Below are 69,851 nucleotides of genomic sequence, written 5' to 3'. Positions count from 1 at the left end.
TGTCCCCTCCTCCTTCCTCCCCGTGCAGACACAGACCCATTCGTGCTGGCAGAAAACCGCAGTCAGGTTTGGGGCTGGAAATGCGTCTCCACAGATTTCAGCCTCCCGGCACCCTCTCGCCACCTGTAGGGTTCAACGCAGCCCCCTGCCCTCACAAGTGCTCTCACCAAAGCTCCCAGAGCCTGACACGCCAGCTTGACTCCGCAACAAGCTAATAACCAGTGGAGAGAGCATTAAACCAACCGCTCCAGCTCAGCAGCCAGATTCATTCCTACTCAGTCACGCACCTGGACACCCATCCATGATGCAGACAACCACTTACGCCAAGGCTTTCAGGCTGCAAACAGCCCTAGGACATCCTCTGGCCCTGAGCCTGAGAGGCCACGGTGGGAGGAAGACACTTCAGCATTGCAAGCTCCTGTCCCTTTTGCTAAGTAACAATCCCACAGGGAGAAATGCTGCTATCAGTTCACCCCAACCCCAGGCTGAGCCATCCCTGCCTCCTTCCATGTTTTTTTCCCCCTCTCCCATTTCCCAGGCTTCTCTTTCCTCACTTATCACTGCCTGGGTCCAGAAGTTCAGGACAGACCTGGATACCAAAGGGCAAAACACACCATCCAGGTGAGGGAGCCCTGCAGCAGCACATCTGTAACCCAGCACGGACGGCAGCATCCAGAGCCTCCCAAGGGGAGAGGAATCACCAGCCCACATGTGCTGCACGGGCTATTCCTCCAGCTCTGAGCGAGGACCCGGTGCCTCCCTCCCAGCCTTTGAGGCGGCAGCTGGCTGGTCCCCTGTGGAGGATCCCCCTCAGCAGGGCTTTGTGTCCCGATGCCAGCACACAGGAGTACCCAGCGAGGAGGGAGGACGGTGGCAAAGCCTTGCCGGTTCCCTGGTCACCACCAGCTCACTCACTGCCTCGTCACGGTGCCCCAGACAGGTCAACCTCCGGTGAGCGCTCCCCCCTGAACACCCACCAAGATGAATTCCTTCCCTCTTAGCAGAAATGTCTCACAATGCGACAAGACTTCCCTTGTTTCCTCAATACCTGAGATTTAGGGCTTTGATTGCCCAACACTCGTCTGATGGGCTCGAAGGGAGGGGGAGGAAGGTTGCGTTGGTGTCCTCAGAACTGATGAGTATCAGCCCCAAAACAGCCTCAAGCATGTCAAGAAGATCTGCCCCGAGTCATTCCTTGTTGAACTCAACGCAGTCATACAGTAAACATCCCAGTCCTCAACCCAGCAACATCAGACGCCGAATGTCCCGATTGGCCGCTCACGTACGCTACTCATGTATTACTAGAGAGCACTTACATCTTCATCAAAGCATCAGAGTGGGATTGTATTTTTCCAGTCTGTCATGAGTCACTGGTGAGCAAGCAGGGACGTGTGGACTGTGTCCGGTGACGGTGTGCCGTGCATACGCATGTCTGGGGGAGTAATTAGATGCACGGCCACGCTCTAACCTCAGCCTTCCTCTGTGATCCCACTCAACCTGGAAGGCAGAGACCCAAGGCAGAGTCTGGCCTCGCTGACCCCAGGTGGGGGAGAGCTCTGGTTTGAGGGCGGCGCTGGGGTAAGGGGTACTCCGGTGTTCACTTCAGCCCTCACCACCCAGCGCCTTCTCGGCAGGGCGAACGGCAGTGGGATGAGGAGAGGGGGAAGGAGGATGCCGGTGAAGCTCTCGGCTCCCGAGGCCCAGCACCGCACCCTGCAGTGGGTGCCCCCAGGGTGCAGCGTGCCCAGCCCTGACCGCCCCCATGGCTCCCCCAGGACCCGCGGCTCGGCGGCGTGTCGCCCAGCGCATCTCCCAGTGGTGCAGCCAGCAGGAAGCACAGGGATGCTCAGCGGTGGGAAACAAGCCCCCGTTCCTCAGGAGCGCCACGCTGAACGGGCAGAGATGACATCCACAAAAACCTGCTCTTCATTTCTAAAAGGCCCTTTCTCTTTCCTTTACCTTTCCATAACCCCCATCGCTCTCTCCCCACCTCTGGCAGCCTTCCTACCTGTACTCCCAAGGAGGAGGCTACGGTAACAACAGAGCTGGATAATGTCACTTCTCTGATGCCCAGAAAGCCTTTGGTACGTTTGCTAAGAGCTGTCTCGGGGTAGCCGCAGCCCAGGCTCCGGCAGGCTGAGACACGGGGGAGGTTTTCTGCTGCCCGGAGCTCCGACGGGGAGGACAGGGGTTCTCCAGGCTGGGCGAGGTGTCAGCATGGCCACCCTGGGCCCCTGCAGATAAACTCCATGGGTGAGATGGGGTGCAGCTGCCGGGAAGCAGCGGGAGTGGCTTCCAGCTTGGCAGGGGAGTCCTCCCAGCTGTGGCTCAAGTTTTCCCCTATTTCCCCACCAGTGCGTTTTCTACCCCACCTCCCCTAACGTCAGACCGCAGGGAACATGCAAGGAGCGGGACCACCACAGGCAGCAGCGCGGCGAACCCCCACACCCTCTAGTAGGGTCACCATCGCCCACCAGTTCACACCAGTGAATACTCCTCCCTGCGGCCCAAAACACCACCGATTTTCTGCAGGGAGGGCTGCTGCAGAGCCACGGAATGGATGCTGTCTCCTCCCCAGTTCTGCCAAGGGGAAGCTCAGACAAACCCCAATCTGCCAACAGCCCACATCTGTTTTGGGAAATCCCTTCAGCAGCATAACGAACCCTTCCTAACGACACACAGCGAGGATATCTGCGCTCCCATGCTCTGTGTCAAAGATAAGGCCCCTTGGCAAAGACAGGCTGGCTGCCAAAACCTGCTTGGCTATTACGGCCTGGCGCAGCCAGGGACCTTTGGTTTGGGAGTTTCATGCTCTTGTCTTTCAGCGGCTCTTTAACACACAGAACACCCGCTCACCCTCTGCTCTCTGCAGAGGAAGCAGGAGTGAGTGTTTGCAGGCTGCTTTCGGAGAAGACGAGCCCACTCCGGCCCACCCCAGCCCAGCCCTCAGCCCTCCCCTTCGCTCAGAGCCAGGGAAAGGGCTCGCTGGCCCCAGCTCTCTCTCCGCCCCAGCTACCTCGCCAGATGTTGGTCATTAACAGGGACCGGCCCAAAACAGGGCTGGCCTCCGGGAGCCGCCTTCATGGGCCGTTAGTGGTACGTGTGCGTGAGCAAGGGCGTGCGCGTGCAAGCCAGCGCGTGTGTTTGCAAGCGCGTCCCCAAGGGCGGCAGTAACGTGGCCGCTCCTTTGGCCCGCCGCCGGAGGTGAGACATCTCTCTTGCACACGCACGCTCTTGGCTCTTTGCTCACCCTTGCCCCCATCGCTGTTTTGCAAAGCCCCAGACCCAGCTGACTCAACAGCTGAACTATCCGGAGGCCCCGAGCTGGAGGGCTCCCTCCTCCTCAGCCGTGCTCACATCCAGCACACACCGCTTTCCTGGCACGGGGAGATGCCAGCTTCCGACGCCGCTTCTGCCGTCCCCGTCTGGCCCACTTGCTCTGTCAGCCCAGCTCAGCCTCACATACACAAAAAGTCCAGCTTTCTGATTCATCTGCCATGGGCCGTGAGGAAAATGAATCCTCAGCTTTAGTTTTCTGAGGATGGAGTGGGATCTGTTTACTCAGGGAGGCGATGAAGTCATTTTCTTCTCGTTTATGCCAATAGCGGAAAACTATTTCAAAGGGAAAGGAGTGGGTTCGGATCTGGCCTCAGACAAAAGTCGAATGAATCCAGACCAGAATCAAAGGCAAACAAAGCTTCTGGGTGGCTTGTCCATAACGCTGATAAGTCCTGACCCACGTTCTCTGCCGCCACCATCAGAAAAAGACTGTCCGTTATGGATAGGGCTGCAGCCTCTGAACCCTGGCTCCTGATCCCCTCTCCTGGATACCCAGCCTCACCCCTTCCCACTGCTAGGACGTGATTTCAGCAGTCCTCTCTCCCAGGGGCCTGCTTCATCCATGAGGTCAATTCCTCTCCTGAAGCTGGAAGGGGCGCACTGGAGTCCTGCTCCGGTCACTTGGCATCAGGGTTTGGAAGAGCTCTTGTTCCAACCAGTGAACCCTGCGAGCGCTGTGGAGGCACCTAGGAATAAAGAAAAAAGCGGGGCTGGCTTCATCCACACACATCACCCCTTCAAAACACGGACACGGGATGCTCAGCTCATGCCAGTTCAATGCCAGGTGGACCCGAGGTCAGGTGCATCTCAGAAGGACAAAGGAAAAGCCTTGGGCCCAAACCGAATCTACAATAACACTGTCTCTAAAGTAAGGTTTTTTCCTCCCGAAATCTTTGTCTGGTCTTAAGGTCTCCACCATTTGGCATTTACCCATAGCAGCACGGTTCCTCAGCAGATGCAGCCCCAGTGCACCAGACACTGGGTGACCGCTCAGGAGGATACACAGAGGCTTGCTGCCTTCCTTGCTGCAGGACCCACGGCAACCAAGGCTCCCGCTGTTCCGTTGTGAGGAGCAGCACCTGGGAGGCGGCTGGTAGAGCCCAATGGCTGATAGCTTCAGCATTTCCACAGCTTTCTTGGCCACGGTGGGTCAGCAGTCCAAGGGGTGGCCCCAACTCCCACACGGGCCTCTGCACGCAGTGAAAAAAACCAGCAGAGAGCGCAGAGCCACGGACAATATATTTATGAAAACCCGTGTTGCTAAGCAGACATGCAGCTGGGATTCACACCAGTTGAAGTCTCCCTCATTCCCCCTTGGCTCTGTTCCCAGATACAACGAGTTGTACTCAAGGAGCTGAAGGGTCCTCCTGCCAGATCTGCACCCAACAGAATAGGCGTGGGGGCGATTCATGGTCACGTAACCCCCCAAGACTGGAAATGTCACCATTGACTTCACTGGATGCATTTCACTGCTCTCCAGAACCCCGCAGAGCGACTCGCTGACATCACCTCTATAGCCCAGCTTGGCAGAGGCGGTGGGGATAAGGCCCGCCACCGCCAGCGGGCCAGGGATGGTCTGCGTGGTTTCCATACGCGAGCTCCTTCTCGGGACTCTCTCTTCGCTGCTCGAACGCCTCAAGTGCCCTCTTTAGCTCACTGGTGCAACGACCGCGACTGCTGCAGCGTAGGCCACTTCAGCAGATGTGCAGCAAGACACCCCGGCTGATGGGGCAAGCGACTGTCGATCCTTCAGCTGCGTCTGCTATGGGCAAAGGGAAATTAAATACATCATCCACCCAGAGTACTTCCTTTTTGTGGAGCTGGCTATGAAACGTGGGATTTTGACCACTGCAGTAACACTTTCAACAAGTCACAGCAGGATTTTGGACTGCAGACACGTCTGTGCTTCCCCAATGGTACCTGGACGGGGGGCGAGTGGGACATACAGGCACGCGCCAAGGGATGGGCAGTGGGGAAGGGGAGAGGAGGAGGGACAGCTGGAGAAGCCCAACAGCATAGCACTTCTCCGAAAACGAGCACCAGAGAAAGAATAACGGCTGCCATTATTAATTAACATCCTTGCATGCCAACAGCTGAAGTCCGCAGCATCCATAAAGCGGACCGGGCGTCACGAGAAGCTTCCTGCCAGCAGCACTTCTTTCAAAAGGAAGCCAGAAAGAGCACAGATTTGACTTTATCTGGAGCAAACTGCACACACCAAACCACGGTGCTGTCCACCAACAGCCAGTGAGAGTGGCTCTGCATCTCAGCACTTCAAAGACAGAGAAAAATAAAGGCTACGAGCAACATAACAAAAAGGATAAACATAACCTGTCCGAACGAGCGAGAGAACTAGCTCCTCAAACAGAGTAACAAATTAATGTACGTGCACACTGTCACAGAGCAAAGTGTGTCTGAAATGAAGAGATTTCACTGCCGTTTGGAAACTGAGACGGTGAAGACTTCCACAGACAGTTTTGGTCAGGATACTAAGAACAGGGCTTCACTTTCTCACGAAAAGCACCCCTGGACTCCTCATGGATTAAGGGGAAGATCACAGGTCTGTTATCTCAGCCGGAAGATAGCACTTCCTACAGTCTAGTTTCTCCAGGCACTAGGGTGTGCCATTGGGTTCAGCAAGGGAAAGTGCCAAATCTTGACTCATCAGCACTTCCTGCTCGCTCCGTGATGACTCAGAAGATATCTTTCCAACTTCTATCCGCTTCTCGTTTCCCTTTTCACCATGCTGTTCACATTAGATCTGGGTAGTCAGGCAGAAAATATTACACAGCCTGATTTCTGTTACCTGGTGTGTCAAAACTAAAGCTCCTTCCTGTTTTTTCACTCACATATACTAGTAGGCAAAATGCTTACTGGTAACTTTGCGGTGCATTTTTTTCCCTATGAGATTCAGCTGGTGCAAGATGATTTCTGGTGCAGATTCTCTTCTGGGAAGAAGACTGACATGTCTGGACTAGATCTTATCTGATTTCTCAGTAAGGTTTGGGGTTTTTTTTTAATGGGAAAATTATCAGTTTACTAGAAAGGAACCTTTCTGTGGAACTTTACCACAGCTGACAGATCACACAGGTCACAGTTGGGTACTCAAGAAGGATATGGGAAACCCAGATTCATGGTCTGCATCAAACAGACCAGAGAGACTGATTCATTACACTGCTGTGGTTCCCCTGACAGGATGAGGCCCATGCTCAGATCCCTCACCGAATGCCTTACACAACATAGAACAGCTCCTCGGGAAGAGGGACAGCACCTCCGCACAGAAACCTGCAGGATGGGGAAAATATCCGGGACACCAGAGACAGAGATCTCTGTCCCTCCTGCTTCAAGCCAAGCAAGTATTTAAGCAGCTCGCACTCACAGCATCTTCCAAAGACTTTGTGGCGCATTGTCCACGGTGCTGCGGGTGGACACTGTGCTCGCTGCTACTGCAGCAGCCCTCGCCGGGCAGATCCGACCTGAGGCACTGCTCCTGTGTCCTTTCACGCAGGGGCACCAGCGAGGACGGCTGACCTGCTCCCCAAGCACAGACCCAGTCTCTAAAGAGCCGAAGCAAAGTGCCGAACTCCTGCAGAGGTCAGCCTGGAGCCCACTGCGAGGGTAGTAAATGGTGACCACAGGAGATGTTAAACACTACCTGGGCAGGCAGCTGATGAGCCACCTCATTGCTGAGAAACCAGTGGGACCCAAATCTCCTACAAAGTCCCCACTGGCACCTCAAAAAGCAGATGGGATTTCAGGTGCTTCTGCCTGCCCACTGGAGGCCCTTCTCCTCACAGGCCCTGGATAGTCCCTGCAGGCAGCACCCAGTAGCCCCAAGGAAGTATTTCACCTCGTCCTCTCCCCAGACCCCACTGCCTAAGCAGGGCCCTAAGCTGGAAAGAAGCTGGCATCTCCAGGAAGACTGAAAACCAAGACAGACTGGAGCAAACAAAAGCCACACTGCACACCCACTGCTCTCCAGCAGAAAGCACGTGGCTTTGGTCCACAAGCCACATCCTGGACGTTCAGCCCTCAGTGTCTCAGCGTTCCTTATCAGGAGCGCAGCCCCCACCACCAACCACGCTCTGCCACCACCAACAGACAGCAACCCTGACTCCCAGCCAGCCACAACAGCCCAACGGGCCAAGAACGAAACAACAACCCCCTGGCTTTTACCGAACCATCGGAAGGATGCACCACCAACAAAGCTCAGACTCCGCATCCTTTTTCTCTACCTGACGGTGTAAGAGGCCACCTCGGGAGGGGGACACCAGCTGTGGGTTCATTTTGCACGGGGGGGGGGACCTCTCTCTGCTTGCTGCAGGGCCCCAGAGCCCCTGCCTGCCTGCAGCAGCCCTGCGGTCGGGCACGTGTTTGCCATCCTGTGGGAAACCTGGCTATCAGGAGAGCTTTTCGAGCTGCTCCCAGCCGCTCCTTGGCAAAGCTGCTTTCTGGAGGAAGGAATTCCCCATCGCTAGCTGGTTGCCACAGGCTGAGGAGGGCTGTAGCTTGCCGGTGCTCCCGGGTGCTAGCCCTCAGCCAGCCGGGGAGCAACCCCTCACCGCCCTGCTCCAGGGGCAGCAGCTCCTGGGCTGCAGGACCAGCCCTCCTGACTGCAGAAAGGCTCTGTGCGAGGCGGCTACCCCTGCCTCTGCCCTCCCCAGCCAGCCCCATCCTGCTCCAAAAGCCCTTTTGGCAGAGTGCCTCCTGGCTCCTGAGAAAGTATCCCCCGGGGGGCTGTTCCTAATTGGTGGTTTCCTCCTCTTTCTCTTATGTTGCTGCATTTTGCTTCCTAGCTCATATTTTATAAGGCTGGTTTTTAACAGGCCGTGCAGGCTGCCAGACCTGAGTCTACCTTCAAACTTCTACTGCCGGGAGAAAAGATCCTGTCTGCAAACCAGCAGAGAGCCGTGGCTTTGTGCCTGGGTGCAGGCAGGGCCAGTGGGCCCATCCAGAGGCCAGTAAGAGCTCTAAGCTTTGAGGGTTCAGGCCTTCAACAATTTGGGTAGCGCCCACGTATCACAGTGACGGGCACCACAGCCCAAAGAAGACATCCTGGGGGTGGTTTCCAGCGTGCGCTCCTGAAATCTGCTAACCCACGGCATAGCATACGTGACGGGCAGGGAAGATCTTCATAGACAGCCTCAGTATTACCCTCCCATCATTACTATATCCTCCTTCTCCAGGGGATCACCAGCTGGGACAGGGAATAGATCAACCTGAAAACAGCACTGCTTGAAACACAGACAGGTTTTACTGCTGTACGTCCCAGCTGCTGAGGAAGGAGTGACCAGACACAAGTAATTTGCCAGGACATGACAAACACCCAGGAGGAACCTTCTGCTTCCTTCAGTGGGCCAGGCGCAGAAGACAAGGGCTGGTCGATGCGGCATGCTCCCCTCCTGCTGCCTCGGCCATTTGTGTCTCCGTCCTGTCCCTGAGAACCTGCCTGGCCTCCCCTGAGAGCCAGGACACTGCTGTCTCTAAGGCTGCTTTGGCCCTGTCTTCCCATGCCGGGACTTGCGGAGTGGTCTGGGCAGAAGAGTCAACACACTGAAGCTGAACACCCATCGCCCACCAGAGGCCACCGGGCCTGGCAGCATCCTTCTCCTTGCCCTGAGAGCAAGTCCTGGCTCCGGCAGAGCTGTCACAGCAGCGGGGCTTGCATCCACCCCCCGGTGAGCCTCCACTCGCCTGAACAGCTCAACTCCACACCCAGGGAGCAGGCAGGAATGGAGGCACACGGCCATGGCTGATCAAAGCCACAAGCTCATCTCCAAGAGGAAGCCCAGGACGAACTCTGCGGTGGCAGCTGCAGTGCCAGTCCCTGGAGGCAGCCTGCAGTGAGGAGGAAGCCAAAAAAGCCCCACAAAACCACAAAGTCTTCCCCCCCCCACCTCCCAGCAGAGCAGCTCCCTCACCTCCAAATCCCCACCAGCTCCTGGGCTGAGCAAATCTGCAAGTTATCAAACCCCACCTGCCTCTTTGTTCAGATCCAAACTGGGGAGCCGCCACCCCTCCCTGCCCCCACCTCTCACCCTCATCACAGTCCCATTTCTGCCTGGAAAGGCTTCCCCTCTCCAAGGAGCCCACACACGGTGGGACTACTGAACCCCACACGTGGCTGGCAAGTCATGAGGGGCTGTTTGTGCTCCCGCTCCAATTTGCAGAACCGGGCAATGCACCGTGAATGACGAGTGTCAGATATCACAGGCACATCTCCAGCTGGATTTTCCATTCGGAGGGGAGGTACTGCTCCAACAAACGGCAGCAAGTGCCTCCCAGGTGTAAGGAAGAGGGGCGACTGTCAGAGAAGGGTCAGGGCTTGATGCCCTGCGTCCATCCCTCCTCCTCCTCACTCACTTGCGAGCCGAGGATGGGTCGCTCTGAAGTGCACAGCCTGTCCCTGCCTGCTGGTGAATATTCAGGCAGCCTATCTTGCATCTCCGAGCCTTTGATCCTATTTGCATACAAATGTCTCCGGAGATAAGGGGCAAAGAAGGGAGACAGAGGCAGGACTGTTTCTGGAGTGAACGCTGTGCCCTCTGCTTTCCCATGGAGAACCCGGAGCGCTGCGTCCCTTCTGAGCCACCGGCCTCGTTGTGCTTTGGGGATGAGCCCCACCACCAAGCCTGGGCACCAGGTCACCCACAAGGAGCTCTCAGCTCAACCCTGTGAACGGCAAAGCAGGGTTTATTTAGGGGTGAGCTATTGCTAATGGCTGTAGGCGCTACAGCAGAGCACAGGGATCCCAGCTGAAATCGCGGTCTGCAGGCACACACGTACACACACAGAAGCTCATCCTTGCCACAGAGCCTATAGTCTAAAGAGGAGCAGATGCTGCTGCAAAAGGTCACGGTGGGAAAGAGATCAGAGGCTGTCTCAGTCCAAGCTGAGCGCCTCAGCGATCAGGTAACACATGTAGGGAGGGAAAAACATGGGGGGGGAACCAGGGTCTGTAAAAGAAAGGAGGTAAAGTACATGGCAGACGCGAGCAAAGAGACTCCCTGGCTCAAATCACCACCACCACGCGTCCTTGCAACCAGAAGGCATCCTGATGAAAGCATACAAAATACTGGCAGAGAGAACAACTGGGTGTTGCTGTTGTCCTTGAACATGAAAGCATGAACAGATATTCAGTGTGACGAAGAAGCAACCGTCCAAACTTCGTCAAAGTAAATAATTTCCTTCACATCATCTGTAAATGGACTAAACCATCCCTAACACAAGAAGCTGGGGAAGCCAAGAATTTAGCAAACCCTACAAAAAGATTGGACAATGATGTGGACAAGAAGAAAAGAAAAGCATAGTAACGATAGCTAGCAATGCTTTTGGAAAAGACCCTAAAACTTCTACTCCTCTCTCTACTGGGCAGGAACCAGAACGCGATGTTAAGTGTGGAACAGATTACGTTACATCTGCCTGCGGCAAAGTCCTTGCACCTTCCCCTGAAGCATCTGGCAAAGGCATCAGAGAAAGCACCAGAGCATCAGAGCCAGGGTCCAGGCATAAATGGACTTCGGGGCTCACCCAGTTTGGCCATTTCAAGGCTCCAGCATTTCCAGGGTCAAGATTTGTGTATACAACGTCCTTACAGACACCAGGGAAGGGAAGCCATTTGAAGTAGCATCGACGGCGCTTGCGATGGGCTGTGGATCTCATTATACTGCTCCCATTTTTCCTTAAAGCTCCAGCTCCCGATGACAGATGATTAGGTGAGAAACACATTTTCCACGTAAGTTTCTAGTCCTCCTGATTGTGGGGAAAACTGAAAATTGTGACCCCAATGCAACATGTTTTCTATATGAGAGAAGCTTCTAGTGCTCTTCACTGCGGGGAAAACTACAAAATGCAATTTGAAGGCAACTCTAAGGCTCAGAGACCAAGAGGCAAAGAGAGAAAATGCAGCATTTACTCTTACACAAAAGCTCATGATCTTAAAGTTATCACGAATTTTTGTGGTCCAGCGTGAAATGCCTGAAACCTTGGGGCTTCGCATACTGGACTTAAGGCAATATGAACTGCTTCGAGCTCCCTCGTGTCTCAGGTCTTGCTAGCTTCTCTCAGGTGCAGGGCTTCTGCGCAGCTCTTCAGAAGCCCTCCTCTGTACAGAGTCTCTCTCCCCCTGCGCTGCCGACTTTCTAGATTTCATCAGACATCCCATCTGAGTCACTATTTTTCTTAAAGCTCCAGCTCCCAGACTCACTCAATTATGCGAAAACATACATCTTATAAGGGAAAGATCCTACTCTCCATAGCTGCCAGGAAAAGCTAGCGAGGGAGCCTCGCTGTAACCCGAAAGCCCAATATTGCAGGCCTGAGAAAAACACCAGGATCTTCTTACACTACCGAGACATTTATGATTTGGGAGATTTGGGTCTTGGATCGTGTATCTGAACTCCTGCTGGCAGCATCGCTTTCCCCGCCCCTCCTGGGTCTCTCTTGCCTCTCGCCTGCTGCTATGCCCTCCTAAATTTACACCACCGCTTCCTAAAAAGGCTAAAAGGCTAAAAAGGGCTCCACAGTAGCACGAATTCTGGATGAAAAAGGAAATCGACGTGCAGTTCCTTCCCGTGAACACCAGAGCTGTGGCAGCCAGCTCAAGCACGAGCGGCCTGTCCTTAGCATGGTCCTGGGCTTTGCCCCAGCGCATGTCACCGTGGTGCCCACCTCCCACCCTCCAGCTCAGCTCAGCGTCCCTCTCCCTTGCCCCGAGGCACAGCATCCCCTGGTGCCAGGGGGAGAAAGCAGTCCTTCTCTTCCATCCCCGCTCCATCCCTGGCTCCCCAGTCAGGTGAGCAGAGGTAACCAGGAGCCGGTAAAGGTTACGACCAGTTTCCCAGTGCTGTTGGAACCTGACTCTCGTTCCTACAGCACAGCACCCTTGCCGAGGCCGGGCCGTTCAGAGCCCCAAAGGCTTTCCAGCTGAAGTCGGGCCCGAGGGTTAGGGCGTTCCCAGTTGGCATGGGAAGCCAGTCAGTTCTCCAACCGGGGCGCTAACGCAGCTTTCGCAGACAACGGGAACCTACCCACGTGCTGCAGCCTTGTCCTGGGGCCAACCTCTTACGGCAGCACCCCGAAGGCGAGCGCACGCCTCTCCTAACTTCGGGTAACCCGCTCAGCAAGGGCTTTCCAGCGTGGCCCTCACCCCAGCGTACAGGTGTGGGGGATTTGCATCCCTGGCTGCTGCACGCAGGCAGAGCTTTCCAGGGAAGGTGTGTGCGTTCCAGCTCTTTCCTGTGCCAGTATTGCCGCCACCTGGAGAGGAGAGGAATGGAGGGCTCCCAGCCATTTCCCTACCTCCATTCCTCTGCCTCTTCTCCGCCACAAAGCACCCTCCTCTGCTCCAGCTGGAGGGAGAGCTGGCAGCCTCCCAGCTCCTGCGGTTACCGTGTCCCACGGGCACAGCCTGTTGCGAGCCCTGCTCTTAGAAGGACGGGGCCCTTAACGCTCTTGCCAAAAACACAGCTCCTGGGCACCGGCAGAGGCCTTGGCGAGAGCGAGCAACCCCCGCTCAGGGCACTCGCAGCGCTGCACCTTCTGGGAGGGGGCAACGTGCCCTGGGCTTTCCTGCCCTGGTGGGTTTAGAATTTAAGCTGCAGGTCTGTGGGAATGAAGACGGGCCTGTGCGCTGGGCAGAGCGGCGCACGTAAAGGAGAAGGGGTTCCTGCACGTATTTTATGGCGCTGCCTGGGTACAGAGATGGGAGGGAGCTCATACGCCGCGTGTGCACGTGCACGTCTTCATGTTGCCTGCACATGTGTGCACGCGTATGTGCATTTCCATAGTGTGTCTAATAGGCTCTTTGTTTCTCCAGAGAAGAAGGAAAAGGAAATCCGCATGTAATGAATCCATTTATTTTATGGAGCTCCCCTGGAGAGGGGCAGGGGAGCACGATTTATGCAAAAAACCAGGCAGCTGCTGTTGGGAGGGGGACATCAATCTGGTTTTGATTTTCATTCATAAGTGGAGGTGGCCACACAAGCCAAGGCCTCGTAAACTCCCCGCAGAGGAGAGCGGCCCGTTGGTGTGAGGCTGTCAGAGCCTATCTGGCCATTCCATCGAGCTGCTCCCTTCTGCATCTGACTAACTCCTGCCCCCTTGTTCTGCCTTCCCAGGACGTGTTTCCCCATGCTGAGGCCTCCCATTAGAAGGCAGAGGCAGAGCTGCACCGGGGCACAGACTGAAATCTTTGTACTGAAGGGCAAAAAAGCCCTTTACAGAGCATTCGCAGTTCAAGTCACAACCCAGTGTGCACTGCATACTACTAAAGAACCTCCAAAAGCTCCATGACTTGTATGCTACAGTCCTGTTCCTCTCTGCCATTTATAAAAACACAGGGAGTCAGACGGGATGGCAAGACTCCTGGGCTGGAAGAAGTGGCCTGGACACTAGACACCACTCACCCGTCTTTTTTTCCACCCCTACCATTTTCCATAACTCAATGCCTACGGTCAGGCCTGTGAGTGCAAAGGGAGAGTGGAGAGTTCCCCAGCGGGAAAGATGTCTTAACAGGGGCAGAGCTCTCAACAGAATTCTGGTTTATTATCTGATAAGGGTCCGTGGAGTTTATCCACCTGCAGCACAAGAGAAGGCTGCCCTCAGCATCCTCTCACTCGCACTACGACTGTCCCATACGACAAGGAAGTTACATTTACATTTGGCTTCCTGATGATCCGCTGCCAACTGTCTGTGCCAGGCACGGCTCACAGGCAAAGAATCTAGCTCAAAACCTAACTCAGGGCCCGTGTTCTTCACCATCACCTCACGTGTGCCCGGTAGAGGTAGGCAGGTAAGCGAAACGACCGATATATCAATTCAGGAAACCAAGAATGAAAACTAGTCTTTTCTGAAAACTGTCCTCACGTGCTACTAGCAATGAATTACTGGACAAAGTTAATAAATTTTGTATTTTATTTACTCTCTGTAACTCAGGTCCCTGCAGAGGACACAGATCCTCCAGTTCTCAACACAGAATGGTATTTTTAGATCACTCGGATACATGCTGTCCTTACAGAGAACAGACAGCACCCGCCTGTTGACACTGAACTTTAAAAGATTTTTCCTTGTCAGAAACAAGGCCCAGTGGTGGGTCAGTGAGAAGAATCTGGAAGAAGAGGTGACCACCTACCGCTCCCTAAAATGCCCCAAGCACCGTTCAGGAGAAGGATTCATTCTGAGAGCTGCAAAAAGGAAGGTGGCTCACTCCCATGGAACACCTCGGTTGATTTTCCAGGTAGGCTTTCTAAGAACCTCCTTTGCCACCGCCTCACAAGACAAGCGTGTTCACACTATGCTGCCAGCAATACAGCCCCTGGCATCCTACTGCCCTTGCACCACCAGACATTCCGAACCTCTTGTTCTCTAGTATCTGGAAGAGAAATAAATAAAAAAAAAAAAAGATGCTTTGAAAGTACAAAGGCCAAGTATGCACTGATGTGAAATGCTGACTTTAGAGAAGCAGCCACAAGGAATGTTTGTTTCTGAAACCAGTGGGATCGGGGCCTCTTCCTGAAGCCAAAAGTGGTAGGTCAACTGCGCCATCGGTTTTCAGGCCAAGAGAAGGAGCTGCTTTTACAGGCCATGATGGAAAAAGCTCCTGTAAGAGTCTGATCTGCAGAGGAATGGACCTGGGCACAGAGCTTCCACCAGCAGAAGTTTTCAAGGACAGAGTTGGAACCACTTCACAATTCTGTTTGAAAGAGACCTAATGGTGCACTAAGTCTCAGAACTACTCGCCTGTAGCAGCTTCAAATTTACGGTAAAGTACACCTGCCCCTTGAGAACCCCCAGTTCAATGACTTTACTCCGTCTGAGACAAGACTGAGAACCAACAACCAAAACTCTGTGCAAGGCGGGTGAGTAGCTAAAAGTAAACGCATCACCTCAATGCTCTCCCGTCTCCCATTTTACCTCTCCACCTCGTGCATGTTTTCACTTCCACTTACCAAGTGCACATGTTCCAAGTCATCTTATGAACTGAACAGCTTGTGAAATCTTGGCTGAACCATACTGTATCTATCAATGCTTTTCAAAGGCCCCTTCAACTACAGCTTGTGCCACTTTCCCATTTAACGTGTTCTTCTTCACATAGACCTGCAGGGAAGAGGGGCACGATTATGTCCCAGTCATGGTTAAGTCCCCGAAGAACTCAAGGACTAAGGCTTCTCCCACACTGCACAGCTCATCCCACCAAAGAGGGCTGCTGACGTAACTGTGCCAGCAAAAACCTTCACGGACGTGCATTTAAACTGACGCAACCCTCTACTGTCCTCATTTTTGTCACTGGGCAAACAAGGAAATGGCCCTCGGCTGGGAAGAGAGAAGGCAGCAAATGATGCCCAGTCCAGCAGAAAGGCTTCTAGACACGTAGACCAGATTCCCACTAGGTGGCTCTGCCAACGTAGCTATGCTCTTGACCATTTGGTAACTACTCTAAGCTATCATTTCTCAAGCACAACCGCACAGACCACATGTAGATACTCTGTATTTCATGAACGGCCAGCATGCAGCAGCTTATTCTTGCTGTTCTCCTGGAGTTCAACTTTTGCTTCTAAAAATGTGTCATTTGATTGGTCACAGGAAAAACGTGTCGAAAAAATCACTTCAAGGCTTGCCTAGGCCATGCAGAAAGTCTGGCAAAGCAGAGAATTGACCCCAGGTTCAACCCTGCGTCCTCAGCTAGTCACCGAAGAACACGGATCAGACGCCGCATTAGAAGCAGGACAGCCTGGAAGCATCCTGAGAAAATTTATGCCATCATCAGGATGTAACAACCCAGAAAACAGGAAGCAAAATAATCCTGGAAGAAAGGGTGAGCTGCCTTGACGGACAGGCACGAGGGCCTGCTCACATATCGGGCCGTGGCCTGACCAACACCCCACACCGCGGCACCACACACATTCACATGTCTCGCTACAGTATGGCACCTCTTCTCCAGAGAGACGGCTCTGAGGACAATGGGAGGGAATAGCCTCCTGCGCTGTCTCTGAAGATCAAGAGAAGCCTCCGTATAGCTGGGGTGAGGACTACACAGTGGGATTATACAGCAGCTACGAGCAGAGAAGGTTCCAGCCTGGTCTCAGGGCACCCCCAAAGGGCGCACTAAATTCTCCTGCTCCTTATGCACAAGCTATAGGTCCACTGCTGCCTGTTTGGAAAGGGTCTTAGCACAATGAGGAAAGTTGAGAAAAACTTAAAAGAGCCGAGTTCAGCTGGTCAAGAGCAAAATCCCTTTCATCATCAAGTAACGCAGCATGGCTCTGACTCCCTCATCGAGAAGGTGACTTCCATCCAAGAGCTCCTCACCAGGAATTGCACCTTTTCAGCCAGCTCTCTGCAGTCCCTACTGACTTGGCCTAACGACACTGACTCGCCGTCAAGACTGGTTCAGTGAGGTTCCTACCCGATCAAAACCGACCTCAGCTGGCTCCTGTCATTCCCAAAAAGCTCCTGCTGATTTGGCTGACTGTCCAAGCTCCAGGAAAAACGCACGCAGGCCCTGCATTTGCAGAGGGTAAATCCTCCCTTTCTGGAACACCAAGGAGATAGGAGCAAAGCCAACAGGAACAGAGTCTATTTGTCTGGGTGGAAATGTTTGCAGCAACCCCTGCTCTGGGGCTACTGACCCTGAGCGGGATGCCAAGACACCCTGGGCAGACCAGTGTCCCGGGCCTCAGTGGCACAAGCTTCCCCAGCCCCTCAGCCACTTTCTTTCTCGTCTTTTTTTGACCGCTCCAGTCTTGGACTCCAGCGCAACTTCATGCTGCAGCCACCTGCAGAAAGCACCATCCTTACGAAGAGTTATTTCATCTTGCAAGGGGCCAACAAGTGAGTCCCGAAGAGGACACGCAGAAGCACCCTGCACTTTGGAGATGAGTCCAGCGGGACTTTCACGCGCTCTCCTCACTCCTCTCAAGCCCTCGGCAGAAGCGGGATGCAGAACGATTGCTCTGAGAGCCTTACAGCCACTTCAGCATCTGACTTCCATGCGTGGCCCACCTGACGAGGCAGGCCCACCTCCCCCAGACCCGCGCCGGGCCCGGAACATCTGCAGGCTGTGTGGGCTGCTCCGCTTCGCAGCCAAGGAGCCTGCCGCCTTCCCCTCCAGCTGCGGCGCCGGCAGCATCACGCTGACAGGTTCAAGCCGTGCAGAGAGGGTTGTTTTTCTAACCTGCTCTCTTTTAACGAAACTTTCCCAAGCTTATGCCTCTACGTTATAGTCGAGACGACCTGCTGTTCAGGGGGATTAAGATTCTTAAAGGAAAACTGCAAAAAAACCCAGGAAAGATTGACACATGGTGGCATCCAAGGAAGAAGAAAGCACCTTGCCACTAACCAGTTACTCCAAACACTGAGTTCTGTATCACTCATTTCTGCCTGGCAACTCCCCTCCTTTCGCTGCTGTTCCCTGGTGTCACCACAGCAAACTCTGCGGACGCTCCTCACGCTGACCAGCAGCTCTGCGACCAGTCCAGCCCTGGGACCAAAACACATTGCCCAGTAGTTGTCTCTGAGCCTCGAGCTATAGCCCCCAGTGCCACCGTGCCATGCTGGTCTACCCACCAGTTAATCACGCCTCAGCCCTGTGACCCCTTAACCCACCTCTGCCGGCACGCCTTGGCCTTGGCCTTCGCCTTACGACACCCCAACTGTGCTTGTCACAGACGCAGAGCACAGCTCCTTCCCTCACCTCAGCCCTGACTCACCACCTCCTTTCGCCCGTACAGACGGAAGCCAGCAGACGGGGAACATGTGAGTCGCTCTGCTGTACCAGTCCCAAGGTCTCTATAGCCCAGGATTTCACCTCCAGAAAAAAGCGACCAGGCCAGTCAGGGGAAGGTGTAAAATGCACTCAGCAACCTGTCCACCACCCAAATCTGAACCGGTACCAGTTCAAAAGCCTGAAGCATGATGTTTATTCTGGCTTTCGGTTATGTTATTGGTAACTACAGTGACTGCTCACATACTTGCCATTCACACACTGCCCAATCGAGTATCTCCTCAGTAATATTGATGAGCACACTGAGCAGTACTGCTCAGGTCTTCTCCTAAACTAAAAGAACTAAATTCGAGCACTTCAAGATGTCTGGGCAAAGGAGTTTTCTCCCAGTCATGCCCTATCCTCTGGCATTCCACAGGGAACTCAAGCTGACATCGAGCTGCATTTTCAGTAAGCTTAGCTGGGTCTCTCTGAATGGAAGTTCCTCCCAGTCCCTCTCTAGTCTTGATCAACCTAAATTTGGCTAGGGCTCACATACTAATATTTAAAGCTCCCACAGTGCAAATGAAAAAAACATGCTATAACAGGATTCTAAACAATGCCATTTGTTTTTTGTTTTAAAATTTTTGTATTGAATTTCATGCTCTTGAATCCACAGCCCTGGAGACCAAAGCCCCCTTCTTACCCAAAAGGAGCTGCATAGGCCAGAAAAGAACAAGTCTCTTCACAGCGTGCTGGAGGATCAACTTCTACGTTCCCCAGCGAGTTTAGACTCTGAGGAATATTTAGTCCACAACTGCCTTGATTAAACTATCAATGAGCGCAAGGGAAGTCCAATGCCTTTTTGAGACAGAGACATTCTCGCCCACTAGGAACTGGACTACAAAAAACCCAACTTATTTCACACATGTGTTGCCAAAGTGCTGTCAAACAGAAACAGCTTATTGTGGAATATTTTTGTCATGAGAATGAATATTCACTCAAGAACAAAACAAAACCTATCAACCTCTCTGACTTTAAAAACAAAAAGCCCTCTGGCCAAGAGTTTCAAAGTTGTTCACCACCCTCAGTTGGCTTGAGATCCAGGATCCCACAAAGTTCAAGAGCTGCTGCCCAGTAGGGCAGGGAATGAGATCCCAAACAGGTGTGGACCAGGTGTGAAAAAGAAGAAGGTTAACACACCCCATCCATCACTGGACAGCACATCTGTAAAAACGGAAATAAATATTAACTCAAGTCAAAATCTTGTCTGGAGATGAGCAGAATTCTCCCCAGTGGCAACTAAAGAATATCATGTGGTGAGGACTGCAGCTGAGCTGATTTACTGCTAAATTGTGTTTGTGTGGCTGCAAGAGGCTCTCGTTCCCTCGCTGCTGAATTGCTTCTTCTCAATACAAGAGACAAAGAGCCCTAGTGCTCTTCTGAGTATCTCCCTGGTTCATTTTTCCAGTTGCAGAGCAAATGGTTTGAAGTTTCATTGTCTTGCCAGACTCATAAAAAGAAACTATCAAGCGCTAGCCAAATTGTGAAGAACAGCATGTTTTATGAAAACCCAATTAAACTCTGGCCATCAATATCTCACTTTCATCTCTGCAGAGCCCGGTCTCAGCTTTCCTGTTGCATGCCAAGCTCATATTCTGCTCTGATTCACTCTGTGAGATTACAGTTAACAGTTTTGTCTTGTTGTTTTGGGAGGGAACGAAGGCAGAGACCTTCTTGTTTATAGACCAGATCTGCAGGGTACCAGAAACAAGTACCTTTAGGGTCAGGAGAGGAGTCTGCTTCCATGTCTCAGATACCAAAATGGGAATTGCTTGTCATTATCACTCACACACACACACACACAGCCACTGAGCACCCTTCCTAGAAAGAACCGACAAAAATCAAATGAAGAGAGAAGCAGCACTGCACCGCGACACACTTTGGAAACGCTCACCAGTGGAACAGCTCTTCGAGCTGCCCAACGTGGCAGAGGCCTACAGAGACCCTGCAGCCCGGGAGAACTGGGAAGCACTACAAAAGTACTCCCGTGCCCTGCTGTCCCCACGGGAAATTCCCTTCTCCCTTATCTCTCTCTGAACAGATAAGGTACCCAGCCGTCTGTGACTCAGATTAGGAAGCCCTAAGCAACGCCAGAGCACACTGTGTTTTCACCTGGCTGGCAAGGGGGCCACACGATTGTCTCCCAGCCGCCTCCAAGCCTCTTCCAGGCCCCTGATGAATGAAAGGAAAGGATTCGCTAAAAAACGCAACGCAACAGACCGCAAAGCAGAACGCACGTACAGCCGGGGACGAAGGAAAACGGAGTTTAACAGAGCAACAGCCAGCACTCCAGCCCATCTGATCTGTTCTCCAACACGCCAGGCCACGAAGCAAGCTTGATGATGACTGAAAAAAAACCAAACAAACAGAGACGTCCTACTGTCCCGTACTGTTACCACTCTTCTATTGTCTTCTACTGTCTTTAGAAGACTGTCTAACGAGACTGTCTCCTATTGTCTATTGCTCAGTGTAGCTTTGGTGCTAAGTGATAAAAATGCAGTGAGAAGGGCAGTCCCTGTTTTTCTTTGCCATGATATTTGAGGCTTTTCACGCTGAACAATGTCAGAAAACTAAACACAAAAAAAAAAAAAAAAAAATGTTCTTTCCAGATTTGCAAAATGCAAAGCTAAATCAAGGTTCAGATCACTGTGCCCTGTTGATAGACAAACCTGTCAGGCCTCGGGGTGGTAGCAAACACCGGTGTGTACAAAAAGTGCCACGTTCTAAACTTGTCACCAGCCCGAAAACAGCAGCATCACAAAGAAATGCCACTCTGAGAGCTACACCGACGGCACAGCTGCTTGAGGGAGCGCTCTTCTCAGAAATACCCCAAGGAGCCAGATGACTGAAAGCCTCCAGAAATGACGGGCTTTGAGGCGAGTCCAGCTGATGTATTTGCTCTGTGGTGCCAGCCCCATTTCCCCGAATGGCTAGAGAGAAGGGGAAGCATGGAAAGGGTCAGTTGGGAATGTATGTACGTGTGGGGGAGGGGGGCAAAGAAAAAGCAAAACTAGCTGAGAACAGGCTCCATTTAAATTGCACGCAGACCTCACACAAAGCCCCGAGAATTGGTCAGTAGATTGAAGCCATCTGGCTGGAGGAGCCATAAGAGGAAAACCCTGCTGGAGATCTCTCCATCACGTCCCATCATGGTCCAACATCAGAGCGCAGCACAGGCTTCCCCCGCTCCAACCTCACGGAGCTGAACAGGGCAAGAGCAAGAGGAGGAGGACGGCAAAGTTCGGCATTGTGCCAGAGCCTCCACTCTTCTCGCAAAGTCCAAACCCGTCTGGCACCCTCTCCTGCAAAGTACCGCAGTCTTGACGGTACGTGCTGTCACAGACACCCCGCGTCACCCCAAGCCTAGGCGCTTGATTCCTGACTGGGACGGGCTGCAGAGCCTCAGGTAAACCTTGACCAGAGTGACCAGAGGCTGAGCTGGTGGATCCTCCTGCGCCCAGAGGCAGGGAGGGGAAGCTGCAGGCTGTCCACACTAAATCTTCAGCGAAGACGTTTCTACAGCGACGCACCAGTTTGCCAGAAGGAAGGACTGGGCATCACCGGTTTTGCCCAGGCTGCCCCAAGGCCCCTCTGGTACACCTCAGGCTTCGGTGGCAACCAGAGAGAAAGCGAGCGGAGGCTCGAGGTGCTGCAGCCAACAGCACAGAGCACAGAGGCAGACAGCTGGCGTCAGGCTTCCGTGACTCTGCCGCGAGAGACCACCCCAGGGCTCTCCTCATGTGAATGAACCAGAGGGCTCCAGGTCTCCTCCTGCTCACCCTCGCCATTTACAAGCACGGCTGCTGTCGAGGGCAAACTCAGCATTTGTTACAGTCCCGCCTGGAAACATCTGAAGACACAACATTTTTATTACAGAAACATACAAACATGTTTTTAAACATATAAAACATATTTTATTTTCATGGCCCGGATAAACGCCCTGACTTCAGTGAATGCGAGTTAGCACTGCTTGTGTCTCGGCACCCTGGTCTCTGAACATTCAACAACGTGGTGGTCTTGATGCCAGCCACCCCTCACAAATCCAATGTTTCTCACTGCCTGTTTTTCTGAAGTCCCTCCTTCACCTGGGCTGGGGAAAAAAAAAAAAAAAAAAAAAAAAGGGACTTAACATCTGGAAAAATTAAAGCTTTGGAAGTTTGCCGGTCTGATTGCCATGGTGTTCTTACAGAGTTTTTGTTCCTTATGATTCTCCCATGGAGCCCAAATATTAATTGCCAGAGATCAAATCTCAGCGCAAGTGGTTCAGTTGTTTTCCATCATTTTGACTTGCCCATATGGAACGTTCCCAAAATGTCAAAAGTCATTAACATTTTTTAAACACTGAAAATCTCAGGACTTATCATTTCGGTATCAGAAGTGATTTTCAGCGATCCTAAAGGCTTCTCCCTCTAACAAATGCCACCACTGAGGTATTTCAGCTGGTGTCAACAATGCCACAGATACTGTGTATAACAACAGTAGCACTGAGATATATATATAAGGAGAGGGGCAGGGGGAGAAACAGAGCTGAAGTGCTCTTGAAGAGGGAAGTTGGATTAATTTTCCCAATGGACTTCTCTTGTTTACACTTAGCTTGAAATCTTGGAAGGAAATATAATTAAATTATTACTTGGTTATTTTACTTTGAAAAATAACCATATCCACTGGGAAAACAAGAAAACCTTAAAAATATAAACAAGTTCTTTTCCAATGAATCGCTCCTTCTCCTACCAGAGTGCCATCTCCCCCTGCTCGCTTCGCAGCGTTTCCTTCTCACCGTCTCCAGCCACCTTTTCACCCCCCTCCACACTTCAAGTTATTCACGTCTGTCCCGGTATTGTTCTCCTCCACCTTCCAAAGCCTGTTTCAGCAGCTGGGTGTCCCTTCTCCACGGGCACGGGCATTCGGGGTAAGCTGTTGTAGGGAACAGGCAGGTCTTTCCCGCTGCGGAGGACGTGACCGCTCGCGCCCAGGACAGGGATCCCCGCCGGGGAGCTGCACCCTGCAGCAGCCCCCGCGCCCTGGCCGGCCTGTGACACTGGACAACCTTCGGAAAGGTTTCTGTACCGCAGCGGTTCGGTGGGAGGAACCGCATTTCGGGTGCAACGTGAAAGTTATTCTCTCCCCTTATTCAGACGTAAGAGGGGTTTTGTCACTTTTGTTTCCTACAATCAGAAATTTAATTGGAATTATCCAAACATTTTTGAATGTCACTATAAAATATCATTGTAACATGCTCTCTCTAAGTACGCACTACCCCAGATGATAAGCCTGTGAATCTGTGTCACTCTCACTACGACCCAGCGTCCCCAGAACAGCTCTCAGGACCTGCAGCATTTAACACACACACACATCTAACAAGTCATTTTGAAGAGCTCGCTAAATTTCCTCATTTAAAATCTTGGATGATCAGTTTTTTGGACTTGAACACATTTCTTCTGCTTCTGGTCCCCCAACATCAAATTACAAGCTACAATATAAATTCTAGGCATTTCGCAACCTCCTCGTCACCAGATTCAGGTTTCTTAATTTTTCAGGAAGGGGGAAGGGAGGCAGGCGGCTGGATGCAAAGCGAACACTGACCTGCACTGACCCCTTCTGGAAAGCACCAAAAATGTACCATTGGAAACAAACCTGTCCTGGTCCGGGGGGGGCGTGTGGGAACTACGTGACCTAATAGCTTTTTCCATCTCGATTTCTACGACTTTTAATCATGTTTGGTTGGAACAGCCTCAGCCTTCACAAGCGATTTGCACGGGCAAGGCTCTGGAGCAGAGAGACATGTCATCCATTAGCATCCAACGGACCAGAAAAGGCCCAAAGGACCAGAAAAGCTTCTTTGTAGTTGGAAGCAGAAAACAGTAATATGTTACAGGAAGTAAGAAAAACAGCAAAACATATTCCATTTTCCAGATAAGAACAGAACACACAGTAGTACAAAAAGACAAGCGGTGCCTCACAGGACATCCACGACATCTAATCCCAAAGCAGCTCAAACAAGGGACCACCATTTGTTTGACAACAGTCCCATAAATCTCTGGAGGACATAAGCCATTAGGACGTAAATTCCTCATCTAAAATACGATACTTCCTTGCTCCTGACCAGACCCACATTTGGGAGGCGGGTTTAATTTTAATTCAAAAGGCAAAGGAGCCATTCTTCAATGGGCAGTGACATCCCACTCCGTTCCTTGGAAACGACCAGTCCTACTTAAACTGGATGACCCTCCGCAGCACTGGAAAATCACAGACCGTTGCTGAACCGACCTACAGAAATAAAATTATTTTCTTTTCTCTCTTGTGTACACAGACGTAGCATTCAGCGGTATTTTTCTTTTCCCCTGAATATAACGGCTTGACGAAGTAAACACATTCAAAAATTATCTGCAAGAAATCAGAAATATGTCAAATTTCCAAACTTGGAAAGGGATGACGGGCCTCAACACAAATTGGCACATGCTTTGTCTCCTGGGGACGCAATGGTCCGCATTGCCAACAGTGGTAGAAAATACTTAGGAGAAAAAGAAAACATCTCGGGAGGAGAGACGATTCGTTCAACCCAAAGACGGCAGGTTTTTTTAAGAAAGCAACTGTTTTCCTTCTTTGCATTAAATTCTGTGTCACTTAAACTCCTCCAGAGACAGCACTTGTTTGAAGGTCGGGCGAGCAAGCGGAGTGCTCGCTGTGCCTGAACTGCCACGTTGCTGGCCTCTCTCTGCCCCACCAAAAGCCCCAGCGCTACTGAAGTATCTGCACCCAAAGGCCTATGACACAGAGAAGCTCTTGAACAGCCCCTAAGCCCCTGTCTGCGGATCTTTACCATGGCGTGCCGCATGGCCTTACCAACCGTCGGGCTCTGTCCCATGAAGAGAGCCACCCTCTTAGTCTTCCCCATCACAAGAGGCAAGGAAGCCAGCAGAAGAAATTGCATTTAATTTAAGCCATTGAATACACTCTGCAGCCAAACTCCTTCCACAAGGATAAAACTCTCTATATTAAGAAAAAAAAAAAAAAAAACCTCATAAAAATGTGACATTACTACACCACTGTGCCTAGCAGTGTTCCTTCTCCTCATAAGGAAGTCATCCCTAGACTGGCTGGCAGTAAATATTTGGTTTGGCTCTTAAGTTGAAGCTTTTGGACAAGCTAAAGCACCCTGCTTCTAGAAATCATTATATAGCATAATGCGGCGAGAGAGGAAGAGATCTCTTCCGGCAAGCCTCCTGACTCAATTTGTTCTCTGAATAACTGGGATGGCCCCGTTTTCATGGCTTGGCATCGAGCGCAAGAGCCTGGACAGAAGCCCTGCCTCCATTCCCGCTTCTTCGGAAAGTCCCAGAGCTGAGCGCTTAGATCTGCCACAGGGAGATTTGTGAACTGGACTGCAGCAAGAAGCGAGAGGAAGAAGGTGGAAGATGAGACTTTATTTTACATTAAAATTTACATTGGCGTCGCAGTTTATATTTTACACCGCATTTTAGCTCGAAACTCAGAAAAACGTACAGAATGCCTTGCATGAGCACTGTTGACCACTGGTGGAACACAACAGCGTAAGTGTCCACCAGTGCATGTGACTTCCACGGGACTTTACCTCACTCCGTTAGTTTTGCTTCCTGGAGTTTTGTAGAGTTGAAACAACACAGAGAAAGCGAAGAAGCGCTTGGGGAAAGCCCATGAATGACCTTTGCTATTGGGTACAGTTGAACTCCACCTTAAGTATGTTCTCCACACAGACACAGCAGCACCATCTAGAATGAAGGGTCTGTTGGGATCTGAAGCCCCAGCTGCCGGACACAACCCCTCAGCTAGCACCTCTGGCCACCTGCCACCCAAGACAGGCAGAAGCAGCTAAGAGATGAGGCGTGCTAAGAAAGGTGATTGGAAAAGGGATCTCTCAGCACCCTACAAGCGGCCCAAGACTCACCAAAGGCAGGTGATAGTAAAATAATAAAGGAAAGCACCTAAACTGGGCCGACTGTTTACAAGAGTGAGCTTACAGCCTGGCGACACGCTGCTTCAAATTTTCAGCTGCCAAATCACCCGAGGCAGGGCAGGACCACGTGCTGCCCTCAGCACCCCTGGCAGGCACAGATGTGATCCGGCAGGTTTGAAACGAGCCCCTTCCCTGCACCCCACAGCCGGCCTGAAACACCCCCTACTGCAGGAGGCACCCCGGAGCCCACCCAAACAAAGGAGCCGCTCCCCCGCATCGTTTGAGCTAAACCACCCCTTGTTCTTCCACTGTAGAGCGGGGAGAGACTCAGGAGCTGCGGCAGGAGCGTAGCTCTGGCCTCCATAACGTGGAGCCAGCACAGCCGCTAGATTCACCTCCGTCCCGAGCTGATACAAACATCAAACCCCAAAACTTAAAACAGACAAACAAACGAAAAAATAAGGAAAACCGCCCCAAAAGCGAGGCGCTGGGCAGGCGAGTACCAGCCCGCCGCCTCCGCCCGCCCCTCAGGTGACGGGGGCGGGAACCGGCGCGCGCCAAAATGGCGCCGGCAGAGCCCGCCTTCCCGCCGGCGGAAGCGGGAGTGACGGCAGCGCCGGCGACGGCAAGATGGCGGCGCGCAGCCTGCTGCGGGGGGGCTGGAGGCGGTTGTTCGCCGGGCTCTTCGGGAACGGCTGGGCCTCGCCGCCGGCCCGGGCCCTCCGGGAGGGTGAGTCCGGGGGTGGCCGCGGGCTGCCCCGCGCCCCGCTGCCTCAGCGCGGTCGGGACAGACGGTCGCGTTCGCTGTATTGCACCCGCTCCCCCCCCCAAAAAAAAACACGCTGTTTCTTTTGGGCTGATTGAGTCTCATTTTGCCTTCCCGTGTCTGTTTGTTCTTTGCAGTCGTGGAGGTGACTGAAGGCAACACGACCACAGTAAGTCCCTGCAGCCGTTCTCCTCAGGAGCTGCCCTTGCCCTCGCCTCGCCCTCCTGTCAGCCTGTGTGTGTGTGTGTGAGAGTGTGTGTGTGAGAGTGTGTGTGTGTGAGAGTGTGTGTGTGTGAGAGTGTGTGTGTGTGTGAGAGTGTGTGTGTGAGAGTGTGTGTGTGTGAGGGTGTGTGTGTGTGAGGGTGTGTGTGTGTGAGGGTGTGTGTGTGTGAGGGTGTGTGTGTGAGGGGGTGTGTGTGAGGGGGTGTGTGTGTGAGGGTGTGTGGGTGAGGGGGTGTGTGGGTGAGGGGGTGTGTGGGTGAGGGGGTGTGTGGGTGTGTGAGAGGGTGTGTGGGTGTGTGAGAGGGTGTGTGGGTGTGTGTGAGGGTGTGTGTGTGTGAGGGTGTGTGTGTGTGAGGGTGTGTGTGTGTGAGGGTGTGTGTGTGTGAGGGTGTGTGTGTGTGAGGGTGTGTGTGTGTGAGGGTGTGTGTGTGTGTGAGGGGGGGGGTGTGTGTGTGGGGGGGGGGTGTGTGGGGGGGGGGGTGTGTGTGGGAGGGTGTGTGTGTGTGGGAGGGTGTGTGTGTGTGGGAGGGTGTGTGTGTGTGGGAGGGTGTGTGTGTGTGTGGGAGGGTGTGTGTGTGTGTGGGAGGGTGTGTGTGTGTGTGGGAGGGTGTGTGTGTGTGTGAGAGGGTGTGTGAGTGTCTGTGCACGTGTGTCTGTGTGTGCGCGCGCATGCGCGTGTGTGTGTCTGTGCGATTGTGTAAAAAATAAAAAAAAATAAATTAAAAAAAAAAGGCCAAAGGTTCCCTTTTCCGCCCGAAAGACGTCTCAGGGTGTGAAGGCCAAGCCCGGGTGGGCGCGTGCTGCCAGCGCCGTTAGGCCGTGGAGGGTTTGGGTGCCGAGCGTGGGGGTTGTCACCCCGTTGCTGGTGACGGGTGGATCCCGTCAGAGCCACCCATGAGCTCCAGACCCCTCGCTGCACCCCTGGTGAGGCTGGACGCCCCGACCGGGGGCGTTTGGCACCCGAAACACCAGAGGCGGTTCTTCAGGGGGGTTTGTCTCTTGAAGGAGTGATGCTTGGCATCCCCTCGAGTGCGGGCAGGGTTTGCCCGGGGCTTTGTCGCTGCACCCTGGGCCAGCCGCGCAGTGTGGCGTGGCAGGACGGCTCTGTGGCGGCTGCGTGCCACGCGTGTCGCTCGCCTTTGGTCTGGGTCGTGTTTGTTGATCGCTGTGCGTGCCGTGGTGGCTGCAGGTGAGACAGAGCTGGCGTCTTGTAGCACACTTGGTGAGAAAACGTTGTCAGTGAAAGGGCGGTTGTCAAAGGAAGGCGTTAAACACTAAAGGAAAACTGAAAATAAAACAGAAGTTCTGAGGTAGCTGATAAAGAGGAGCATTTTCTCAGCTACGGTTTAAGACAGAAAAAAAAAGGCCGAAGCAGTAGGACTAGGGTTTTACTTAATTAACGCCATCTGATCTGTGGCACTTTATGAAGAGAATTGTCAATTTTTAGAAGCAGCACAGAAGTTACTGGCGGGAGGACGTTGCGTTGCTCTCACGTTACGTAGGCCAGTAGCAAACTGTGCCTTGGCTGGAAACAGGTAGCGCAGATGTTTGGAAAGGTGTACATGTGATGAGGAGAGCGGAGAAGGGTTTCGTTGGGAGTAGCTGGAAGGCAGCGCGCCTAAATGCTAATCTGTACGTACAGGAATAATCAGGAGGGGACAGGCTTCTTTGCTTGCTAATGAAACAGACAAAACCTGTTTGGTTTTGCCTTCGGAAGTGTGAGTTTCCTTCTTGTTGTGTGTGTATTAGCAGACATCATCATGTTTGAAAGCTGAGCGGAGCAGGTTACTTATATTTTAGATCTAAAATATCAAACAGATGTGGCAGTTAGCAAGATCTCTAAGAGTGTCCGTAAAAATAAGTTTAAGATGTGACAGTAGGTGTGATGGAAAATCTCTCTGTCTTTTCTTCAAGTGCCAGGCTACTAGTCTTTGCCCAGAGACCAGAAGAGAAGAGCTTGCGAGCATGCCCTGAAGTGGCTTTAACCAAAACGGGGCGCAGTGTGCGCACCAACACAACACCCAGCACAAGGATTGCTGTCCTTGGCACTCGGCCGGTTGCAAAGGCCATGTAAACCATAATCACAGAGCCCCGATGCGTTAACTGAGGCCTGAAGTAGAAAAAAAAAAGTAGGCACTGCAGTACCAGAGCCCTTTAGAAGAGTAATTCCTCCTGGCCCGTGGTAGAAGCAGCAGGGAGATTGGGATATTTCTGCTGTAGGATATCCTAGCACCCACCTAGGCTCCGTCAGTGCCCCCAGGTGAGGGAAGTCCTGTAACAAATAGTGTAACTTGACCAACCAAAGGGCTGACCATTTCTCAGCATATCCTCTGGTCACTCCGTTTATCCTACAAACTGCATCAGTCTCTTCTGAATCCATCCTTCCGTGCTCACATTTCTATGTGCCCTTGCTTTTATCAGTGTTGAAGGAAACCAGATGAAGGAATCCCAGAGAAATCTGGATTTCATCAGCATACTGAGCATGTAGAGCCCCTTTTCTCTTTTAATTCTCTGACAGAAGAGTAACAACAGAGTGGGTTAACAATATGGAAATCCTCAGTAGTTGGGGAATAATTGCCAAAAACCCTACACTGAAGTTCGTCCCAAGAAAAATTTATATTGACATAACATTCTGAATCTTTATTCGTTTCCAAGATGGAATTACAGTCAGAGTACAGTCTGAAGCCAGCCAGGCAGGAATCAAGACCAGATACACCAGCTTCCCAGAAAATAACTTCACCAATGAATAGAAAACTAGATCCTGGACTATATTTTTATATTCATAGTTACTTTGTTTTTGTGAAACTGGCTGTTCTACTTTGGGGGGGGAGGAATCTTACTGAAAAATTTACAATATTCTCTCTCTTTGAGGTACTGCGATGCTTGAACTATAAATAACTTACCTGTTTCCATTTTGCCATCCCTAGATAAGGAAGACACAAATCCATGGAATAAAATAGTTCTGACAGTTCAGCTGGCTGCCCGTTTCCCATGCACACTTACAGAAAATGTCTTGCTTTTCCCAGGTTTTCAGGCACAGAACCTGATGGTTCAGTCTAAATCATCAGCTTTTTTTTTTTCTTAAAAGGAACACTGCATTCCACCCAGGCCTTCTTTTTTAAACTCTCTGGTGCTTGCACTATCTGATGCTGTCAGCTGGTGTTCAAAATCTGGTTTTAATCTTTATTTGACCAGAGGAAACTTCCAAAATATTTTGGAGGAAAAAAAATGGCTTAGTTTTATTGTCTCTTCTGTCCGTTCAGCTGTAATTTGAGATTGCTCTTGCTTCTATTCGTAAGTCCTCAAAAAGAGACAAGCGCACATGGAGATAGGCTTCATACTCCTAAAATACCTACATTTAGAAAATAAATTTCTCAAGGTCTTCCCACACACACCTTCTACATCTTTTTGCATGTTTCTTCTGAGGAAACTTGAGTGTTGCATGTCACCACTTTGTAGTGACATAGAAAAGATTATAAAATGATCTCCTAAAGGAATTGTTTCAGAATTAAACTGGATAAAATAAAATATTGGTGTACTTTAAAAAAAAAAAAAAAATCTTGCTCAGAATTTTCCCTGTTGGTGGTTTATAATCTAGCAAGCCCCTGCATGTTTTCATCCACAACGTGCATTTGCTGTTCTGTGACATTCTCATATTCCCAGAAAAAATGTGGTTTAAAGCTTTTGACAAAAGGGGCATTACAATTTCAAGGCGCGGTAGTTCAAAGGCGTACTGCAGTAAATCGAATTCAGGCGCAAACGAGAACTTCCCGCTGACTGTGGGCTGGTGTACGTTGAGTGAAACATCCACAAGGATTTACCAAATGGTTCTCTGTGCCCTTGGATTTGTTCTTTTCCCTGTAGTCTCTGTGTATCCAGGGAGCTCGGTGTATCTACGTGTAAGCGAGTCGGGTGATGCAGATGCTGTTCCCCTTGCGTCTGTGCGATACTGGTCGACGTGGTGTAGAGCTGAGGAGAAGTCCCGGGTGCGGGTAGAGCTCTACACCACGCCTGATCGTTGTGTCCTTTGAATTGTTTCCTAGATTGAAGGGAGAATTATAGAGGATGCTGAAACACCAACTCCTCCAAACCCCTCCGGCCAGTGTCCCATCTGCCGCTGGAACCTGAAGCATAAGTATGATTATGTGGTAAGTTTAACGAAGGAGAGCTCCCCTGTCCTCAGCGCTAGGTGAATACTGCTGTCAGATCTGCACCCTGCACCGTCTGCCCCTCTCGTCTTTTGCTGTGCTTCAACTCCATCGCTGCTTCTCTTGGGTGTAACGAGAGCTTCCCCCGTAGTAGTGGTTTGCCTCGGCTGGTGGCCTTCCTGGGAGGAAGGAGGATGAGCTCGTGTCAGACAGGAGGTTTGGAGTGATGCGTGTGGCCGTCCGATCTGAGAAGGCCCTCTGCCTCGTTTGTGCCCAGCTGGCCTTCAGCATTGCACTTCCAGGAGAATCGAACTGGAATGCAACATTCAGGCAAGTGATTCAGGCCTCTTCTAACTCCAGAGAGGCCGAAAGACTTGACTAGATCAACTACGTGTCTTCAAACGCCACAATTTCTTGTTGGGTCATTGCCCACTAAGGCAATAACTGTTTTAAATAACTTCTAAAAACTCTTGATGGGTATGAAGGAGAGCATGTGCGTGTACATCCCTTGCAACAGAAAAAATAGGTTTGATTCAGGCTTTTTGCGGGAAATGCTAATGGGAAGTTTATTCACTAATGAGAGGATTATTAACACTAAATGTAGAAGATGGCAGGGAGATCCTGTAATGCTTTAAAACAAAAGCCAAACAGTCAAGAACACTTTAGAAGCAGCAGCATGAGATAGAAGATGCGGAATGTCACTTTACAAGAGGTTACTCAGAGAGTTTACAAAAGGACTAAGCGCCCCCTTGCAAGCTGAAAATCCAGCACTTGACTTAGAAAAGAAGAAAACCAGACAGGAACTTGCTGTTACCAAGATAAGGCAACAGAAAACCCAGAGTAAGTTAATGTCAATAGGATTAGGGCAAGAGAGATACAAATACATCTGGAGGAAAATAAATCTTTGTGAGAAAGAAAGTCCATTAATGAGGGGAGAAGGGGACTGAAAGCCACGCTGGCTGCAGAATGACTAAGCTGCTCACGTGCAGTCCTAGCACACACACGCAAAAGAAAAATTGTGGTTTAATATCTAGGTAGTAACGGCAATCTTGTAAAACAACAGGAAAAAACAGATACAACTTCAGCATTCAAGTAAGTACAGACCAGCAGGCCTGGATTGCATGTAGCCCCAGGATCTTAAGGGAATTAACTAACAAATGTGTTACTTCACTTGCAGAATTTTTTTAAAGCGTGAAAGAAAATCCTAAGGCATCACCAAATGATTTGAAAATAGCAGGTGAAATACTGAGTAGTTGGGAGAGGAAGGAGAATTATGCTGATGATTACCGCTTGATAAATCAAACGTTGCAAATTCCAGGTAAAATGGTGTCAACTAGGAGTAAAACCAAATAACCTGTTGCATAGGACTAATTATGCCTCACGAATTATGAAGAAGGTGAATACAGAAATAGTGCCAGAGGAAATACTTGCAATTACACCAGGCAGGTGAAACAACAGAAGTGAGATGTAAATGAAATAGCAGTTTCGTATCTTTCAATGCCTGTGTTGCAGAAATCAAGTTATCTAGGATCTGAGTGTTGGCAGGGATTCTGACTCCGGCTGGGTGCAATATTGAACAGTGAAATAAGCCGGGGGGGGGGAGTATTTAGTGGTCTCTGGTTTCCCAACGCTCTGGGAAAGCTAAAAATACAGTGAATTTGCAGATGATAACAAACTAGGAGAAGCAGCAAATAGCATTAAGGTATGGAAAGTGCTGCAAAACCAGGTCACATTTTTTTTGTGCGTGTTGCCCGTGTTTGAATGTAGCGATTTCTTGTAACTCTTTTCTTCTTTGGGGTTGCTGAATTGTGTTGTGGTCAAAACAGACCGGCCGCTTACGCTGGGAAATACTTTATTAAGGTTAATACAGTTTTATGTGACTTTTAAATGTGAGGAGTCAACAGCATCATTAAACTGGGTGGTTCTACAGATTTCCAGAAGGCATTCCGTGAGTCGCCCGTTAACAGCTCCAGAGAATCTGTAAACTGATGCTCAGGGATGAAATGAGCCACGGAAGCGGGTTAGATCTTGGAAATTCATATGTAGACTCACTTTCTACTGTTGTCTGTGGTAAAGACTGTTGGACGTGGAGGTAACAGTGCTATCAAGAGCCAACGAAGCAGTTTTAGGCAGTGTGGTGCTGTAGAGCCCGAGTTCCAGGGTTAGAAGTAGGCTGGTGGTCCCGACAGACGGCGTAGAGCACGAGTCTTAGGTGTGTTTGCAGAGTGAACTAAGATTACGAGTTTTCTTCCACACTTCAGTTCAGTTTGATCCTTAGCTCCTGATTTCTGGTGTTCGGTATGGAGGCAAGAGAAAACCAAATGTGAGGAGAGATCCCGCAGCCAGAGTCTTGCGAATCGTTGCTGAGATTGTGCCTAAGAAATCGTGGTCCTGAGAGACAAACGAGGAACGTGTCCGTCCTGGCTGTCACCTTGTCTCTGAATGCGTCTGCATCTGATGTGTGTGTACCCAGTGCTCCTGGCACAGAGCAGAGGGGAACCTGGGCAAAAAGCTAAAGCAGGCCCTGTGAGCTGCCGTTTCAGAGCTGCAGACGTGTCTCACCTCAGTATTTAGAAGCCTTCCTCTGTGGGGCTGATGAGAACTAGGAGAGATTTCTGTTCTGGAGCAGACCACCTCTTCTGCTTGAATAAGTCCCTTACATGCTTGAATGCTTTGTACCAGTCATGGATTTTCAGGCTTTTAAATGTTAACGTGAATAAAAATCTCCCTTTTCTGCACAAAAGTGCTCTCTGCTGTTTTTCTTTGCTGCAGCAGTGATGAGCAGCGGAATCTTGAAATGCTTCAATAATAAAGCGCAGGCATTTAGCCGTGTGGGTAATTAAACAGTGGCACAATTTGCTCACTGGTGGTTAATTGTCCTAAAAGTCTGTAAATTGAGAACAGCTATTTTTGTTAAAGATACAGCCTAGTTCATACAGCATAACCTGTAATCTGTGCTTGGTAAGAGAGCAGAATAGATGGCTCACAGGGGTTTCTTTGAGATTGATAAGCTGAGCTCAGTCGGTTGCACAGAAGGGAAAGGCTGAGCTTTTTTTGCTTGGGACGCTTGTAATTGGCCTGAATGAGGCACTATGAAAAGGGAAGTGTTGAATTAGCCCCTGAGGGAGCTGAGTAATATGACCTCATAGGACTTTCCTTTTGTCATGTGCGACTAGCACAGTCTAAAGTAGTGGCATAATGAGTTACTTTGGCTGTCAGAGAACTGGGGGACCAATGTCTCCAGAGTTATTAATCAACTGAACGGGCATTGTGAGCGCCAGCAGGTCCTGATTCCAGCCTGCCTCAGCTGTGGCGTGGAGGGCTGCGGTTGTCTCTGCCAGGTCAGCCCTTCGTCTCTGCTGAGGCTCAGGGTAACGGGGGCTGAGGTAGAAATTCCCAGTTTGTGGTCTGCCTGTGTCTGTCCGTTGAAACGGAGGCCTCGGTTGGTTTTTTTCATGTCCATTGGAGGTAAAGTTATTTTGGTCGTTGTCAGGACGCCACTGGATTGCAATCCTCTTAGAAAATGCCTGGAGGATGGTGCTCAGCTCCCAGGGCGAAGGGGGAAAGGAACAACCAGACTTTTGTATACCTGGAAATAACGACTGGCAGACTCGTCTGATACAGTCCAGTAGTCATTTGGCTGTACAGGCAGAACTCTTCTTGTGGCACATGAAGGTTTTAGTGAATTGCACGTAAGCAGTCAAGGGTCCTGCTTCTCAGAGCGTCTGCGGATATTAAACTGCAGATGCCTCTGCATTTTGGTTGCCATCCATTCACAAGAACACGCTGTACATAGTGTTTCATTTAGCAAGTGTATCCAGCCCTTTTAGAGGTGAAGGCTAAACTTGTTTTTCGTTTTCCCCCTTATCCACTTCAAACATCATTAGTCTGAGTAGGCAGTAAATATGTCATCTTGCTTTGGCAGCAATGAGGGGAAACGAAACGGCAAGATTTGCCTATTAGCCCTAGATTAATTCAATCCAAGTTGTTTTCATGAAATGCTGCGGAGTACAGGGGTGGGAATCTGGGTCCAGCCTCATGGGAGCTGTCCAGTGATTAAAGCAAATCCGTGGTTACAGGCTTGGCTGTCCACTAGCACAAAACATGAGTTTCATGGAACATGACGGCACCACGAGAACTTGCCAGACATTTTTTTTTTTTTCTTTGACCACTCCACATGCTTGTCCGCTTCCCTCCGCAGCTGCCCCGTAAAGTTGGCTGTACCTGTCGGCCTTCTCCCTGCGGTGAGAGACATCTGTGCGAGTGCTCTGGGAGAGGCACCCGACCTCTTCCCAGGGGGCGGGGGGGGGGAGATCTTCAGCAATGGACAAACCTGCTGTCCAGCCTGCAGCACGTTAAGCCAAACGGCGTGAGTGTGATGCGGAGCTGCGGCGGCAGGGCCGTAGGCTGTTTCGGTTCAGAAGTGACTGCCGCACGAGGGTGTTGGTCACGGGGTGACGCCGTTGGTCAGAGAGAGTGATAGAGAACGGATTTTCCTGGGGTTTGTCCGCAAGGAGACAAAGACAGACGATCTCCCACTGCTTCCCACCTCCCCCCTTTGCTTGGACGCACTTGATAGCAACCCTGTGACTCCACGAGGCGTGGTGGTAATACGAGAAACCGCTTGGACCACACACACCCTTCACAAGAGGCCTGCTTAGGCTTCCACGGCTGCAGAGACTGGAACAGCCTCAAACTTGCCATCAGCTCCCTTTTCCCTCTTCCCCACAGAGAACGCAGCAAGCGAGTAGAAGAGTCTAGAAAGTTTTTCTCTTTCTAGGCGCTTGGAGCTGAACAGCCCGTTTTGACTCCGGGCAGTGATCCCTTCGTGCTAAATGGCAGATTGAGCCCTTGGTGATTTGGCGAACTGGATGGCTAAAGAAGAGGGAGGGGGGGAAAAAGGGGCTGGAGTCTTGCTCTGGTTCACTGCAAGTGCACTTCAGGAGTGGCCAAAAGTCAGTGCCCTTGGACTGTTTGGCTGGCCTCTAGCCCATTTCCACCAACGCAGCTGGCACCAGCTGGTCCCCTGGTTGCCGTTCTCGTTGGCAAGGCCATGTGTTGGCTGGGTTGAGGACACTTGGCTTCCGTTTTAACCATAGATGGCCTCTCAGGAACTTGCTGCTAGTTGCTCAGCTGTGCTTTTTGTGTTTTCTGGATACGACATCGCTGTGTGGTGGTTGGTAAGTCATTTTATATCAGTGAGAAAGTTGCCTAACCTGCTGCGTTTTCAAAGGAGCTGAAAATGAGTCTGCACACATTCATTGCGGACAAGTGGAGGCAGAAAGGAAGCCAGATAAGGGAAGAGGGAAATTGTGTGTCATGATGATATTAGAGGGTGGGATTGAAGGCGTGGAGGGGGCAGGACAAAAACAGACCAGAAAAACCCAAACCAAACAAAAAAACCCTCTAAATTTTGACTGTCCTACTCGTACGACTGCATCTGTCAGAACTGGTCATTACCAGAAAGTCATGCTGAATTCCAGCAGCCCCCTTCAGAGCTGAGCTGGTCTTGTGCAGCGAGTGTGGAGGTATAATTCCTAGGTAGCCAGGTTTTCTGACTATTCCTTTTATATCCCCTTGTCTTTGTTTGCTTTTGCAAGGGCAGTAAATGACGCTAGGAACGCTCCAGGGAGTAAAAGAGCAAAAATAGCGGGGGGGGGGGGGGGGGGTCTGCAGATCTGTGAACAACAGGCAGAGTCAGGGTCACCCGACGTGAAAAGCAACAAGTGCTCTTTGTTCTTGCCTGTTGCCCCAGCCGAGGGTGTGCAAAGAGCTGATGTACCTGCTCTGAATCCTCCTTCTGCCGGGGTGCTCGCTGGCAGGCCCCTTCAGCTTGCAGGCAGCCTCCCCACGGCCCAGCTACCTCGACTGTGAACACGTTGACAACAGCAGTGGGGAAGTAAAGTCACCACAAGTCTGTCAACAAGGGGGGAAGAAACAAGCCCAGAGTCTCCAGACGCCCTTTGGGCCAACTCCGGCTGACGTCAGCACGTCAAGGGGGCCTGTCTGTGCTGGCCTGAGGGGTACGTTTGCAGGGGTGCCGTGTCTGGAAACGGAGAGCGCGTATCCAGACGCTGCCCTGTCGTGCTGGGTGCAGTTAACGGGACACCCGTGCAACAGCTGTCGCTGCTCTGTTTGAAAACTTGCCGTCCCAGCCCTGCGATACTATCTGATCCTAGAGAGCCCTTTAATTTTGTTCTTATCAGGAGTGCTTTACATTTCTAGAGCTCTTAATCAGAAAGGTCAACAGCAGTGTAATCGAAATGATTCCTGAGTCAGAGATGAACCCTCGGCGTGCTCCGAGCGCTCCTTCCACCCAGCACGGCTGTAACAGCCCCACCTCACGCGCGCGGCGGTGAAGGACTGAAGGCAGCAATTTATCCGGCTAGGTCTTTCCCGTCAGCACACGTTCTTGTCTTACAAAAAGCCTCTTGGACCATTTCCCTGCTCTCCACCCCTCCAGAGAGACATGAGGGAAGTTCCGCCATGGGAAACTGGATAAAAGTTTGAGGAGTAGATAGCAGAGAACAGTCCTGCTCTGAGGGAACAGGGAGGGGGCCAGAGGTGATCTAACATATCTGTGACCTTTAGGATAGCGGCTGTGATGGCATTTCAAGTTGTGTAAACACTGTCCATCTGTAGGTCTTGTGTAACTGCGCCTGAGTACCTAGGACGCATTATCTTAGCTAGAATCTTGGAGCAAGCGACAGTGAAGTAGCAGGGACTGCAGCTGACATCATGTGTTTACACTGGTGAAGTCAGGGGAAGACTGAGACCATCTGAGTGACCTTACTGAGCTAAGCTGGCAGGCGGAGTGACGGCAAGCAAAAGCCACTTGCTGTCGAGCTGCGGCCGAAGCGCGTGGAAAGGAACCGTTGCTTTGCTCTGCTTTGGTTTGGGTGCTGCCCACAGCGCGGGGGTCAGCACACCGCCCAAGAACCATCGCAGCAATCAGCGTAGCTGCGGCACTGATGGGTCTGCCCTGCTCTTGCTCCCGCAGGATGTCCTGCTGCTGAGCCAGTTTATCCGTTCGGATGGAGGGATGCTGCCACGGCGGATCACAGGCCTCTGTCTGGAGGAGCACAAGAAGATTGCCGTCTGCGTGCAGATGGCTCACCGGGCAGGTACCTGACCTCCTCCTGAGGCGACCCCGTGCTGTGGGGTACCCACAGAACCCCTTGAGAGGGGTCTCCCGCCCCATTAGTATAGCGCAGTGAGATGTCATTGTTCAGTCACCTGGAAAACTCATCATGCTCCAAGTGCTGGGACAGGATGATGGACCAGGGACTACTTGTTCCGCTGCGTGTCTTGGCTCCTGCCTCGGCAGCAGACGTTTATCCCTGTAGTTGAGACTCCTGTTGCAGAAAGATCTGGGGAGTGGCTCAGTCTCTAGTACCCAATGATTAAATACCAGCTTCTGAAATGACTTGATTCAGCCTAAGTTGGACCTACCCCATTGATAACATGCACCCGGCTGCCACGTGAAGACGTGTTTGCTTTACCCAGGCTGACACAGTTGGAGTGTTGTGCTGGTCTTTATGCCTGGGACCCAAGCATCCCAAGCTGTATCCAAGTTAAATGGGCTGAGAATTTTAATAGTCAGATTTTCGCCTTGGAGTTGGAATCTGACTGGACGCCAGTGCCCTGTGTCCTACCAAAAAGCCTCTTGGATGAGCCCAAGGGCTGTGTCTTTGCTGTGTGTTTCCTCTCCGTACCCAGCAGAACCTCCTGGCTGCTCTTTGGCTGGGGTGCAGGTTCAGCACGGACTAAGACAAAACGCCCTTTCTGCGGTACTTGAGTGCTTGCTGTGCTACCCCAACAGGGACCGGGGTCGCCTGGCTTACAGGGGGCAGTGGAACTGCTGGATGCTGTAGAGGCAACGAGGCCCTGCAAGATATTCTCACGCCTTTCTTCTTCTGTTTCAGGTTTGTTGCCAAACCACAGGCCTCCGCTTCCTGAAGGGCATATTCCCAAGAAACCCCAGCTCAACAGGTGAGTAGTCTTGTCTTTCCACATCTTTTTTTTTTTTTCTCGAGAATAGATTGGAAGAGGAAAAGCAGTTCCTTATAACTGGGTAAAACATGCCTTGGGCAACAGTGCTTCTAAAGAGTCCTCATAGCATTTTGGAGAAGGAAGGTCTGTCACGATATTGTCTTGCCAGTCTTTTAAGGACAAACCACATCTCGTTCAAACTGTTTACCCATTAACTGCCGCACGCGTAAGAGTCTGCCCGCCCTGCCTCAGCTGCCCTGGCCGCCTCATCCCTAACGCTCAGTAGGGCGGTCACAGGGGGATGCCACAGAGATGGAGACGCAGCATCACAGAGTAGTTGAGGTTGGAGGGGGCCTCTGGAGATCATCTCGTCCAAGCTCAGGCAGGGTCACGTAGCACAGGTTACCCAGGGCTGTGTCCAGTCAGGTTTCCAGTAGCTCCGACGTTGGACCTGCCACAGTGTCTCTGGGCGGCGTGTTCCAGAGAGCCGCCCTCACAGCGAGACGGTGTTTTCTTCAGTTCAGACAGAATTTCTTGTTGTTTCCGTTTGGGCCCGTTGCCTCATGTCCTGTCACTGGGCACCACCGTGAAGAGCCTGGCTCTGCCTTCTTGACGCCCTCCCTTCAGGTGTTCGTCAGCATTGGTCAGACCACCCTGAGCCTTTTTGTCTGCAGGCTGAGCAGTCCCTTCTCTCTCAGCCTTTTGGTGCCTGGCCCCCAACAGCAGGAGGGTGCCTAGGAGAGGGGTACCAGCAGTGAGTGGGGGGCTGAGCAGCCCGCAGGGGCACATCACAAGCCTGTTCCCCTCTGTCCCATCTCCATTTCCCCCAGTCAGCGATTCACACTCTGCCTGCCCTTCTGATGCAACAGGGTCTCTTCCCCCTCCCTAGACTGGACGGCCCCTGGCCTTTGGCGGGCGAGGGGAAAGCCTGCGGCCATCTCCTGCGCTGCCTCGGGCCCTCGGAGGTGCTAATCCCCTGTTTATGACCCTGCGCTCCGTTTCCATGGGGATGTCAGAACGGTTTATGAACCTCGCATTAGCAAGCCCTGGGGTTACCAGAGGCCATGGGGCTGTTGCTGGGAGAGCTTAGGCTGCAGGGCTGGGCATGGCTGGAGACTCCTGCGTTTCAGGTCTGACTCTCTGCAGTGGAGATCTGAGGCAAGCCCTTGGAAATGTCCCGTGGATGTTGGGAGGCTGCGTACTGGGTATCGGTGGGGATCAAATTAGAGGACTCTGTATTTGGTGCAGCCCTGTAGCCATCCGAGACTTCAACTCTGAAAACTTGGTCTTTCCTGTGTCTTACAAGTCTTTGGGATTGTCAGGAGCCGTGTGGATGTAGCAGCTGTGGGGTGGAGCCCGGTGTCTGGTTAGCATTCCCGTAGCAGCCCGGCGTGGCAGGTTGGGGCAGGAAATGATACCGCCTGGATCTTGCTGAAGTCACACCAGGGCTCCAGATCTGGTGCCTTGGCTCGTATAAATTGTTCCACAGACCTTTAGTGAGAACAAAGAAGGGGTACCTCCGGGTATGTTCTACATGCAAGTAGGTGTGCTGCACCTCTAAAGTGAACAGATTTAAACTGGAGCTCAGTGTCCAGGCCCTCCCTATGGCATTGCTACTCCCGCCCTGCACCGCCCTTGTTTTCCTCCTCCCAGCGAGGGATCAGGGTGGAAGCAGAGTTTAGGAGAAGAGAGCAGAGCTGTTGCTGAGGAGATGGAACAGCCTTGAAAGAGGCAGGCTTTGGGGTCTGGGTGGAGACAAGAGAATGGGATCAAGAAATCTATTTAAAGTCTTGGTGGTGGGGCTGGGACTAAAGAAATGAGTCCCAGAGCCAGGATAGAGCACAGGGGTACTCCAAGAGTGCTCTCCTGGTCCTTCATCTTACTGTCTTCTCAGCCTGCTGGAAGGGGAAAGCTCACCATGTTGGAGCCTGGCAAAATCTTGGCCATTGTGGTTCTGGAGAGCGTTGACTGTGCGTTCCCCTGCCTGCGCTTCCCGCCTCGCTCTCTGGAACAGCAGCTGGCACCACGTAGGGCAGGAGATACAAATTGCTTCCTTCCCGTAGTCTAAAGGGAGGACTGAAGGGCGCCCACAGGCTGAAGACATTCAACCAGTACTTATTTTGGGGATGAAGCCAAAGCTCTTCTCAGAAGTTTCCCACATAAATGGCTTGTCCCACCTTACCTTGTCTTTGCCTCTGTGCTTGTTCCTAAAGCTTTCTGTAGTCTCTAGTCATCTGGGAAGCACTCAGCCCATGGTGCAGCCAAACGCCAGTGAGCTGACAAGGGAGGACAGGGGCAGGATTGGGCTGGCGCTTCTGAGTGGAACAAGCTGCTTTGTTCAATGCCATGAGAACGTGATCGGGTCATCCTCTAGTCCCGTCTGGTGTGACATCGGGGCTGCACACCTAACTTAGCTTGTCCCTTCACTGCATTTTTGTCTGCTGGGTTTTTAAGTGCCTGTCCAGGAAGGGATCAGCGGGATCTACAGGGAGCCTATTATAGCAGACAGTACATTGCACAGTTAAGTGATCTATTTTCCAAATTCTTGGGCCTCAGCTTTTCTAGAGATCACTGGGGTGCTCTGGTCATCTTTGCCTCTCTGCTTAAATAAGAGGTGATAGTGCCTTTTTGTACTGCTGCTGCACCCCTGGGAATGCCATCGGGGAGAAACTGAGGTGCCTCATAATATGCTTGGGCCCCTTGTTAAAGCCCTTCCAAGGCAGGAGCACAGGTAAAACACCAATTTAACCAGCCCTTGTGCTCTCCAGCTCTGCCTACAGTGATGGCTTTTTCCTTGCTCCACCAGTGGGTCTGCTCTGAGTGTGGTATTGAAATACGCTCTTCTGCACCGCACCCCCTCCGAAATAATCCTCACCGGCCACCTTTCAGAAGCAGACCGAAGCGCCCACGTTGTAGATGCTGGAGCTATTGAATTGCCACCAGCTGCTTGAGGGACCTTTGACCTGACCTGTGAAGGAACCAGAGCTCCTGGCACACCATTGCTGGGCACGAGGTGTCACTTGCTTGGCTCTGCAGGAGCGTGGTCCTCTTTGCTCAAAAGGAGTAGTCACGCAGCAGCAAGCCAGCGAACAGAGGTGGAGGCAGGGCTGCAAGCGGAGGTGGCTCGCGCTCGCGGGTGGCTAATAGTATGCACTGTACGGAGAATTTAGTCCATTCACTATCACGTGGCCTCCGTTCCTGCTGCCTCTCCCCCTTACTCATCTGCACTTACTCTCTTGCCATCAGGAGCTTGCATTGCACACGGAAGAAAGCTTTGCCTACAGGAGAGACAGTTCCTGCTATACCGATCTAAAATAGGAAGGTGCAAGGTGGAAAGGTGAAAAGCGCTGTAGAGGCCTATAGGCTGTCTCATGACTGTGACACTAAGCTTTGTCCTGCTGAAGGACAGCGTTTCTCTCAGAGTCTCATCTGTACTTTGGTGTGCTCGCCCCTTCTGTCCTGAAATTCTTCTCATCGCCCCCCTGTAAGCAATCTGTTGTCCAACTCTTCGCTCTGAATTGAGACATCTTTCACTTTTTTAAAGAAGGGACTTCTGAGAAGTCACTGTCTACTCCAGATATTACCCCATGTACTTCTGTGAGAATTCTTACCATCTGGGGACGTCTTACACTGAGCTGAAGAATGTTTTGCTGATGGTGGAGCTCTTGGCATTAGGCTGCACCATCAGCTGCTAGAGTGACAGGACCAGGATGAAAGCCTCAGGTAACCTTAGGGGCTGATTCCACTCACCCCGCCTGAGATTGAAGGAGATTCACTGTGGGGAGTGTGACTTGAAGCGGGAGTCAGAGCCCAGCACCTCTACCATAATACAGACCTGAGCATCCACTTACTGCATGTAGAGTGTGGATGTTGTGTAGACTCAGAGCAGCAACCCCTGCCTGGCCGAAGTCTGGCAGATGACTTCATTTGGATGAGCAATCCCTTTCGTTTCTCTCTGGTCTTGCAAAGTTCTGGTTCGTGCTCCCTTTGGCCAGGCTTCTTCCAAGGTTATGTCAGTATTTCTGAGAGCAGCTTCATCTGCTGCCAAAAGAGGGACAAACCAGCCTGATGAAAAACTGCTTTGCTCTGGTCTTTGCCCCTGAGGCAATGTACAGGCCAGCTCCGTGGGAGGAACCCTATGGCTCGTGGGCAAAGTGCTAAGGAAGTACGTAAAGAAGGGCTGAGGAGCTGTGCTAATGTCTACTTTTGAGAGCACCAGAAAAGCTGCCCCTCAGCTTTTCCTTGGCTGCACTTGGTGGCTGTCTTGGCCAGAATGTTTGGCCCATGTCACGGTCACCCCGTTTAAAGTGAGCCTGCTTCAAATACACAGTGTCTGGCATGCATTGGCTATCACCTAGCTGAGATTAAAATGTGTCGTGCCACCACATGGAGCTATCATCAAACTGTCTTAACAAGGGTCAGGGGTCCTACCCTAGCCTTGACCTAGTGATGTGCAGTGTAGATGTGTCATACAGCACCCCTCTGCCTGCTCTGCCCCTCCAGAACGCGCTCTTCTGGTGCTTACTCGACGATGTTTTCCAAAAAGCAGAACCCTTGCTCTGTTTTCTGAAGTGGTTTTATTGTTTCCCTTGTACAAACTTTGGCCATTCCGTCCTACGTGCCCCAGTTTTCTCTGCAGAGAGGTAGGAATTTCCCTGCTTTGCACTGGGTCACTTGGCAACTGGCCTGCCACCCACCCCATCTCCTGATCCTGTTTCTGCTGCTGGAATGCAAGAGGAAGAGCAGAATGCTTTGGGAAGTAGTGGCCTGCAGATCCCACCTTGTTCTTGGTCATCCAGCTGCCTAGCACAGCGTGAGATCACCCATCCAGGATCTAATGTAACATAGAGGAGGAGCTGGGGAACTGCAGAAGACCTTAGGAGATGAAACCGAAATGCCAGTTTGAGCCAAGCTGTGTGGTCCTGGGGGTGGTAGGAGACGTATGAGAACAGCTTGCGCTCAGAATTCAACTGGGGAGTGCTCCGCAGCTCTCTCTTCCCCCCCCTGCAGCTGGGTCGCTGTCCAGGTGAGACTTACCATGGTATTTCTCATTTCTTGGGACTTTAGTTCTTTGCCTTTTTGCTTTCTGCCTGATTTGGCTTTGACAGGGATAGCTCACGAATGTTACCCCTTAACTGCCTTACTAGCTGTGTGTGCTTTTGAAGAAATATGGCCATGGGAGTACCCACATCATCCATAAACTCTTGAGTCTACTGTCCTCCCCCTCGCTTCCCTATCATTTTTCTGCAGAACTTGGACATGGCAAACCAATGAAGTTTACCCCTGTCAATGCAGAATTACTCCCTACAGTTCATTTTCTCAGGTTTGGCCCGGTCTGGGGCTTTCACTGTTTCCAAGAGATGATTCCACAAGCAAATTTGTCCTGCAGCCAAGGATTGTTCCTTCATCCTCAGCCTGAATTCTCCCTTTCATAACTTCCTGCTGTGATTTCTGCATCCGTTTGTGCTCCAGCCTGGCATGTTCCAGTTAAGTGCTGCAGCAACAAAATATTTGCACCAACCCATGAGGCCGAGGAAGCTCTCAGGGATTTCGCCAGCAGTGTGCAGAGTGACAGGCTGGTCTCACACTCCAGAGTCCTGTGTGTGTGTGCAGGCCGCCACACACCAGAACCGTTTGGGCAACAGTCAAGCACAGCTGCAGGTCAAACTTCTCTCCTTGCTTTCAGGAATGGAAACCTGAATAGCTCAGCAATTTTCTTCCCAGTGTGGAGGCTGTCGCCTGGATAGTGTGGACTAACACTCTATCCAGAACAGTCATCAAGTTCAAGCCAGCATCTAGATGCTCTCTTAATGCGAATGTAACACTCATTGCCTTCTGGCAGGTCCAAGATACTGGTTAAAGCACAACACTGTGCAGTTGTTCCCTTTCCAGAAGGACTAAGGGATGTCACAGGTTCCCTGAGTCTGGGCTCTGTCAGCAAGAGGTGCTGTAGGTTACGGCGTACTTGATTTTGAGTGCTCAGCTGCCACTGCATTTTCAGCTTCCTACTGGAAGAGCAGAACTTGGCACAGATAATATCCGAGTCAATCCCTCCTCCATCACCTGAACTGAAGAAATCGCTGTGTGTTAAGAAAGAGGCAGGTTCCCTATGAACTCCTCATGAATTACAGAGTTCTTGGGCTCTGTGGACACCCCTCTCATCCCTGGGCGCAGAATCTGGTTTCACTGCTATCAGCCTTTCGCTCCAGCAGCATGTGGTTTCTCTCCTCTGCATGGAAACTGTGCTGTGCAGAGCACGTGAGTCCAAAAGCGAGGAGCCAGCGTGGCCGCAGGTGAGCAAAGCCAAGAGGTGTCGTGGGAAGGGACGTGGCAGGGAGGAGGCGCTCTTGCCAGCACTTTGATCGAGTGCTTCCTGCAGTCTGTAGCCCTCTGCTTTCTGCTCTGAGTCCAAACAAAAGCCAGATTGGAACAGTTCAGCGAGGGTTCAGAAGTTCAGTCTGGAGCTGCACCAGCATGGCCTTCGCTTGGGCTGCGTGCGGGGCTGCAGTTGCCCCGTGGGTAGGTCGTTTCCCTTAGCCAGCCCTGTGCCTTGCGCCTAGTCCGAGGCGTTGTCAGCCTCGCAGGGGGAAGGCTTTGGGGCCCTCCTGCCCGCGGAGTAAAACCCGTGGAAAGGGACTTCTCCGTGCCCCAGAGGTTCTAAGCGATTGCACTGACCACCGGTGACTGACCACGGTTGTTTCCATCCTGCTGTATCTCTCGCCTTTTCCCATCAGGGAAATCCCACCAGGATTCCCATCACCCTTTAGCCAAACTACTCATTTGTGCGGCTGGAGTCTGGGGATTGTGGTTGTTGCCGGGGCCCCTGCCATACTCAAGGGGGCAAGCCAAGCTCCGAGGGGAGCTGCTGGTTCCCAAGATTGGCAGTTCTGCCCCCGTTTTTCCAGAGTGAGTGCTGAGATGGCAGGTTAGGAGACTGTGGACCAGCTGCATGTGGCATCCACATGGAGGCTCTGCCCTGACACAACCCTCAGCGGGTTGAGAAAATTCAGACCATCTGCCAGGGTGTGTAGGTTATTGTAAAAAAAACTCCCCAAGGCAAACTGTGTGGTTGGATGTGCTGGAAGGTTGGGTGACTTGGCTAGGAAAGGGAGTACGCTACCTTCCACGGACAGCAGAGTTTGCAGAGAAGTCCTGTGTGCCGGGCTTTGAAGCTCTCATATGGGAGTTTTGTGGGTCGTTTGTACTCTCAGGGAAAAAAAAAAATAAATAAATCTGCGAAGCAGGAGGAACTGGGGTTAGTCAAAGAGGAAAAGGAAGTTTGTAGGCTGACTGCTCCCAGGCATCAGGCTTTTGCCGCTGCTGAATCAAGGTAAAAAAAAAAAAAAAAATAAAATAAAAGAGGCAGCAAACAAAATAGGACAAGTTTGAGTTTGGGACAAAGCAAGTATTAAAAGCACTAAAAGCAAATGTGCTCCAGGAAGGGAAAGCGTCCAAATGTCTGTTTCAGCTAACAATGAAAAGCCCCAGCCTGCAGTCCCCAAAGGAAGCCAAAAGCCTGGACCAGAGGGCTGGATTAGACCTGCTCAAAAGAGAAATAACAAAAGCTTTAAAATCAGGCCATTACTAAATCCTCCTTCCTATGCAGAATTGGGGTGTGCACTTCCAGCCCCCACACAGAAACAGAGGGATTTCTTAAAAAGCCACTGTCTGTCTAAACCTGCACACAGCATTGATGTGTATCTCGCATTCACACATTCCCTTCTGTCCCAGTGAGATCATTTATTATCACGGGAGCACTTTCCCGTAAGCCTGCGGGCACGTGACCGGCGCTGCGCTTGGCCCACTGCTGCAGTACAGCCGTTTGATTTGGGGGGTTTCCCCCCTCCCTCGCTGTAAGCGCAGCCTTGCCGTACCACACCTTGCGCGGCAGCCAGGGGAGGAGGAGGAGGAGGAAGACCCCTAGCCCCACGGGCCTGCCTCAGCGCCCCTACAGCTGCTCCCAGAGGGGCTGCCTTGCCGTGCTGCGGTGCCCCTTTCCAAACTGGGACCTGCCTTTGGTCCCTCTGACCTCCCCTTGCAGTGAAGTCAGAGACGGGAGCGTCTCTCCTACGCCCTGCCCCGCTGGTGTTCTGGAAGGGATTCCACTCGTGCACTAGCGTGACGTTGAAGGTCAAAAGGGACTAATTAATGCCCGCGTAGGGGAACAAGTGGCTTGGTCTTGCTCTGTGCCATCTCCCAGATCCCTCCTGCTGTTGCTTCCAGGCGTTTTAGCTATCCCAAACGCCTCGAAGCAAAAGCAAAGCGTTTTGGAAGTGGCTTCGTTTCAGTGGCAGGAACCTTCCAATGTGATTAACCTTTCGATTTGCGCTGTTTGGGATTGCTGAGGAAGAGGAGCGCCAGGAGAATGGGCTGCTGCCACAGAGCCTGTAGCTGCCTGGCATAGCGAGCTGGCTTTGTCCTGCTCAGGAATGTGCCAAATGCCTTCAGACAAATGCGCTGCGTGGTCTCTGTCCAAAGTCCTTAATATCTCAAATTTGCCCGATGCAAATAGAAGGTAACAAAGCTGTTTGGGGAGAGGATGACTGATTGAGGTTACATTAAGACCATGGGATTACTCAACAGAGGCATGCAAACATCGCTGGACAAAGTTTATCAGTCTGTTCCAAATTCTAATTTGTTGGAGCATTGTTTGTGCAGATTATGCTAGGGTTTTACTTTGGATCTTTATTGTCTGAAAAGACTCCTCTTTCTCTAAGGACCTCTATTCCCTTCTCTACTGGTAGCAAAAGATTTAAAGCCTCACAAAACTCCAGGCCACCCAGCCACAGGGTAAGATTTCCAGTAACTGATTTTGAATCTGAAATCCCCCGCCTGTTTGCAAAGCCAAGTCTAAAACTTCAAATGGTGAAAAGCAGAGGATATTTGCCAGACGTTGCTCTTCACGGAGATTTGTAGTTGTGATGATAATTCCATTCTGGTACCTCTTACACCGTAGGTTCGGACTTCCTGCCCCAGTAAGCTGCAATAGCATTGTACAGAGAACGCTAAAGCAAATTTGGACGTACAAAAATACCAGACTAGGCCAGGAACCCATCCCATGTAGAAGAAATAACCGATTATCCACCGAAAGGAAATTAATCCCTTTTTAGAGACGTTATTTCTCACAGAGTTTAGCCTTTGTAATTAGTTTCCCTTACTGAGGCCAGCTGTTGAAATGGCACGTCCCACAGAGGCTGGATGCATCAGCCTTGGCCTTGGCTGCAGGGAAGGGATCTGGCCCTCCAGTTCAGCCAGCGGCGGGCAGCTTGCTCGCAGCCTGGAGACTGGGAGACTTCACCTGGTTTGTCTGGGGAGACTGGAAGTCCTGCAGGTGACGGTGGGTGCCGCGCAGAGGGGCAGCGTAGGACTCACAAACCAACACAAAAATTCCTTTCCAGCGGCCCCTTCTGAACGGAGGGAGCTCTGCTCACGGTTATTCCTTTAGAGAGAGGCACGTGGGGAGGCAGGGGCTGCAGCAGTGCTCCCGCGGCAGGCGGAACCTCTTCTCAGCGACGGGTCTCAACCTGAAGTGTGTCTGTGTCGTTTGGACAGGTACCTGACCCGCTGGTCCGTCCGGTCGGCCAAGCCCATCTGGAAGAGGGGCCCGAAGTGGTGCAAAAAGCCCATGCCCGTGGGACACCCTTTGCTGAAGGACAACGTCAAATACACGCACAAGCCTCTCTATTTAAACCACTAGTGGCCAGAACTAGCACGGTCAGTGAGCACAGCTGTTCCCTACGGTGCTGCTTGCTTTGCAAGGCTGCCGGTATCTCACACTTTCTTACTCCGAAACTGTCACTAGTGTCTCCAGCTGAGTGAGCTGTGATCTGCTCCTCCAGGAGAACACGAAATTCCGCAAAACAAAGTTCAATGTGCAGAATTATTTGGAGAAAGCGGGGGGCAAAGACTTTCACCCCAAAGCCAGAAAGGATCTGAAGGCTTTTGTTTCATTATGGTCCCTGACTGGGTTTGGAAAAGGATATCTCCTTCTTTTTCCAGCAGTGAATGGTGATTCCCCATTAACATGTGTTTCAACGCAGATTTGCCTCATTTGGGCTTTTGTACCTGTGACACTGGTGGAAGAAAAAGTCTCCCGCAGCACTGTGTTTCCTCAGCAGTAACAGAAATTGTTAATGGCTACTGAAATAGTGTGGTTTACAATCTGTACTACCCATAACTTGCAGCAGAACACCTGTGGCAGTGGCAGATGGGCATGTGTGTGTCTGACGTGCCCCCTTAAGGATTCCTGGCTCGTGCTCCACTCTTGGATCTAGCAAATACAGAATGTTGACATCCTTGATGACTGGGCCTTGAGTTTTTTTTTCCCCCCTTGCAAATACTTTTGCTGTAAGTCTGCCATGTCAGGGAGAGGGCTGCTTCCTGGGATGGCTGGGGGCTGACGGATGTGCATGATTTTCCATGCTGTAACTGAAAGGTGGCACCCTTTCTTGCCCCGTACGGTACCTGTAGGCACCTCCCATGTGCTGACCGCTGCTCCTTGACAAGTGCTGCTGGTGCGGAAGGCTCGTTACATTGAGCAGGGTCAGTATTGCTTCGGCTCCATTGCTTTGATGTTTGTCTGGCGGCTACAGATCGACACAGCTTTTTTCTGTGCTACTGAGCCACTTAACCTCGTACTGCTTTCATCAGAATCATCTGCTAATGATACCGGTGGGCATGGGCAGGAACAAAGGGTAAGGATAAACCCGTATTACCCAGGAAATCACAGTAGATTGTGATGGTTCCTTTTAGCCTTACTGTGTGACATGGAAGCCTTACATTCAGCCCCTTGAGCTGGCCCAGATCTTTTTGCTTTGGGAGGCAGAGCCAAGACTTCAGTCACTATACTGAGATAAAATCTCTGGCTGGCCGTTTCTGGCTTATGAAGCTTTGAAACCTGCAGCCTTTCAGAAAGGAAAAGATTTTTCTTTCTTCTCCTACATACAGAAGTTACTATGTCTTCTAGCCCAGGTAGCTCTGCTCAGTGAGCTTGACTAATGGAAAAGTCACTGGATTAAACCGTTGCCTTGAGCTGAACCTGAATGAGCACATTTTGCAAACGGCCAGGTGATGCCTGCAGTTCATATTTTTCTGTAGTTTAGTGCCATGAGCTGGAAAGAACCCTCTAATTTTGGTGAAACCTAACATCTGAAAAACAAAATACTCTCCCCATTTCGATATGCCTTTCTAGAGTTCAGGGGTTAGTACAGATCGCTTACAGAATGCATCAGCTTTCTGCTCTGACTCCAACTCTACGTTTGTTTGTCACTCATGGGTGACAGCAGGCATTCATTCCTGTTGTCTTCAAATTAGTTTTTGTGTAAGCACGGTGTCTTTGTAACCAGACAGACGGCCTAGGTTTGATTTCTGACCTAGAGCTTCGCCCGTCATGGAAGGAAATGCCTTCTGTTAGTGTCTGAGGGATCTGCAGCGACACATTACAGGGAATTCAACTGGAGTTGAGGGAGGATTGCACACGGAAAAGAATCAGGGCCAGAATCCAGGCACAGAAGAGGTTTCACCCATTTATTAGAACAAGCAGTAAACAAAAATCTCCTAAGTACAAAATCTAAATGTTCTTGAGTCCTCATCCCAGACAGGAGAGTCACAGCATGAAGGGCAGATCCAGGTTCTTCTCACCAGTGCCAAAGTAGATGTGGCCGTATTGCTTGGTCAGGGGGACGTGGTAGAAGGTCAGGCCCAGCCACAGCAGGCTCCGCAGCACCACCACAGTGCCCCCCTTCTCCAGCTGAACCGTCCAGGAGCCTGGGCGAGAACATGGGCTAGTGAGTCCCTGGGAAGCAGAGTCACAGAGGCAGCGTTCCTGCCCCCAGGCTGGCAGAAGGACTGCGGGAGGGCCTGCCTGACCAGTTAGCAGGGCACAAGGCTGCACTGGGATTTGTGGCAGCTGAAAAGAGGGAAGTCAGGGAGACCAGAAACCCTGATGCCCTTTTTTTTGTCAATTCAGCCCTACAGGCTGCCCTCGCCTCCCGCTGTCTGTGTCGAGGTTTACACAGCAGCACATTCCCATGGCTACGGTGGTAATGTCACACACGTCGCAGGAAGGGACCCCTGGAACCCCACACTTGTATACTGGATCCCCAGGAGAGGCTGCAGCTATTCTTGGCCGCCTCTGAGCGGGCAGCAGTTACTCTAACAAGCTCTGCCACCTACTTGGTCTAGCTAATAGCTAGAGAGAGCCAAGGCTAGCTACAGCAATCCTGCCTAGGTATGAAATTTCTTCTTAAAATAAACTTGTGGCATTAGTAGTGCAAAGAGGAAGAAGGCAATTTCCTGCTCCAGGGAAGACTGGTTTCCCTGATGCAGCAACTGGGAAAGAGGAAGACGAGAAAGTGGAAAGCAGGGTATTTCCTATCTCGGAAGCATTTACAGAAAAGGTTAATTCTCTTCAGTCTTTCTTGGCTCCAGCACTGAAGAAGATGTGCATGGTAGGGGCAAAGGGATTAGTTTCCGCATTCATTTTGCTTTGGCTCTGCAGAGGCGGTTCAGAGCCAGTGTGAAAGCGCAATTTCTTCTGGATGCAAGGAGCTCTGAACCGCTAAGTATTTGGTTTGCATCTGACACGGCAGCCTGGGAGCAGCACTGGAGGGGAGGGGGCTGGAGCATCAGGTTGGGTTCAGTGCCGGAGGGCAAGGAGCTGCCAGGAGAAGAAAATACCAGCTTCAGCACCAAATCAGTAATGCCTAGAGGCTGCAGTGTAGGGAGGAAGTTCCTGCTGAACCTCCATCTAAAAGTAAAAGCAGCAGGCCCAAATAACAAAATAATAATTAAAAAAAAAAAAAGGCAGTCGGAGCTGTCAGGCTACTACTGGCCTGGAGTCAAGTGGTGCCTGTCTGCACCCAAAGCCAAAATCTACCAATTCCAGAGTAAGCAGAGAGCCCGTGATGTGTTGGGCCAGTTAGCGTTCATCCTGCTGGATCGTTTTAGGCTTACCAGTTTACGCTATGACTCAAGCTTACTCGTGTTGTGGTTAGCCCGGGGAAGGGCTTCTGAGATTGGGGTCAGCTGCCAGTCCTCAGCCTCCCACTACCTTCTGACTTTGGCCAGTTTTAGTCACATCCAACAACAAAGGGCTGAAGGGCTTAAACGCCACGAGTTCCTACAACAGGTCTGCACAGGACGTGGCCCAGGGGTTGAGTGCAGCTCCTGAAGGTATTGGTTTGGTCTGCCGGGGGCTGCGAGGGCCCGCTCGCACCGCTTGTCGTCCCTTCTGCAGCTCATGGCAAGCTACAGGAGTTGGGGCAGGAGGGAAGTTGAGGGGAAACGTGTATGTGGGGGCTGCAGGAGGAGGAGCAGCACAGCTCAAAGCCCTGTGAAACCAAGCGTCACGAGTTGGGCGGCTCACCTGTCGCCTCCCTCTTCTCTTTGTATTTCTGTACTTTTCAAACATTTCTTGGACACCGCTGTGTCCCCTGTCTCCTTCGGTAGCCTGTTATACCACAGCATGCACAACATTAAGTCCTGTGCCATCCTGGACCTGGACCTTTCAAAGTACCCCCTTCAGGTACGTGCAAACATGGAACTGGGTGAAGAGCAAGAACACCGACCTCCCGTGACAGTCACGGAGCTTTCTGACAAACTGGCTCTGGCTGCAAGGCACAAGTACAAAAGAGACATTCAGAGTCTTTAAAGACTCGGGAGATTGCTGCCCTGGAGAGCCTACTTCTGCCTCCCTCAGCTCATGTTTCCAGGACAGACAGACAGCTGGAATCCCAGCAGAGCAAAGCACTGCTTGCTGTAGGGCAGGGTCAGTACGGGCGTGCACCAGCTTTCCACCCGCCTTGCACCAGCACGCTCTTTGCACAGGCCCTAGTTAAAACGTGAGCTCGGGTCATCACAAGCGGTGGTTTCGCATACAAGGCGACCCCAGTCTCCCGTGCAGTCTCCAGTGCCACTGATACGGGCACAAACTGGGCATACCTGGAATAAAACACGTATTGTGGCTCAGAATTTGTAATCCCAGTCGCTGACTGAGTGACTGACTGACAAAATCTGCACGTTCTCAAGAAACCTCACTCCTTAGATAGCATGGAAACCCAGGTGAAGAACACTTCACTACGAGGCAGATCATCCAGCGGCTGAAGCACTGCAGCTCTCTGCCGTCAAATGACAAGCTTTCAAACAGTTTCTTGAACTTTGCCTCTACAAGTTTTCAGCATTTGCTGGTGGCAGTAGCTAAACTATGCATAGGGGTGTTGAGCAACAAGTGGCAAGCAAATAAGTCTGAATGTAATCGTGACAAATAACTTTTTCCATTTCTCCTTTGGACACTGAACTGACTTTGCTTTCACTGCAGGGTTCTTGCAGCTTGAACTTGCAGAAATGATCTGCAAGCCCTTCATCCAAATACTGGTGGTTCCTGCTGCAGCTTTACATACTGGCTTGCAGGGGGGACTGTGAACTTTTAGGAGAGTTGCTCTGGCAAAAAGATAATGGAATGAGGAACTCTCATTGTCTTTGATTTAGGACCAGTCCTCTGAGAAGCAAGTCTGTCAAGAATGGGACTGTGCCTTGCGTTGCTGGGTGGTGAAAGCCTTTAGGAATTATCTAGTTCGGTAATGCCTCCCAACGCGCTGGAAGCATCCAGCTGCCTGGGTGTATGTGATAACTTCTGTATATGTGGTCATGTACACAGGTGAACCCTCGGCCCCAAACAATTTACAAACAAAAAGAAATGCCTGGAGCATTGTAAGTGGGAAAGGTGAGAGGGAAAACAGGGATACTAATGCTCTCGGGAACTATATCTGGATTCAGGCTTCTTTTTGTTGGACAAATTTGCAGAGAAGGTAGAGTAAATCAAGTTCAACTCGATTAAATCCATATCTGTGCTCTGGGACAGTACAGCCCAGGGACCCATGATCTCCTCACAACATTTACCCAGTGTCACACAGGCTTCTCCATCTCCGCAGAGTACTCCTCAGCAGTTAACTCTGCCCATCAAAGTAGCATCCCGTGCCCCTTCGCCCCTGGCAGCAACGGACAGGTGTAACGAGGACAGCTCCGTTCACCGTATGCTGGGTCTCTGAGGGCTGTGATGTGCAGCTGCTTCGCTTCCCTACCGTCTGTCCAAGCTGCAAACTCTCCAAGGGCTCAAATTTGTCATTTCATAAACGTGAGACCTTTGGGGAACATTAAGTTGTTATGCTTTCCAACTGTTCTCTGATCCTTGATTCCGCATCTGTTTCCATGCAAGCACGGACAACAAAGTTTTGCTGGTGCTGCGTAAGTCTCCCTGGGAAGGAGGGCCTGCACAGAACAAGCAGGTGACTGAAGAGCAATCCCAGCTGGACCAACCCAACATAGGTTGAGGATAGGAAAAAATGACAAGAAACTGCCTGAAATTCTAATGTCATTTGCACTCAGATCCTGTTCTCAGCCAGCATGACGATTAGTCGTAGAGCTGCTCTTTATTTTGCAGAGCCAGGCAGCAGCAGCGGGGCCATCTTCCACCTTTTACTAACCAGATCACTGGGGACATTTTTCTAACCCAGCTATCAGAGGTGATTTATTCAGTATACTCTTCCAGACTGGACTTTGGCAACACACAAAACCCATTCAGAAACTGCATTTGATACACAACACTGGTGTTTGCCTTCTAAGACATCCCATTAAAGTCCTGGAACCTATCTGCTTATCTTGGTCCTTTTCTTTAAAGGAAGAAATTAGAGCCCATTATCTCAGTTCTTATTTTTTTCCATACCTCACCGCGTTCGCAGCATTTGGGGAAACGGTCCAGAAAACAAACCTAATACCTGAACTCATGAGACATGGAGAAAGTTGTTCTCCTTGAAAGATTCGAGCCAACTGTATTCTCTTCCATCACAGCTCAAATCTCACAATCTTCTAACAAGATGCTTTTTCAGGCCCACCTTCCTTGTAGGAGTTTAAAATAATGATGTCATACATCCCTCTAAGAGTACTTTGATCAGTAGCTAATGAACAGTATGAAATAATAGCTTAAAATGAATATGCCTTCTTTCCTCCTTCAAGAGAAAGCCTTGGAAATGCATTTAGTAATACAATACAAAATGAGATAAGAACAATTACTAAAATTAAATGCTGCTTTTATATTCCCCCCCCCCCTTTTTTTTTTTCTTTTTTTAAACTTCCCTACTGTTACAAATGGTTCCTGGGAGTAAAATCATGGCATAGGTAGGTGTAGGTCTGTATTACTATAAAAATGCAGGAGTAGGATGCTGGGTTCAAATCCGAACGTTGGCTCACAACATCCCATGGCAGTCCCTGCGCTCGCCATTACCCCTGGGTCAGACAACGTGTCTTTTACTGAGAGGCTGGGAAGCGCAGAGCGTCAGTCTGTAAGGTACCAAGACTCCTAAATAAAAGTTGGCCGGAAAAAAACCTTGAAAATTATTTGCATTGGAGGGAACACAACTAGAACTAGAAGACAGCAAAGTAAAAGCTGGCTTTCCTAGAGTTAAATACTGATTTTAACTGGCATCTGTGCGTGAGCTGTAGCCTGTGTTGTCCCCAAATCAGGCAGCAGAGTTAACTTCACTCATCATGCAAAGTTCGCTGAGGTGCAGGGAACTGGAGGTCATTGCTCTCACGCTAGAGACTTCTCGCAGTAACACTGCTCTGGTTGAGGCTTCCAGTCTTCAAATAACAGTTCTTTTAAAAGAGCAAGTCAGTTCTTAAGCTGCACCCAGCAAACCTAAGGAAGCCAAGCACTGTCTGTGCTGAAACTGTTGCCTTTTGCTGCTCCAGAAGGGAAGGGAGGGAGCTGCTGTGTGGGAGGAAAGAGCATGGGAAAAATATCCGCTGGATGAAGATCTGGAGCTTCCTATTCCCTCTTTGGATCAGGCTGCAGCCTCCACCCCTCCAAACACAGGCAGGAATTCTGAGGAGTTCCTTACATCTTTCCCAAACAAGAAAGCGCTTTGAAGATCCTGATGCTCACCCAGTGTTAAACCACTGCCTTTTTTATGGCCCTTCAACAGCTGCCAGGACACCAGGGCTGAATTTCAAAAGTCAACCTCCTTCTCAGCTTCTCCTTCCTTTCCAGTCGCCAACAGAAATCCCTCTCTCATCCCCCATGTCTGTCTCAGCTACGGGCTGAATCTTGTCATTCACAGAGGCAATAGGGTGCGTGAGACCTCAGCTTTAAACAAAAGCCTTTTAAGAGGGCTGTTTGCAGAAGAACTTTCCTGCCGTAACTGGTCCACTTTCAGTATGACCTCTCATAACACTGCTGCTCTGGAGGTGATTCAGCAATGCCTCGTTTCAGTGCACGCTTGAGAAGAAACAGCTTTAAGAGCCAGACAGCACGATGGAGAGGCTCCGTGTCGCAAAAGCTCACAGAGGGTCATAAAAGTGACACTATCAATTCCTCTTCAAAGGAGGAAAGGTCTCGAGGGAAAAGCAGCCGCAGCACGGTTGCGCTTACCATTAACACAATATCCAGGTGATACCATGTCTCGCTGCAGTCAGTCCCGAGTGAGAGCGAAGTCCAGACTTACAGGACAAATATTAACACCCAGAGCGGGGCAACATGACCCTTTCCCTTTGCAAACGCAGCTGCTGCTTGGCTGCCTGACCCCGAGCGCTTAGCTCTGACAAAGCTACACGGCACCCGTGGGATTTAGCTTCCATTTCCCTCCGACAGAAAATTCTACACTGGGAAGAGCTTCCTACTTCCAATTTGCTGTCTGCAGGGAACAAAGACAAATTGCAAAGCAGAGCAGCTGTAAGGAAAGGTTACCGGGCTCTGGCTCCCAACAAATTTCTCCACACGGACGTTTCACGCGCAGCCCACCAGCCATAAGGACACATCCAAACACTCTTCTGTGGGGCTCGAGCTCCTTCATGCCACTTACTGGCTGCAAACTACATCTCTTTCATTTGCTTGACACACCACCTGCACCCCATATGTTAACACTGCTGTCAATATTTCCAATTCCCCGTATAACTATTTAATAATAATTAAATAAAAACACAGCCTGGTTGCAGGTTCAGTTCTCTCTTTAAAAAGCCTCCAGAGCCAGGAAAGCACAGCTTACAAACAGTCAGATGCTGCCAAGCGGCTCCTGCGTGGTCCTAACGCCTGCCACGTCCTTGACACACAAATACAACCGTGCCCGAACCTCCAAGTAAAATGATCTTCCTTCAGAGGGTTTTTTCCCCCCCCCCCATTATCCTCTCCCACTGGGGATGCCTCTGCAGCACCAGTGACGGCAGGCCTGGGTACCTGCAGGGTACCTGTCCCCTGCTGGCGAGGAAGACTCGGGGATTGCGGTGTTGTCCGAGATGCCCAGCATTCAGGTGCTTCCCAGCGCTCGGTGAAATTCAGGCCGTACTTGGACATCTGACAACAGCGCGGCTTAATCCAGTGGAAGCAGCCTCTGCCCTCAGACCCTTATTCCCACCCTCATCACTCTTCCATCACAGAGACCACAAAAGTGTTTATTTACTGCCCAGTGAACCAGGTCAGGGAAATGATCTGGCTGAAAAACAGCCGAGCCAAAAATAAAAGTGTTTTTCCAGCAGGAATCTTGCCGCACAGCCAGCAATGCCAACACTAAAGCAGGGACAATACACAGACGTAAATGAGCAGCAGAGGGTGGGAAGGACTGAAAAAGCCAGCACAGAAGTAAGACACATCATATTAGAGCCTCCCTTAGAGCCCAGATAGTTGGCCCTTTAGTCCTGAATCCACCTGATAATTCGAATAGAGCTAGAATCCTTTTTACTTGGTTACTGTTGTTGTTGTTAAGACGCAGGCTTTGCACGGAATGCATCCAGAACAAAGATTTGGAATGGGGCTGTGCACTAGAGGAAACAGCAAGACAATGGGCAATGAAAACTTACAAGGAGTAGGGAAAACCGATTAAAATCCTGCTATTTGGATTCCCTTAACTATGCTACAGATCACCGTATCTTGGGTTCTTCTGTAGTAAATTTAGAAATCTCTCGGAGTGGTGAAGCAGTCTCCTTCCAAAGCACAAGTTTACGCTGGGTCTCGTCACACTCCATATTTCTTGTTCAGCTGGTCGCTGTGGAAACGTTTTTGGAGCGTGCCAGGAGTCACGTAGCATCTACCTGGGGAGCCCCTGCATTAATCCGTCACCTTCGCGGGCTTCTGCGAGCCCATTGGTTGGGGGGGAGAAAAAGAAGGAGTCTCTCGCCTCTCCCTGCTCGGAATGAAAGACGCTTCCTCTAAATCTTGCTACAGGATTTCAGGCTCAATTCAGCTTCTTTGGGGCTTTTGTCACCAAACAAATGTGATGTCTTTGAAAGAAAGATTAACAGTTTGATGAAAGGATGCAATGGACAGCTTTGTTCTAGCCTGCTTCCCCCTAGAGCTTTCGGTCACTGTCACTTTCTTACCCACGGGAGAATATCTGTCTGACTCTCAGAGGAGATTATGGCCACCTTGTAAGATTTTGCCTCTCCTGATAACAAAGCGGTGGCCACTTTGAGGAGGTGATAATGATGCACAGGGGCTGGATTAGGGGCAAAGAACCTCACATTGATCTCTGAATTCTGAGACAACACAAAGCGGTCGACGCTGGGATTCAAACCCCACCGAATTCCGAGGGCACGTCCAATTCGCCCTCCCGCAGGAGGGGCAAGGCTACGAGCTACAAGCCCTGTCAGTCCCCCAGTTGCGCTTCTTACCTCATCATCAAGTTAGCAGGACTGGTTAAAAGGTCTCAGGACGAGGAGCAGATGGCACGGGTTATAAACTGTTGATGTTTTCGGACTAAGCCAGACACGAATTCTGGCCCAAATTACCCAGGAGTTAACCAGTTTCGGAGCAGGCTGCCCCACCGAGCGTATCCACGCAGCACAGCGCAGTGGTGTTCATATTCAACACAATCCTGAACGCTGAAGATGGCTGAGCACCTCCTAGTGCGCGGGCTGGCCTGGCTATCTCTGCGCAGCACAACTGCTCTGCAGATATGACTGTGGGTGAACTGTCCCTTCTCCTTGTCCCCCTGCACACAGCCCCACGCCCCGTCATTCCCAGCATTCCAATCCGTATGATACTGGGGTGCAACAAAACAAGACGAGGCCCTGGGGGCTCCCTCGCCGCAGGAGTTCTACGGCCAAAGGGGAGGCCGACAGCGAAGGAAAGCCCCGTGCAGGGCTGGCAGCGATGCCAACCGCTGCGCAGGCAGGAGCTGCCGCTCCTCAACGCGGAGCCCCTTCAGAAACAGATCGCTCCTAGCCAAAGCTGACCTCCTCCTGACTTCAGTGACACCCAGGCTGCCCCAGGCTTTCCCCTGCAAGTAATTTTTCATCGTTCCCTAGAGAAAGGGTGAGGCCGAGGCTGACTGATGTCGTGATAAAACTACAACTCCTGGTTCCAAGAGGCTTTACCAGCATTTCCCGTCAGTTCAGCAAGAAGTTCATCTCCTTTTCATGTCCAATGAACCAGAAGCTGAAATTGAGACAAGGTAGGCAATGATTTCTTCTACTGAGGAGGAAAAAAAACCTTTGAATGCAGTCCCTGGAAAGTTGCTATGAAGACTCTGCTTCCGTCCTCCTCCTTTCACTGCTGGAGTCAGGAGGGCAAGAGACTCCACCACCACAGCTCTCAGTTGAGGGGCAGCCCTGCTCCAGTATAAACTCATCCAAGGCCTCTGACTAAACAAGACCCCTGAGGCGATACAGACCTAGGACCCAAAGGCAGTGAATGCACTGCTTTATTGCCCACGGACACAAAGCCCAAGGAAAACAGACTCCTTTCCAGAACTCGAGGCAGAGCGTGGACAGGCAGTCCAGAGCTCCGATACTAGCTGGCTCTGTCGTCCCCCTGCCGTGGTGCCACGTGAGAGGTTCCACTCTGATCTTGAACTCCCGAGCTGGCAGCACCCCAGCTTGCAGGAGGGACCACATCTTGTGTTGCTCCCAGGCAACTCTTGGGTCACTGGCCTTAACGGCCTCGACAAGCTCCCCCAGTCCCCACATCGCGAGCAAAGATGAAGTGTCTCTGCTTTTGAGGGATGTAGGAAACACGGTTCTGTATTTGTGTATGTCCAGCACATGCCTGGGGTGGCTAAAGGTGCTAAGGAAGCTATTGAAAAGCCCAGTGACCATTCCAGGAATTGCCTAAGCTTGGAAAGCACAGAGTGTGTGCTCCATACCCGCCGTTCAGGTCCGGGCACCACACAGAGTCTGGCAGCTCGGGCCGTACCTTCTCCCCAGTTTGATGCTGCTCTCGGTGCTTTTCTTTCTCATTACGCTCTTCGGTGGTTCCCTTCTCTGTGGCAGACCTGACAATGCTGGCACCATAGTGCGCCCTGCTGGAAGGTCGCAGCTACGGCCCTCCTGGAATTATTTCTGGGGATGGCTGCCTCGAGTTTTAACGGAGAAACTCGGGTACCAGCGCTTGAACTAATACTCCCCTCAGCCAGCTGTTGAGTTCGAATCTCACATCTCCGAGCCGACGGCTCTGAGGCACGCTAATCTGCTTTGCTCCTTCTGTACCGCACTGCGTTACAAAGCTTGTTTGACAACACCACTTGATAAATGTCAGGTAACTCCAGGGGATACTGCAGCTCAGTTCCACCCAGTCGTGAGCCTAAGGATCGCCTCTCCTAACCGGGAACGAGGATAGCTGTGAGCCACACCAGGGCTTTCGCTCTCCATTTTGACTACCTCTCTTTATCCTTGCTCGCATGAAGCACTGCCCTCTCATTCATTATAGGTCTTTTAGTTTGGATTTCAGCGAGACAGCTTGAAAAGCCTTGTCCCCGTGTGGCTCTTGGCAGGCTAGGAAGTAAAGTGCTCTTGCTCTCAGCTTTCACAGAGCTGGGGAGGTGCTGCTTATTGTTAAGCAATGAAAGGGGAGGGCTCAGGTCACATCTGTGAAATGTTAGCGGGGAAGGGAGGCTGGGTGAAAGTAGGTGGCCAGCACAGCATAGCACTTTGCTGGATTTTGCAAGGCCACTGGGGAGATAGGCAGCCATTTGTCTTAGAGCCCTGATAACGGGAGGACTCGCTCTCTGCTGGCTGGCTGGGGGCTGTAAATACCTCTGCAGACACAGACCCTTCCAATGGCTGGAGACAGAGGCTGATAGGGGATTAATCGCCTGGAGGGGGGGTCGAAAGGGAGTTAATTAGCTGTGTTAATGCACGGAGATAAGGCAAGTTCGTGTCTCCTGGCCTTCTTCCTCCCAGCACATGGGCTTTTGGGGCAGCCAAGATGGGGCGACCAAAATGGCTTTTCAGAGTGGCCGAAGGAAACCATGTCCCCTTTAGAAATGCAACCTCTCCATCTTCAAGGGCCCATTAAGCACCAGCTTTTGCTCAGCCGATAAACAGAGTGCTAATGAGGCTCAGAGGACAGGAGGTTAGTGTTCTAAGCCAGGCTGCTGTTCAGCGAGCTTACAGAAAAGCTAGTGCCCAAAGTATTCGGCCAAGGAAACAGCCACAAATCCCTTTGTCTGGCATGCTGTAGAAGGAATGCTCCTGCTCCAAAAACACTGCACTTTCAGGTGAAGAGCCAGAGCTACAGACTGAGTGGCTGTCACTCCCTCCACAGTCAAAATGGTAAAGGAGCTGAAGTGATCTTCTCTCTAGCCCGTTCTCCTCCTCTAGCTGGACCTTGACACAGCAAGTAGGCAGACTCGCTGCGATCCACCCTGCCATTGTATACCCATTTAGAACGATGCCATAAAATCCCTCCCAGCATTGCAGAGGCAGCAGTTACATGCAAGAGGTCTCGGCTCCCCAGGTGACCCTCCCCAGCGGACAGCCCTAAGTCAGGAATCTCTTCAGTCCTCTTGTGGGCCCTCGGGCATCGTGGTTCAAAGCAAAGCCAGCTCCACTGGGAGTCCTGCGCTTAGCGGCACCGTCTCAGGAACCCCCTGTCACCTCGTGTTATTGTCACTGGCAACGAAGCAGCTCGAACGAAACGCCCCCCTCCACAGCTGTCATCGAGGTTCCAGCCCGGCGTACCAGGACATCATCTCTTGGGGATCCCTGCGTCCCACTGCCCGGTAAACTGAACTCACCCCCTCCTGTCTGGCACTAGCAACCTGTATTTTATTTGGCTAAAACACAGTTCCCAGGAAGACATCCAGCGTGATGCTAAGATACCCAGATATACGGACTCACCCACTGCACTTGCTAGCTGACAGTTCACCATTAAAATTTGTACCTAATTTTTCATTTTTCTGGCTGTAATTTTCAGCTGCTGGTTCCTGTTAGGCCTTTCTCTGCTATACTAAATAGATCCTCAGTACCCAATACTCAAACTCCATGGAGTATTTACACAGTGTAACACAGTCATTCTCATGTTCTTTTCCGCAAGATAAACAGACTGAACTGTTTATGTCTCTCACCAGCCCTTGAATCATTTTGTGGCTCTTTTCTGCAACTCTCCAGTTTTGCAATGTGCAGGAATCCAGCTCCGGTTCCACTAACAGTGTATGCAAAAGTCGAGTCACCTCCCTGTCCCTATTGCTACGCCCTTGTTTATACATCTACAGATCATACTGGCCTTTTAAGTCTCAGGACCAGACTGGGAGCTGATGTTCAGTAGGTTGTGCCTGGATTTCCTTTCAGAGCCGCAGCTTCCAGAATACAACTCTGGCTCCCAGTTCCTGCCCTTGGATACATGATTTTGCAAGTAGCTACCTCAAAACGCACTTTATTTAGGTAAGCCCAGTTTACCAGATCTCTGTAGCCATCCCGCCCTTGTCCTTATTTGTCTCTCCGCCAACCCTTTACTTCTCGATCATTCACAAATAAGTGGAAGAATATCAGCCTGGCATTGGTCCCAGCTGAAGACCCTTTCTGACCCCTTCCAGAAATATCCCCATTCAGTGATTTCTGAATCACAGCTACTATTCAAGGTAAGTTTAGGGGAATATTTCTGTCATGCTGGGGTTTATTCAAGGTTAGCATTGTAAGTGTGCCACCAGTCTCCCGAGATCGTGATTTCAGGAGTAACTCACCTGGCTCTGCCATTTTAATTTTTTGACCCACAGTAAAGGCTGTCTAACTCTACCCTCCCTTAGCAAACAGTCTGAAAACTGTCTGAAACAGTATTTTATTGTCTTCATTTGACACAAGTCCATATTCTTTCCAAAACCAAACTAGAAAAAAAATTACTGAGCATTTCTGCCCTCCCACATTGTTATCAGCCTTTTTACCATCACCATCTAGTGACAGTTCCCAGTACCACTAGTATGCTTTCTTTTCCTCTCAATCTACTTGAAAGAAATCCTCCTTACAGTTGTCATGGACCTCTGCAGGTTATCCTGCTTTCCTTTGTCATTTTCTACTCACTACAAACTGCAATTTATATCCATCATTAATGGTTCCCAACTCTCTGCATTTCCTTTTATATTGCTTTTTTGATTCTAATTCCTACTCTTCTTCCACCAGTGAACTGTGGTAGGCTTTCAGCCAAACACGGCGCTCTATTGACTGGGAGTCATGACTTCTGAAGAGAGTCTTCTCATACAAATCCTGTTTCCACTCATATCTTTTCCTATCTAAGTTTTCCTCTCCCTTTGCCTCCAGCATGCCTCCCCTCCTGCATCAGGTTTTAACAGTGCCCTGTTGGTGTCCCTTATCTCCACATCAAAGCGATCCGAGTCAGTAATCTGTAACAAACCTTCAGAGTCAAGTTAGTGCTTTTCTGAGCTGTAGTTTGAAAGCACCAAAGAATTTAATTTTCCATGCCCTGTTTTACTTCCTCCCAAGCTTTCCATCCTACGCTAGGGCCTTAAGCTTTCTACCATCCCCTTCCGTTATCCTTCCAGAACGTAGCATAGCCTAATGTGATGCCACAGCCACAGCAAAATCGTCCTTCCCCCTCCATTTTCCCTGTCCTCATCATGGCAATGCCTGACAAGTGCCTGTCATTTCGTATCTGCACAACATGAGGTCATCAAGTGAACGCGACGTCGGCATGGTAGGAATCACGGCTGTTTGCTTGGCCGTTCCGTTACCCACAAGCCCACGTAAAACTGCCACGGCTCCAGCTCCTGAAGCGCTGCCGCCCAGGGCGCTGGCCTCCACGCAGCAGAAAGGGCCACGCTGGCAATCTGCCGGCAGTTGAAAGGCTACATCTAATTGTGCATTAAGTTGAGCAGATTGTCTGCTTAGAGTAGAGCAAACAAGCTTATCTCTAATGCAGGCATATGGCCACCAAAACCTACAGATCCCAGCATGCACCGTTCTGGCCAGCTGGCCATTTGGACCAGAATGAAGCATTACGTGATCTGATCCTGCAGTGACTGAAGATCAGTATTGCAGCCCCTCTGTGCCCAAAAACCATGAGTCAGGCCACTCAAATTCACGGGTCTGGCTCAGAGAGCTGGAGATTTTAAAGGAGATAAACCAACTGAATTCGCTTTCGAGACAGGGTTCACATTCTCCCACTTCTCTCTACAATCATTAAAAAAACAAATGTGTTTTTTAATAAAAGCGAAGTCACACTTGTCTCCGGGAGCTGAGACACCATGATAGAACAGACTCACAGTATTATTAGGGGAGGAGCAGCAACGTCTTCTGAACTCTCCAAGTGCACAGATAACCTGCTAGACGCACAGACAGAATCTGGAAGCTACAATCACCACAGATATCACTGGTAAAGATAAGGCTGGCAGACACTTCTGTTACAAAACTTCAGGTTTTCTAGTCGTGCGCTAAACTCTCTGCTTTTACCATTGTTTCCTTTATTCAACCCGGTTTTAACTTCCTTTCTTCCCACCTCTCAGCTGTCATATAAAATGTTCTCTCTGCCTCCAACTTTCCATTCTGTGAGACACCTCTGCTCTCCTATAATGGCACTCTGTACATTTTATGACAGTTACCCCCTTGACAGCCGTCACAGATGCTCAGTCTCCAATTAATAAAGAAAATTATTCCAACAGTTATTACTTTTAGACAGATTAAAATCAGCCCTTAATCTCTCAGTCCTGTGCTTTTAAGGTACGCGGGGAATTCTAGCCCATGCAGGCTGGGAGCATCACTCAGATGTCGCTCACCCCTGGTCCACTTTTTGTGTATTTGTCGAGGGCACAGACAAATCTGGCTTCAGTCCCAATTCTAGATGCAGTAGATTGGAGAAATCCTACTTCTGCTCTGACAGTAACCGTTCCAGAGAGGATCTAGCCAGGAAAGGCGAGAAAAGCTTCAGGTCAAAGTGAGCAACATGTCAGGAAACAGAAAAAGCACTGTCTGCTGTGGGTCAGGACTAACATGCACTGGCAGAGCTGAAGGAAGGCCGTCCAGGAACCAGAGCCTGAGTGCCTCGTAACCAGGAGTGAGGGACCTCGGCAGAGCCACGCTGATAAAATCAGCAGAAAGCCTGTGTCTGCCCTCTGTTCTTTCTTTGCCCCCCATTTTCACAAGGAACCCGTACTTTAGGCAGCCCCAGTGCTTGTTAAAGGGGGTGGACTGATCTTTCTTTAACGTCAGAGCTCCTGTCTGCATGCGACAGAGCGACATGAGAGAGGCTGCACGCCTTGCTGATCCCGCAGCCGGTTCCTGTCTTACTGCCTTCGCCTGACAGGCTCATTCCATCGATCCCCGGGTTCAGTCCAAAACAAAAAAAAAAAAGAGTGGGACAACGCAGACAGAGCCGCACAGGCATCCTGACGAGTCTCCTCCTCTTCCACTGAGCAGCGCCCAGCTGGACGGGAGCTCAGGTGGCCTTTGGGACCCAACTTTTTCGGAGGAGACGGAGATCTGCCCTACCAGCACCAACCCCCGGGGAAGGGGGCAAAGGCTCAGGCTTACACAGCCCTCGGGCTGCCACCAGAAGGCGAAGGCAACGACGCAGCTGAGCCCCGCTCTCTGCCTGCCACTGCCCGAAACGCAGCTAACGAGGCACATTTGACCTGGAGACTCCAACAAAACCTCCCTCTCGGTGTTGAGCGCACAGCGTGACCTGCCAGTTGCCTGGTCCCTTGGGCTGGATGCAAGACACTGCAGAACGGTGTCCGCAGCCTTTCGAAGGCACCGCAGCCCAAGGTGGCTGGAACCAGCTCGGTGATGCTAATCAGCCCTCAGGCTCTTCGCCCGTGGTGCCTGTTTTCTAGGGGAAACACAGAAAGCACCAAGATGCACCTCCTGCTGCAGTGGCTCTGTGGTTTCAGGCCTCACAAAATTAAAAAGTCTCCCTACCACAAACCCTAGGGGAAAAAAAGAGGGGTGAAAAATAAAAACACAAACAGTAGCCATGCCCGAACCACTGTATGAAACCGCAGCTACAATTTTCTTAGGAGGTATCTAGGACCTAACCCCCCATGCAGTACCACTTTTTGAGTGAAAAGGGCCAATTCAACGAGGCAGTGTATGTTAAAATGTGCCATCTCTCCAGACTACACCTCTGGAAAACGACTGCAGCAAGGGCACTCGCAGTAAGTTGAGCAATGGTTTCGATTTTAGCGCCGTTTATGCTCTGAACAGTCAAAAATGTTCAGAATTCAGGCAGGAGCTCACTGGGTTCATCCTCAGTTCTTTTTTGCCAAAGGAAAGATTGAGAGATATAGACAGATAGACAGACAGACAGATAGATAGACAGATGGATGACAAAGTCTGAAAAGCTGTTTACAGCACTGGCAATTCACTGCCCTTCTGGCCAATCCCATCCGGCACAGGTCACCTGCTCTCCTATCCCGCTCTTCCAGGACAGGAAGGAAATAGCAAACCTAAGCTCTGATTGTGTCCTAAGGATCTTGCTAGACAGCAGGACACGAACACACTTGGCCCAATCTGAAAAATGCGGCAAATCGGCACAAAGCAGTTAGAAACAAACAAGTCACTCTCATCTCTTTAGAGAAATAACCTGCCAGAGGGATCCCTGGAAGAGGCTTTAAATGTATTTAGCAGCTGTCCAACAGAACAGTCGAGGTGGGAACTGAAGATACACTCCAGTACACACATCTTCTCCTTCCACAGCACGTGTAACCCTGCTAGAGCACAGATTATTCCACACTACAGCCCATCTAACCCGGTTTATCAAGGGAACGTTTGAATTCAGCCTCTCAGGGATACCAGCTCAGTGTTAATGAGGGCCCATTTAGATAAAGACCACCAATACTGGGTGGGATGGGAGGTGTGAAATACTTCAAACCACATAAATTCCCTCTGTCACCGGTGGAGCTCTGTCTCCCCACAGGGACACCAGCTGTCCCAGGCTTTACAGAAGTCAGGAGGGAATATGGCACATAGGCAGAGGGGATCACTGCTGTGGGCAGAGCTGCGGTGAGGCTGTGACAGCCCTGGTACACTTACAGCTTACCACTGTAAGCGTTTAGAATTGCTTAAAAAGGGAATTAAGTACAATACTAGTAAAGGATAAAGTTTCTTTACAGATTTGCAGGAGCTTCTCCCAAGCACGCCCACTCTACAGTAGCCCACACCTTGTTGCCTCAGCGTTTCCCAGACTGCTTGGACTGCCTTCCCTTTCATTGCACCTATGGATTCTGCTACCTTTACCTTTACCTTGTGGGATATCGTGCTCCAGAGAGTCTAGAAAGTCAGTGGATGGGTCCAGGTCAGCCTTTTCCAGCAGGGTTTTACTCTTCAGGTTAACAGGCTCAGTAAAATGGAAGTAGGAACTTAACTTCTTTGCCTCCGTCAGAGACAGACCTGCAAACAGCCATCGGTGGCGGTGAATACAGCGAGCTGGGCTGACGTTCATCATGCCATCAAACATCATACTGTTTCTTTAACGCCCACTGCGTGGGACAGAACCCTAATCTTTCCCCAAGGGACTCCACAGCAGACCCAAGACTTGCCAGAGAACGGGTGGCAGCGCTCCCCAATGCTGCGCGCTGCAGACGTGCTGCCTGCAGGCCCAGGTACGCAACGAGCACCGAGCTGAGACCAGCTCTGTGCCCACTTGGTTACACCTTACATCTAGGTGGAGAATTCCCTGCAGCTGTAATTGCCAAGTGCTGCCATAAACCATACACAGACAAATGAAACTGCAGGTTTAATGACTCAGAGCCATTGCAGACTCTCCTCCCACCTTCCAGAGCTGAATCATGCACCTGAACATTAGTGGCATCAGATTCCCTCCTCCCTGTTCATCTCACCCAAGGAAGAAATAAACCCGAAATCAAAACACCAGCTAGAGAAAGTCATCTTCATTTACAGCCTCTATGATCAAAGTGCAGTTGATCCTGATAAAAACAATGGGAATTTACCTTCAAAGTTTCTGTTTTCATGCACAGACCCAAGAGGAGTCTTCACAAACGCCCCTCGGGGGATGATACCGACCGCTCTGTCTATCTGCTCTATCGTAGCTACGAGGCGGGCCTCCTCCTTGATGATGGGCTTTAAAGGAAAATAGGCAAATTTTAAAGGCAGGGCTTTCCTTCTTGCCATTTCTGAAAATAAACTCGAGGTGACACTAGAAACCACAATGGACTCATCAGCCTGGAGCCTGATGGCGCTAAGAGGAGGACCACCAACCGGACATTCTCCTCTTAAGAGAAGCAGGAGCAGGCAGCCTAGATTCACTGGAGAATTAATACATTAACTCCACCCATCCTTTCCTCCCTCTCAATTAAGCTACTTACAACTTGTGTACTCGGTTATAAAGAATGCTGCCTGCAGCTCCTGTGTAAAGCTTCAGACACTGTAGGGGGGATTTGTACCAATTGTGTGTAAAGAAGGAGAAAGAACATTTCTGGGCTGTGTCTAGCTCCAGGAGTAACTGAAGCGTTCGATCAAGAAGCTGTTGCTACACAAGGAGAGCGAGGAGATCAGCTCAGGCTGCTTGTTACAGAGGAGGAGCCACCGCCTGTCAGCGTGAGGGCTACCACCGCAGCAGTGAGAGTTCCAAAGCCTTTCGCTGCATTTACCTCCTTCCCGTCTCCAAACAACATTTCAGCCTCTTCTGCACTTATCTCGGGGCACTCGTACTCGAAAGAAGGATCCCCCTGGAAACGGCCCTTCAGCCGCTCGGCCTGCGCCACCACCTCCTCGGTCGCCGGCGGCAGGAGGCTCCATTCCACGCCGTTCAAGCTGCCAGCGACAAGCACGACACGGGCCCGAGCCCGCTGAAGCGCAGGGCCCGCCGCAGCCTTGCCGGGCCCCTCGGGGCAGAGCGAGGCTCCCTCCGGGGGAGCCGGGCAGCGCCGTTCCCCTCCACCCCGCGTCCCCAGCCCCCTCTCTTCTCTCCCCCCAGCCCCCAACCCGGCCTCCCGAGCCCTTTGAGAGGTGCCCGTCCCCCCCCCCGGAGCGGCGGGGAGGCCCGGCCCGGCCTCCGCACCTGTAGAGGCGGCTGCGGGGCGCGGCGCGGTCGGGGCCCAGCCCCTCGGCGATGTAGTAGGTGCCGCGCACGCCCCGGACGCAGCCCCAGAACCGGACCCGGTGGAAGCGGTAGTCGCGCTGGAGCAGCGGCAGCGAGGCCCCCAGCACCGCCCGCTTCTCCGGGCTCAGCCCCGCGCCGCCGCCGGCCACCAGCTCCAGCGCGGCGGGCAGCGCCGCCGCCTCCATGGCGGCTCCGCGTCCCCGTTGCCAGGCAACGGCGGTCAAAGGTGACCGGTGTGCTTCCGCTGGAGGAAACGGCCCGAAACGTCAATCAAAGTCAGCGCCCTGCCAACGGCGCGGGAGGAGAGGGCGGCGCCGCCATGGCAACGGCGCGTCCCGCCTCCGCGCCGCCATGGCAACGGCGCGTCCCGCCTCCGCGCTGCCATGGAGACGGCGCCGGTAGGCCCAGGCGGGCCA

The 69,851-nt window shown here is 51.3% G+C and overlaps 2 protein-coding genes across 3 annotated transcripts; one reads left to right on the top strand and one right to left on the bottom strand.

The window, feature by feature from the left end:
* Positions 1-26,666: 26,666 nt before the first annotated feature.
* Positions 26,667-49,464, top strand: MRPS18A (mitochondrial ribosomal protein S18A). Its single transcript, XM_086460615.1, has 6 exons — positions 26,667-26,766; positions 26,940-26,971; positions 31,068-31,172; positions 38,173-38,296; positions 39,098-39,164; positions 48,717-49,464. Exons 1-6 carry the CDS (start codon positions 26,667-26,669, stop codon positions 48,859-48,861), a joined length of 573 nt encoding a protein of 190 aa, XP_086316741.1. The 3' UTR covers positions 48,862-49,464.
* Positions 49,465-50,769: 1,305 nt separating this feature from the next.
* On the bottom strand, positions 50,770-69,620 carry RSPH9 (radial spoke head component 9). Of its 2 annotated transcripts, none has more exons than XM_086460832.1 (5): positions 69,394-69,620; positions 68,984-69,146; positions 68,324-68,453; positions 67,617-67,763; positions 50,770-50,930 (listed from the first exon to the last, which is right to left on the bottom strand). In XM_086460832.1, the coding sequence occupies exons 1-5, from the start codon at positions 69,618-69,620 to the stop codon at positions 50,770-50,772; spliced, it is 828 nt and encodes a 275-aa protein (XP_086316958.1). The 2 variants fall into 2 exon arrangements, with proteins under 2 accessions (XP_086316958.1, XP_086316959.1); XM_086460833.1 differs by having other exon boundaries at positions 68,324-68,408.
* Positions 69,621-69,851: the final 231 nt, after the last annotated feature.

The sequence above is a fragment of the Leptosomus discolor genome, chromosome 2 (genome assembly GCF_034619465.1).
Source record: "Leptosomus discolor isolate bLepDis1 chromosome 2, bLepDis1.hap2, whole genome shotgun sequence".
Classification (NCBI taxonomy): domain Eukaryota; kingdom Metazoa; phylum Chordata; class Aves; order Leptosomiformes; family Leptosomidae; genus Leptosomus; species Leptosomus discolor.
This window is presented reverse-complemented; position numbering and strand designations above follow the sequence as displayed.

Excerpts from the sequence above, each read along its gene's own strand:
- MRPS18A (XM_086460615.1), top strand. The coding sequence starts at position 26,667 with ATGGCGGCGCGCAGCCTGCTGCGGGGGGGCTGGAGGCGGTTGTTCGCC. Across the intron at positions 26,767-26,939 it reads GGCCCGGGCCCTCCGGGAGG|TCGTGGAGGTGACTGAAGGC; the intron begins GTGAGTCCGGGG and ends TGTTCTTTGCAG. Across the intron at positions 26,972-31,067 it reads CTGAAGGCAACACGACCACA|ATTGAAGGGAGAATTATAGA; the intron begins GTAAGTCCCTGC and ends ATTGTTTCCTAG.
- RSPH9 (XM_086460832.1), bottom strand. The coding sequence starts at position 69,620 with ATGGAGGCGGCGGCGCTGCCCGCCGCGCTGGAGCTGGTGGCCGGCGGC. Across the intron at positions 69,147-69,393 it reads CCCCGCAGCCGCCTCTACAG|CTTGAACGGCGTGGAATGGA; the intron begins GTGCGGAGGCCG and ends TGTCGCTGGCAG. Across the intron at positions 68,454-68,983 it reads TGTTTGGAGACGGGAAGGAG|CCCATCATCAAGGAGGAGGC; the intron begins GTAAATGCAGCG and ends TTTCCTTTAAAG.